Source organism: Engystomops pustulosus, chromosome 4, assembly GCF_040894005.1.
Source record: "Engystomops pustulosus chromosome 4, aEngPut4.maternal, whole genome shotgun sequence".
NCBI classification, from domain to species: domain Eukaryota; kingdom Metazoa; phylum Chordata; class Amphibia; order Anura; family Leptodactylidae; genus Engystomops; species Engystomops pustulosus.
Window position 1 is genome coordinate 225,274,326 of NC_092414.1, and position 56,760 is coordinate 225,331,085.

At 50.9% G+C, this 56,760-nt stretch overlaps 1 protein-coding gene across 2 annotated transcripts; it reads left to right on the forward strand.

Moving 5' to 3' along the window:
• The first annotated feature begins 12,885 nt into the window (after nt 1-12,885).
• On the forward strand, nt 12,886-37,234 carry GIGYF1 (GRB10 interacting GYF protein 1). 2 transcript variants are annotated; one of them, XM_072150054.1, is made up of 26 exons: nt 12,886-14,586; nt 24,096-24,154; nt 25,076-25,126; nt 25,256-25,385; nt 25,466-25,582; nt 25,652-25,766; nt 27,265-27,373; nt 27,450-27,490; nt 27,941-28,117; nt 28,193-28,413; nt 28,496-28,607; nt 30,005-30,187; nt 30,444-30,583; nt 30,671-30,821; nt 30,905-31,071; nt 31,148-31,239; nt 31,373-31,468; nt 31,689-31,789; nt 31,863-31,945; nt 32,020-32,148; nt 32,226-32,399; nt 32,520-32,683; nt 32,794-32,942; nt 33,048-33,202; nt 33,793-33,922; nt 35,537-37,234. In XM_072150054.1, the coding sequence occupies exons 3-26, from the start codon at nt 25,092-25,094 to the stop codon at nt 35,587-35,589; spliced, it is 3,024 nt and encodes a 1,007-aa protein (XP_072006155.1). In that variant the 5' UTR covers nt 12,886-14,586; nt 24,096-24,154; nt 25,076-25,091; the 3' UTR covers nt 35,590-37,234. The 2 variants fall into 2 exon arrangements, with proteins under 2 accessions (XP_072006155.1, XP_072006156.1); XM_072150055.1 differs by having other exon boundaries at nt 25,466-25,561.
• Nucleotides 37,235-56,760: the final 19,526 nt, after the last annotated feature.

Sequence of the window (56,760 nt, forward strand, 5' to 3'; positions counted from 1 at the left end):
GACTTGGTTCTGGTCCTGTATTTATGTAGCAGACTTGGTTCTGGTCCTGTATCTATATAGCTGACTTGGTTCTGGTCCTGTATTTATGTAGCAGTCTTGGTTCTGGTCCTGTATCTATATAGCAGACGTGGTTCTGGTCCTGTATTTATGTAGCAGACTTGGTTCTGGTCCTGTATCTATATAGCAGACTTGGTTCTGGTCCTGTATTTATGTAGCAGACTTGGTTCTGGTCCTGTATTTATGTAGCAGACTTGGTTCTGGTCCTGTATTTATGTAGCAGACTTGGTTCTGGTCCTGTATTTATGTAGCAGACTTGGTTCTGGTCCTGTATCTATATAGCAGACTTGGTTCTGGTCCTGTATTTATGTAGCAGACTTGGTTCTGGTCCTGTATTTATGTAGCAGACTTGGTTCTGGTCCTGTATCTATATAGCAGACTTGGTTCTGGTCCTGTATTTATGTAGCAGTCTTGGTTCTGGTCCTGTATCTATATAGCAGACTTGGTTCTGGTCCTGTATTTATGTAGCAGACTTGGTTCTGGTCCTGTATTCATGTAGCAGACTTGGTTCTGGTCCTGTATTTATGTAGCAGACTTGGTTCTGGTCCTGTATTTATGTAGCAGACTTGGTTCTGGTCCTGTATCTATATAGCAGACTTGGTTCTGGTCCTGTATTTATGTAGCAGACTTGGTTCTGGTCCTGTATCTATATAGCAGACTTGGTTCTGGTCCTGTATTTATGTAGCAGACTTGGTTCTGGTCCTGTATTTATGTAGCACACTTGGTTCTGGTCCTGTATTTATGTAGCAGACTTGGTTCTGGTCCTGTATTTATGTAGCAGACTTGGTTCTGGTCCTGTATCTATATAGCAGACTTGGTTCTGGTCCTGTATTTATGTAGCAGACTTGGTTCTGGTCCTGTATTTATGTAGCAGACTTGGTTCTGGTCCTGTATTTATGTAGCAGACTTGGTTCTGGTCCTGTATTTATGTAGCAGACTTGGTTCTGGTCCTGTATTTATGTAGCAGACTTGGTTCTGGTCCTGTATTTATGTAGCAGACTTGGTTCTGGTCCTGTATCTATATAGCAGACTTGGTTCTGGTCCTGTATTTATGTAGCAGACTTGGTTCTGGTCCTGCATTTATGTAGCAGACTTGGTTCTGGTCCTGTATCTATATAGCAGACTTGGTTCTGGTCCTGTATTTATGTAGCAGTCTTGGTTCTGGTCCTGTATCTATATAGCAGACTTGGTTCTGGTCCTGTATTTATGTAGCAGACTTGGTTCTGGTCCTGTATTTATGTAGCAGACTTGGTTCTGGTCCTGTATTTATGTAGCAGACTTGGTTCTGGTCCAGTATTTATGTAGCAGACTTGGTTCTGGTCCTGTATTTATGTAGCAGACTTGGTTCTGGTCCTGTATCTATATAGCAGACTTGGTTCTGGTCCTGTATTTATGTAGCAGACTTGGTTCTGGTCCTGTATTTATGTAGCAGACTTGGTTCTGGTCCTGTATCTATATAGCTGACTTGGTTCTGGTCCTGTATTTATGTAGCAGTCTTGGTTCTGGTCCTGTATTTATGTAGCAGACTTGGTTCTGGTCCTGTATTTATGTAGCAGACTTGGTTCTGGTCCTGTATTTATGAAGCAGACTTGGTTCTGGTCCTGTATCTATATAGCAGACTTGGTTCTGGTCCTGTATTTATGTAGCAGACTTGGTTCTGGTCCTGTATCTATATAGCAGACTTGGTTCTGGTCCTGCATTTATGTAGCAGACTTGGTTCTGGTCCTGTATCTATATAGCAGACTTGGTTCTGGTCCTGTATTTATGTAGCAGTCTTGGTTCTGGTCCTGTATCTATATAGCAGACTTGGTTCTGGTCCTGTATTTATGTAGCAGACTTGGTTCTGGTCCTGTATTTATGTAGCAGACTTGGTTCTGGTCCTGTATTTATGTAGCAGACTTGGTTCTGGTCCAGTATTTATGTAGCAGACTTGGTTCTGGTCCTGTATTTATGTAGCAGACTTGGTTCTGGTCCTGTATCTATATAGCAGACTTGGTTCTGGTCCTGTATTTATGTAGCAGACTTGGTTCTGGTCCTGTATTTATGTAGCAGACTTGGTTCTGGTCCTGTATCTATATAGCTGACTTGGTTCTGGTCCTGTATTTATGTAGCAGTCTTGGTTCTGGTCCTGTATTTATGTAGCAGACTTGGTTCTGGTCCTGTATTTATGTAGCAGACTTGGTTCTGGTCCTGTATTTATGAAGCAGACTTGGTTCTGGTCCTGTATCTATATAGCAGACTTGGTTCTGGTCCTGTATTTATGTAGCAGACTTGGTTCTGGTCCTGTATTTATGTAGCAGACTTGGTTCTGGTCCTGTATTTATGTAGCAGACTTGGTTCTGGTCCTGTATTTATGTAGCAGACTTGGTTCTGGTCCTGTATTTATGTAGCAGACTTGGTTCTGGTCCTGTATTTATGTAGCAGACGTGGTTCTGGTCCTGTATTTATGTAGCAGACTTGGTTCTGGTCCTGTATCTATATAGCAGACTTGGTTCTGGTCCTGTATTTATGTAGCAGACTTGGTTCTGGTCCTGTATCTATATAGCAGACTTGGTTCTGGTCCTGTATTTATGTAGCAGACTTGGTTCTGGTCCTGTATTTATGTAGCAGACTTGGTTCTGGTCCTGTATCTATATAGCAGACTTGGTTCTGGTCCTGTATTTATGTAGCAGTCTTGATTCTGGTTTTTTGTATGGTTATATTATTGTTTTTTTGCATTAGACGTCAGATCATTTAACTCCTTTATGCTCTGCGCAGAGATGCAAAGGGTGTATGAAGAGGGGTGAGCCCTCGTCATACAGAGGTGGGGTTTGCTGCATATTGCTGCAAATACCCGCAACTGGTGATAGCACTGATCATGGGTGTTAACCCTTTGATTGCTCTGCCGCTGGCATTTAAAATCATTGTTGAGATCGGCGCTCCTTGTGACGTCATCGGGGAGCGCCGATCAGTTGCCATGTTAAGAGGAGGATGGATATATAGGATGGAGGATGGAGGTCAGAGATCACAATATGAGGAGGGTGGAGGTCAGAGATCACAATATGAGGAGGGTGGAGGTCAGAGATCACAATATGAGGAGGATGGAGGACAGGAGGACACAATATGAGGATGGAGGTCAGAGATCACAATATGAGGAGGGTGGAGGTCAGAGATCACAATATGAGGAGGATGGAGGTCAGAGATCACAATATGAGGAGGATGGAGGTCAGAGATCACAATATGAGGAGGATGGAGGTCAGAGATCACAATATGAGGAGGATGGAGGACAGGAGGCCACAATATGAGGATGGAGGTCAGAGATCACAGTATGAGGATGGAGGTCAGAGATCACAATATGAGGAGGATGGAGGTCAGAGATCACAATATGAGGAGGATGGAGGTCAGAGATCACAATATGAGGAGCGTGGAGGTCAGAGATCACAATATGAGGAGGATGGAGGTCAGAGATCACAATATGAGGAGGATGGAGGACAGGAGATCACAATATGAGGATGGAGGTCAGAGATCACAATATGAGGAGGGTGGAGGTCAGAGATCACAATATGAGGAGGATGGAGGACAGGAGATCACAATATGAGGATGGAGGTCAGAGATCACAATATGAGGAGGGTGGAGGTCAGAGATCACAATATGAGGAGGGTGGAGGTCAGAGATCACAGTATGAGGAGGATGGAGGTCAGAGATCACAGTATGAGGAGGATGGAGGTCAGAGATCACAATATGAGGAGGATGGAGGACAGAGATCACAATATGAGGAGGGTGGAGGTCAGAGATCACAATATGAGGAGGGTGGAGGTCAGAGATCACAATATGAGGAGGGTGGAGGTCAGAGATCACAGTATGAGGAGGATGGAGGTCAGAGATCACAGTATGAGGAGGATGGAGGTCAGAGATCACAGTATGAGGAGGGTGGAGGTCAGAGATCACAGTATGAGGAGGATGGAGGTCAGAGATCACAGTATGAGGAGGATGGAGGTCAGAGATCACAATATGAGGAGCGTGGAGGTCAGAGATCACAATATGAGGAGGATGGAGGTCAGAGATCACAATATGAGGAGGATGGAGGACAGGAGGCCACAATATGAGGAGGGTGGAGGTCAGAGATCACAATATGAGGAGGATGGAGGTCAGAGATCACAGTATGAGGAGGATGGAGGTCAGAGATCACAATATGAGGAGGGTGGAGGTCAGAGATCACAATATGAGGATGGAGGTCAGAGGCCACAATATGAGGATGGAGGTCAGAGATCACAATATGAGGAGGGTGGAGGTCAGAGATCACAATATGAGGAGGATGGAGGTCAGAGATCACAATATGAGGAGGATGGAGGACAGGAGGCCACAATATGAGGATGGAGGTCAGAGGCCACAATATGAGGATGGAGGTCAGAGATCACAATATGAGGAGGATGGAGGTCAGAGATCACAATATGAGGAGGATGGAGGTCAGAGATCACAATATGAGGAGGATGGAGGACAGGAGGCCACAATATGAGGATGGAGGTCAGAGATCACAGTATGAGGAGGGTGGAGGTCAGAGATCACAGTATGAGGAGGATGGAGGTCAGAGATCACAGTATGAGGAGGATGGAGGTCAGAGATCACAATATGAGGAGGATGGAGGTCAGAGATCACAATATGAGGAGGGTGGAGGTCAGAGATCACAATATGAGGAGGATGGAGGACAGGAGGCCACAATATGAGGATGGAGGTCAGAGGCCTCAATATGAGGAGGGTGGAGGTCAGAGATCACAATATGAGGAGGGTGGAGGTCAGAGATCACAATATGAGGAGGATGGAGGTCAGTGATCACAATATGAGGAGGGTGGAGGTCAGAGATCACAATATGAGGAGGATGGAGGTCAGAGATCACAATATGAGGAGGGTGGAGGTCAGAGATCACAATATGAGGAGGATGGAGGTCACAGATCACAATATGAGGAGGGTGGAGGTCAGAGATCACAATATGAGGAGGATGGAGGACAGAGATCACAATATGAGGAGGATGGAGGTCACAGATCACAATATGAGGAGGGTGGAGGTCAGAGATCACAATATGAGGAGGATGGAGGTCAGAGATCACAATATGAGGAGGATGGAGGTCAGAGATCACAGTATGAGGAGGGTGGAGGACAGAGATCACACTATGAGGAGGATGGAGGACAGGAGATCACAATATGAGGATGGAGGTCAGGGATCACAATATGAGGAGGGTGGAGGTCAGAGATCACAATATGAGGAGGGTGGAGGTCAGAGATCACAGTATGAGGAGGATGGAGGTCAGAGATCACAGTATGAGGATGGAGGTCAGAGATCACAATATGAGGAGGATGGAGGTCAGAGATCACAATATGAGGAGGATGGAGGTCAGAGATCACAATATGAGGAGGGTGGAGGTCAGAGATCACAGTATGAGGAGGATGGAGGTCAGAGATCACAGTATGAGGATGGAGGTCAGAGATCACAATATGAGGAGGATGGAGGTCAGAGATCACAATATGAGGAGGATGGAGGTCAGAGATCACAATATGAGGAGGATGGAGGTCAGAGATCACAGTATGAGGATGGAGGTCAGAGATCACAATATGAGGAGGATGGAGGTCAGAGATCACAATATGAGGAGGATGGAGGTCAGAGATCACAATATGAGGAGCGTGGAGGTCAGAGATCACAATATGAGGAGGATGGAGGTCAGAGATCACAATATGAGGAGGATGGAGGACAGGAGATCACAATATGAGGATGGAGGTCAGAGATCACAATATGAGGAGGGTGGAGGTCAGAGATCACAATATGAGGAGGATGGAGGACAGGAGATCACAATATGAGGATGGAGGTCAGAGATCACAATATGAGGAGGGTGGAGGTCAGAGATCACAATATGAGGAGGGTGGAGGTCAGAGATCACAGTATGAGGAGGATGGAGGTCAGAGATCACAGTATGAGGAGGATGGAGGTCAGAGATCACAATATGAGGAGGATGGAGGACAGAGATCACAATATGAGGAGGGTGGAGGTCAGAGATCACAATATGAGGAGGGTGGAGGTCAGAGATCACAATATGAGGAGGGTGGAGGTCAGAGATCACAGTATGAGGAGGATGGAGGTCAGAGATCACAGTATGAGGAGGATGGAGGTCAGAGATCACAGTATGAGGAGGGTGGAGGTCAGAGATCACAGTATGAGGAGAATGGAGGTCAGAGATCACAGTATGAGGAGGATGGAGGTCAGAGATCACAATATGAGGAGCGTGGAGGTCAGAGATCACAATATGAGGAGGATGGAGGTCAGAGATCACAATATGAGGAGGATGGAGGACAGGAGGCCACAATATGAGGAGGGTGGAGGTCAGAGATCACAATATGAGGAGGATGGAGGTCAGAGATCACAGTATGAGGAGGATGGAGGTCAGAGATCACAATATGAGGAGGGTGGAGGTCAGAGATCACAATATGAGGATGGAGGTCAGAGGCCACAATATGAGGATGGAGGTCAGAGATCACAATATGAGGAGGGTGGAGGTCAGAGATCACAATATGAGGAGGATGGAGGTCAGAGATCACAATATGAGGAGGATGGAGGACAGGAGGCCACAATATGAGGATGGAGGTCAGAGGCCACAATATGAGGATGGAGGTCAGAGATCACAATATGAGGAGGATGGAGGTCAGAGATCACAATATGAGGAGGATGGAGGACAGGAGGCCACAATATGAGGATGGAGGTCAGAGATCACAGTATGAGGAGGGTGGAGGTCAGAGATCACAGTATGAGGAGGATGGAGGTCAGAGATCACAGTATGAGGAGGATGGAGGTCAGAGATCACAATATGAGGAGGATGGAGGTCAGAGATCACAATATGAGGAGGGTGGAGGTCAGAGATCACAATATGAGGAGGATGGAGGACAGGAGGCCACAATATGAGGATGGAGGTCAGAGGCCTCAATATGAGGAGGGTGGAGGTCAGAGATCACAATATGAGGAGGGTGGAGGTCAGAGATCACAATATGAGGAGGATGGAGGTCAGAGATCACAATATGAGGAGGGTGGAGGTCAGAGATCACAATATGAGGAGGATGGAGGTCAGAGATCACAATATGAGGAGGGTGGAGGTCAGAGATCACAATATGAGGAGGATGGAGGTCACAGATCACAATATGAGGAGGGTGGAGGTCAGAGATCACAATATGAGGAGGATGGAGGACAGAGATCACAATATGAGGAGGATGGAGGTCACAGATCACAATATGAGGAGGGTGGAGGTCAGAGATCACAATATGAGGAGGATGGAGGTCAGAGATCACAATATGAGGAGGATGGAGGTCAGAGATCACAGTATGAGGAGGGTGGAGGACAGAGATCACACTATGAGGAGGATGGAGGACAGGAGATCACAATATGAGGATGGAGGTCAGGGATCACAATATGAGGAGGGTGGAGGTCAGAGATCACAGTATGAGGAGGATGGAGGTCAGAGATCACAGTATGAGGATGGAGGTCAGAGATCACAGTATGAGGAGGGTGGAGGTCAGAGATCACAATATGAGGAGGGTGGAGGTCAGAGATCACAGTATGAGGAGGATGGAGGTCAGAGATCACAGTATGAGGAGGATGGAGGTCAGAGATCACAATATGAGGAGGATGGAGGTCAGAGATCACAATATGAGGAGGATGGAGGTCAGAGATCACAATATGAGGAGGATGGAGGTCAGAGATCACAATATGAGGAGCGTGGAGGTGAGAGATCACAATATGAGGAGGATGGAGGTCAGAGATCACAATATGAGGAGGGTGGAGGTCAGAGATCACAGTATGAGGAGGATGGAGGTCAGAGATCACAGTATGAGGAGGATGGAGGTCAGAGATCACAATATGAGGAGCGTGGAGGTCAGAGATCACAATATGAGGAGGATTGAGGACAGGAGGCCACAATATGAGGAGGATGGAGGTCAGAGATCACAATATGAGGAGGATGGAGGTCAGAGATCACAGTATGAGGAGGATGGTGGTCAGAGATCACAATATGAGGAGGGTGGAGGTCAGAGATCACAATATGAGGATGGAGGTCAGAGGCCACAATATGAGGATGGAGGTCAGAGATCACAATATGAGGAGGGTGGAGGTCAGAGATCACAATATGAGGAGGATGGAGGTCAGAGATCACAATATGAGGAGGATGGAGGACAGGAGGCCACAATATGAGGATGGAGGTCAGAGGCCACAATATGAGGATGGAGGTCAGAGATCACAATATGAGGAGGATGGAGGTCAGAGATCACAATATGAGGAGGATGGAGGTCAGAGATCACAATATGAGGAGGATGGAGGACAGGAGGCCACAATATGAGGATGGAGGTCAGAGATCACAGTATGAGGAGGGTGGAGGTCAGAGATCACAGTATGAGGAGGATGGAGGTCAGAGATCACAGTATGAGGAGGATGGAGGTCAGAGATCACAATATGAGGAGGATGGAGGTCAGAGATCACAATATGAGGAGGGTGGAGGTCAGAGATCACAATATGAGAATGGAGGACAGGAGGCCACAATATGAGGATGGAGGTCAGAGATCACAATATGAGGAGGGTGGAGGTCAGAGATCACAATATGAGGAGGATGGAGGTCAGAGATCACAATATGAGGAGGGTGGAGGTCAGAGATCACAATATGAGGAGGGTGGAGGTCAGAGATCACAATATGAGGAGGATGGAGGTCAGAGATCACAATATGAGGAGGGTGGAGGTCAGAGATCACAATATGAGGAGGATGGAGGTCAGAGATCACAATATGAGGAGGATGGAGGTCAGAGATCACAATATGAGGAGGGTAGAGGTCAGAGATCACAATATGAGGAGGATGGAGGACAGAGATCACAATATGAGGAGGATGGAGGTCAGAGATCACAATATGAGGAGGATGGAGGTCAGAGATCACAATATGAGGAGGATGGAGGACAGAGATCTCAATATGAGGAGGATGGAGGTCAGAGATCACAGTATGAGGAGGGTGGAGGTCAGAGATCACAATATGAGGAGGGTGGAGGTCAGAGATCACAATATGAGGAGGGTGGAGGTCAGAGATCACAATATGAGGAGGATGGAGGACAGAGATCACAATATGAGGAGGGTGGAGGTCAGAGATCACAGTATGAGGAGGATGGAGGTCAGAGATCACAGTATGAGGAGGGTGGAGGTCAGAGATCACAGTATGAGGAGGGTGGAGGTCAGAGATCACAATATGAGGAGGATGGAGGTCAGAGATCACAATATGAGGAGGATGGAGGTCAGAGATCACAATATGAGGAGGATGGAGGTCAGAGATCACAATATGAGGAGGGTGGAGGTCAGAGATCACAATGTGAGGAGGGTGGAGGTCAGAGGCCTCAATATGAGGAGGATGGAGGTCAGAGATCACAATATGAGGAGGGTGGAGGTCAGAGATCACAATATGAGGAGGGTGGAGGTCAGAGATCACAATATGAGGAGGATGGAGGTCAGAGATCACAATATGAGGAGGATGGAGGTCAGAGACCACAATATGAGGAGGGTGGAGGTCAGAGGCCTCAATATGAGGAGGATGGAGGTCAGAGATCACAATATGAGGAGGGTGGACGTCAGAGATCACAGTATGAGGAGGATGGAGGTCAGAGATCACAATATGAGGAGGGTGGAGGTCAGAGATCACAATATGAGGAGGATGGAGGTCAGAGATCACAATATGAGGAGGGTGGAGGTCAGAGATCACAATATGAGGAGGATGGAGGTCAGAGATCACAGTATGAGGAGGGTGGAGGTCAGAGATCACAGTATGAGGAGGGTGGAGGTCAGAGATCACAATATGAGGAGGATGGAGGACAGAGATCACAATATGAGGATGGAGGTCAGAGATCACAATATGAAAAGGGTGGAGGTCAGAGATCACAATATGAGGAGGATGAATATATAGGATGGAGGATGGAGGTCAGAGATCACAATATGAGGAGGATGGAGGTCAGAGATCACAATATGAGGAGGATGGAGGTCAGAGATCACAATATGAGGAGGGTGGAGGTCAGAGATCACAATATGAGGAGGGTGGAGGTCAGAGATCACAATATGAGGATGGAGGACAGGAGGCCACAATATGAGGATGGAGGTCAGAGATCACAATATGAGGAGGGTGGAGGTCAGAGATCACAATATGAGGATGGAGGTCAGAGATCACAATATGAGGGTGGAGGTCAGAGATCACAATATGAGGAGGATGGAGGTCAGAGATCACAATATGAGGGTGGAGGTCAGAGATCACAATATGAGGAGGGTGGAGGTCAGAGATCACAATATGAGGAGGGTGGAGGTCAGAGATCACAATATGAGGAGGGTGGAGGTCAGAGATCACAATATGAGGATGGAGGACAGGAGGCCACAATATGAGGAGGGTGGAGGTCAGAGATCACAATATGAGGAGGATGGAGGTCAGAGATCACAATATGAGGAGGATGGAGGTCAGAGATCACAATATGAGGAGGATGGAGGTCAGAGATCACAATATGAGGAGGGTGGAGGTCAGAGATCACAATATGAGGAGGATGGAGGACAGAGATCACAATATGAGGAGGATGGAGGACAGGAGATCACAATATGAGGATGGAGGTCAGAGATCACAGTATGAGGAGGGTAGAGGTCAGAGATCACAGTATGAGGAGGGTGGAGGTCAGAGATCACAATATGAGGAGGGTGGAGGTCAGAGATCACAATATGAGGAGGGTGGAGGTCAGAGATCACAATATGAGGAGGATGGAGGTCAGAGATCACAATATGAGGAGGGTGGAGGTCAGAGATCACAATATGAGGAGGATGGAGGTCAGAGATCACAATATGAGGAGGGTGGAGGTCAGAGATCACAATATGAGGAGGATGGAGGACAGAGATCACAATATGAGGAGGATGGAGGACAGGAGATCACAATATGAGGATGGAGGTCAGAGATCACAGTATGAGGAGGGTAGAGGTCAGAGATCACAGTATGAGGAGGGTGGAGGTCAGAGATCACAATATGAGGAGGGTAGAGGTCAGAGATCACAATATGAGGAGGATGGAGGTCAGAGATCACAATATGAGGAGGATGGAGGTCAGAGATCACAATTTGAGGAGGATGGAGGTCAGAGATCACAATATGAGGAGGATGGAGGTCAGAGATCACAATATGAGGGTGGAGGTCAGAGATCACAGTATGAGGAGGGTGGAGGTCAGAGATCACAGTATGAGGAGGGTGGAGGTCAGAGATCACAATATGAGGAGGGTGGAGGTCAGAGGTCACAATATGAGGAGGATGGAGGACAGAGATCACAATATGCGGAGGGTGGAGGTCAGAGGCCTCAATATGAGGAGGATGGAGGTCAGAGATCACAATATGAGGAGGATGGAGGTCAGAGATCACAATATGAGGAGGATGGAGGTCAGAGATCACAATTTGAGGAGGATGGAGGTCAGAGATCACAATATGAGGGTGGAGGTCAGAGATCACAGTATGAGGAGGGTGGAGGTCAGAGATCACAATATGAGGAGGATGGAGGACAGAGATCACAATATGAGGAGGATGGAGGTCAGAGATCACAATATGAGGAGGGTGGAGGTCAGAGATCACAATATGAGGAGGATGGAGGTCAGAGATCACAATTTGAGGAGGATGGAGGTCAGAGATCACAATATGAGGGTGGAGGTCAGAGATCACAGTATGAGGAGGGTGGAGGTCAGAGATCACAATATGAGGAGGGTGGAGGTCAGAGATCACAGTATGAGGAGGATGGAGGACAGGAGGGCACAGTATGAGGAGGGTGGAGGTCAGAGATCACAGTATGAGGAGGGGGGTGGGGGTAGAAGTACAGAAAGGTTGGGGATTATAAAGTGGGGTGATAAATAAAATGTAAAGGGAGCAAATAGTTAATGAGATTGAATTATAAGTTGCAGAGTTGCATTAGGGGGTATTATACGGGTCTATAGGGGGTAATTGGCCACAGGAAGGGGCATTATACTATGTGGGGGCCATGACGGATTATATACTAAGCTTGGGGGTGTGGCGGTGGGCGTGGTTTATGAAAAGAGGAGGGGCTTTTAAACACTTTTTCTAAATAAAAAAAGTAATCCAACGGTCGCCCAGGCCTCAAAATGGGAGCGATGAAAACGTCACCTCATCCCGCAAACAACCAGCCCCCACACACAGACCGCTCCGTGCAGCGGACCCCGGGGCACCATCCTGTCATTGGTGAGAATATTAGAAGCACGGGAGGCGGCGGGGGTCACGTGGCCGCGCTCTCCTCATCTACCTGCAGGGGGCGGCCTCGGGCGCAGCGACTCTAACGTCAATCACTGAACGTGGGCGGGACATAACCCATGGCGCTGCCTGTGGGCGGAGCGACACATGCCAATTACTGCGTATGGGCGGGGAGAGACATGCCAATCACTACGTATGGGCGGGGCGACACATGCCAATCACTGCGTATGGGCGGGGAGAGACATGCCAATCACTACGTATGGGCGGAGCGACACATGCCAATCACTACGTATGGGCGGGGAGAGACATGGCAGTCACTATTTGCGGGCGCGGACAGTTGGTTACACGGTTTGCTGTAAGTCGGGGTAAGCTTCACCTCTCGGAGCTCCACCCCTGATCATCCGGGCCCAGAAAATCCCGACGCCTCCGATGTATTTTCAATAAAGTTGCTTCAAAATAAAACCTTGTGCTGCTAGTCTATTTTGCGCAGCGCGGATTGGCCGGCTGTCTGGTCACGTGCTGATAGCTCAGCTCCTGTGGAAGGTGGGCGGGGCCCGGAGAGTCACGTGACCTCCCCTCACGGCGCGGCCGCCATCTTGTTTTGGGATACTCCGCAAACGGAGGAGGGTGCGTGACGTGTCGTGACGTAACGAAGACTATCGCGACCCAGGCGACAGGAATTAACCTCCAGTGAGGGAGAAGGAGAGCGCGGCCGCTCCGGGAGTCAACGGCCCGAGCGCCCGACTGAGCACCGGCCCGGGGCCTGGCAGTGAGCGGCTGTCCCCTCCCTCCCCGCACACACATAGGCGAGCGCCGAGGAGAGGGCCCGGGCACCGCACAGAGCAGGCCTGAGGCCCCGCAGCCAGCGGCCGACACGGGACACAGGCTTCAGGCCTTCAGCGGAGCCGACACACACAGGCCTGGGGCCCGCACCCGACCCTGTATACACTCAGGCCTAGGGGGCGCTCTATACACCCAGTATATACACATAGAGGCCTGGGGGGGGGGTGCTGTATACACCTAGTATATACACATAGAGGCCTGGGGGGGTGCTGTATACACCTAGTATATACACATAGAGGCCTAGGGGGCGCTCTGTACACTCAGTATATACACATAGAGGCCTGGGGGGTGCTGTATACACCCAGTATATACACATAGAGGCCTGGGGGGTGCTGTATACACCCAGAATATACACATAGAGGCCTAGGGGGCGCTCTGTACACTCAGTATATACACATAGAGGCCTGGGGGGTGCTGTATACACCCAGTATATACACATAGAGGCCTGGGGGGTGCTGTATACACCCAGTATATACACATAGAGGCCTGGGGGTGCTGTATACTTACAGTGTATACACATAGAGGCGCTGTATACTCACAGTACATACCCATAGAGGCCTAGGGGCGCTCTGTACACTCAGTATATACACACACAGGCCTAGGGGGCGCTGTATACTCGCATTATATACACATATAGGCGTAGGGGGCGCTGTATACTCACGTTATATACACATAGAAACTTAGGGGGCGCTGTATACGCACAGTATATACCCATAGAGGCCTAGGGGGCGCTGTATACTCATAGTATATACCCATAGAGGCCTGGGGGGGTGCTGTATACTCACAGTATATACAAATAGGGGGCACTGTATACACATAGAGGCCAAGGAGGCGCTGTATACAGGAGAGCACTATACACGTATATAGGCCTAGGGCCTACACCTGTTCCAGTATACACAGAGGCTTAGAAGAGCACTATACACAAATATATAGGCCTAGGTGGGCACTGTATACACATATATAAGCCTGAGGGGTAGTAGTATACACACACAGGCCTAGGGGGCGCTGTATACACACTATATACACACACAGGCCTAGGGGGCGCTGTATACACACTATATACACACACAGGTCTAGGGGGCGCTGTATACACACACTCTATGCAGTGACACCCCCTATAGCTTCCTGCTCCAGGTCTGGCTATGAGCAGCTGAATACTAGCAGTATATATATATATATATGATATATATAGGGGCGGGACACTGAATATGTTTACATTGATGGGAGTGGTCAGCCATAGATCCGGGGGCTCCGTCTAATCAGCGACAGCTCCCTCTATACCGGGACATTATATCCTATAGGCACTGACCTGTATACACACCTCTAGAGACTCCGCCCCTACAATCACTCCTACAAGTTCATGCTGCAAGAAGAGGCCTGATCGCACCGTATCACCGAGGAGCACCGAGGGCTGCACTGCTGGAGTCCTGGGGAAGGCAAGTGCCCACCTGTCACATTATACCTGTCATTACTTACTGGGGTGAGCGATAGTGTCTAGGGCCATCCTGTATTATACCCCAGAGCTGCACTCACTATTCTGCTGCTGGTGCAGTCACTGTGTACATACATGACATTACTTATCCTGTACTGATCCTGAGTTACATCCTGTATTATACTCCAGAGCTGCACTCACTATTCTGCTGCTGGTGCAGTCACTGTGTACATACATGACATTACTTATCCTGTACTGATCCTGAGTTACATCCTGTATTATACCCCAGAGCTGCACTCACTATTCTGCTGCTGGTGCAGTCACTGTGTACATACATGACATTACTTATCCTGTACTGATCCTGAGTTACATCCTGTATTATACCCCAGAGCTGCACTCACTATTCTGCTGCTGGTGCAGTCACTGTGTACATACATGACATTACTTATCCTGTACTGATCCTGAGTTACATCCTGTATTATACCCAGAGCTGCACTCACTATTCTGCTGCTGGTGCAGTCACTGTGTACATACATGACATTACTTATCCTGTACTGATCCTGAGTTACATCCTGTATTATACCCCAGAGCTGCACTCACTATTCTGCTGCTGGTGCAGTCACTGTGTACATACATGACATTACTTATCCTGTACTGATCCTGAGTTACATCCTGTATTATACCCCAGAGCTGCACTCACTATTCTGCTGCTGGTGCAGTCACTGTGTACATACATGACATTACTTATCCTGTACTGATCCTGAGTTACATCCTGTATTATACCCCACAGCTGCACTCACTATTCTGCTGCTGGTGCAGTCACTGTGTACATACATGACATTACTTATCCTGTACTGATCCTGAGTTACATCCTGTATTATACCCCAGAGCTGCACTCACTATTCTGCTGCTGGTGCAGTCACTGTGTACATACATGACATTACTTATCCTGTACTGATCCTGAGTTACATCCTGTATTATACCCCAGAGCTGCACTCACTATACTGCTGCTGGTGCTGTCACTGTGTACATACATGACATCACTTATCCTGTACTGATCCTGAGTTACATCCTGTATTATACTCCAGAGCTGCACTCACTATTCTGCTGCTGGTGCAGTCACTGTGTACATACATGACATTACTTATCCTGTACTGATCCTGAGTTACATCCTGTATTATACTCCAGAGCTGCACTCACTATTCTGCTGCTGGTGCAGTCACTGTGTACATACATGACATTACTTATCCTGTACTGATCCTGAGTTACATCCTGTATTATACCCCAGAGCTGCACTCACTATTCTGCTGCTGGTGCAGTCACTGTATACATACATGACATTACTTATCCTGTACTGATCCTGAGTTACATCCTGTATTAAACTCCAGAGCTGCACTCACTATTCTGCTGCTGGTGCAGTCACTGTGTATATACATGACATTACTTATCCTGTACTGATCCTGAGTTACATCCTGTATTATACCCCAGAGCTGCACTCACTATTCTGCTGCTGGTGCAGTCACTGTGTACATACATGACATTACTTATCCTGTACTGATCCTGAGTTACATCCTGTATTATACCCCAGAGCTGCACTCACTATTCTGCTGCTAGTGCAGTCACTGTGTACATACATGACATTACTTATCCTGTACTGATCCTGAGTTACATCCTGTATTATACCCCAGAGCTGCACTCACTATTCTGCTGCTAGTGCAGTCACTGTGTACATACATGACATTACTTATCCTGTACTGATCCTGAGTTACATCCTGTATTATACCCCAGAGCTGCACTCACTATTCTGCTGCTGGTGCAGTCACTGTGTACATACATGACATTACTTATCCTGTACTGATCCTGAGATACATCCTGTATTATACCCCAGAGCTGCACTCACTATTCTGCTGCTGGTGCAGTCACTGTGTACATACATGACATTACTTATCCTGTACTGATCCTGAGTTACATCCTGTATTATACTCCAGAGCTGCACTCACTATTCTGCTGCTGGTGCAGTCACTGTACATACATGACATTACTTATCCTGTACTGATCCTGAGTTACATCCTGTATTATACCCCAGAGCTGCACTCACTATTCTGCTGCTGGTGCAGTCACTGTGTACATACATGACATTACTTATCCTGTACTGATCCTGAGTTAAATCCTGTATTATACCCCAGAGCTGCACTCACTATTCTGCTGCTGGTGCAGTCACTGTGTACATACATGACATTACTTATCCTGTACTGATCCTGAGTTACATCCTGTATTATACTCCAGAGCTGCACTCACTATTCTGCTGCTGGTGCAGTCACTGTGTACATACATGACATTACTTATCCTGTACTGATCCTGAGTTACATCCTGTATTATACTCCAGAGCTGCACTCACTATTCTGCTGCTGGTGCAGTCACTGTGTACATACATGACATTACTTATCCTGTACTGATCCTGAGTTACATCCTGTATTATACTCCAGAGCTGCACTCACTATTCTGCTGCTGGTGCAGTCACTGTGTACATACATGACATTACTTATCCTGTACTGATCCTGAGTTACATCCTGTATTATACTTCAGAGCTGCACTCACTATTCTGCTGCTGGTGCAGTCACTGTGTACATACATGACATTACTTATCCTGTACTGATCCTGAGTTACATCCTGTATTATACCCCAGAGCTGCACTCACTATTCTGCTGCTGGTGCAGTCACTGTGTACACACATGACATTACTTATCCTGTACTGATCCTGAGTTACATCCTGTATTATACTCCAGAGCTGCACTCACTATTCTGCTGCTGGTGCAGTCACTGTGTACATACATGACATTACTTATCCTGTACTGATCCTGAGTTACATCCTGTATTATACCCCAGAGCTGCACTCACTATTCTGCTGCTGGTGCAGTCACTGTGTACATACATGACATTACTTATCCTGTACTGATCCTGAGTTACATCCTGTATTATACACCAGAGCTGCACTCACTATTCTGCTGCTGGTGCAGTCACTGTGTACATACATGACATTACTTATCCTGTACTGATCCTGAGTTACATCCTGTATTATACCCCAGAGCTGCACTAACTATTCTGCTGCTGGTGCAGTCACTGTGTACATACATGACATTACTTATCCTGTACTGATCCTGAGTTACATCCTGTATTATACCCCAGAGCTGCACTCACTATTCTGCTGCTGGTGCAGTCACTGTGTACATACATGACATTACTTATCCTGTACTGATCCTGAGTTACATCCTGTATTATACTCCAGAGCTGCACTCACTATTCTACTGCTGGTGCAGTCACTATACATACATGACATTACTTATCCTGTACTGATCCTGAGTTACATCCTGTATTATACCCCAGAGCTGCACTCACTATTCTGCTGCTGGTGCAGTCACTGTGTACATACATGACATTACTTATCCTGTACTGATCCTGAGTTACATCCTGTATTATACCCCAGAGCTGCACTCACTATTCTGCTGCTGGTGCAGTCACTGTGTACATACATGACATTACTTATCCTGTACTGATCCTGAGTTACATCCTGTATTATACTCCAGAGCTGCACTCACTATTCTGCAGCTGGTGCAGTCACTGTGGTCATACATGACATTACTTATCCTGTACTGATCCTGAGTTACATCCTGTATTATACCCCAAGAGCTGCACTCACTATTCTGCTGCTGGTGCAGTCACTGTGTACATACATGACATTACTTATCCTGTACTGATGCTGAGTTACATCCTGTATTATACCCCAGAGCTGCACTCACTATTCTGCTGCTGGTGCAGTCACTGTGTACATACATGACATTACTTATCCTGTACTGATCCTGAGTTACATCTTGTATTATACCCCAGAGCTGCACTCACTATTCTGCTGCTGGTGCAGTCACTGTGTACATACATGACATTACTTATCCTGTACTGATCCTGAGTTACATCTTGTATTATACCCCAGAGCTGCACTCACTATTCTGCTGCTGGTGCAGTCACTGTGTACATACATGACATTACTTATCCTGTACTGATCCTGAGTTACATCCTGTATTATACTCCAGAGCTGCACTCACTATTCTGCTGCTGGTGCAGTCACTGTGTACATACATGACATTACTTATCCTGTACTGATCCTGAGTTACATCCTGTATTATACCCCAGAGCTGCACTCACTATTCTGCTGCTGGTGCAGTCACTGTGTACACACATGACATTACTTATCCTGTACTGATCCTGAGTTACATCCTGTATTATACTCCAGAGCTGCACTCACTATTCTGCTGCTGGTGCAGTCACTGTGTACATACATAACATTACTTATCCTGTACTGATCCTGAGTTACATCCTGTATTATACCCCAGAGCTGCACTCACTATTCTGCTGCTGGTGCAGTCACTGTGTACATACATGACATTACTTATCCTGTACTGATCCTGAGTTACATCCTGTATTATACACCAGAGCTGCACTCACTATTCTGCTGCTGGTGCAGTCACTGTGTACATACATGACATTACTTATCCTGTACTGATCCTGAGTTACATCCTGTATTATACCCCAGAGCTGCACTCACTATTCTGCTGCTGGTGCAGTCACAGTGTACATACATAACATTACTTATCCTGTGCTGATCCTGAGTTACATCCTGTATTATACTCCAGAGCTGCACTAACTATTCTGCTGCTGGTGCAGTCACTGTGTACATACATGACATTACTTATCCTGTACTGATCCTGAGTTACATCCTGTATTATACCCCAGAGCTGCACTCACTATTCTGCTGCTGGTGCAGTCACTGTGTACATACATGACATTACTTATCCTGTACTGATCCTGAGTTACATCCTGTATTATACTCCAGAGCTGCACTCACTATTCTACTGCTGGTGCAGTCACTATACATACATGACATTACTTATCCTGTACTGATCCTGAGTTACATCCTGTATTATACCCCAGAGCTGCACTCACTATTCTGCTGCTGGTGCAGTCACTGTGTACATACATGACATTACTTATCCTGTACTGATCCTGAGTTACATCCTGTATTATACCCCAGAGCTGCACTCACTATTCTGCTGCTGGTGCAGTCACTGTGTACATACATGACATTACTTATCCTGTACTGATCCTGAGTTACATCCTGTATTATACTCCAGAGCTGCACTCACTATTCTGCAGCTGGTGCAGTCACTGTGGTCATACATGACATTACTTATCCTGTACTGATCCTGAGTTACATCCTGTATTATACCCCAAGAGCTGCACTCACTATTCTGCTGCTGGTGCAGTCACTGTGTACATACATGACATTACTTATCCTGTACTGATCCTGAGTTACATCCTGTATTATACCCCAGAGCTGCACTCACTATTCTGCTGCTGGTGCAGTCACTGTGTACATACATGACATTACTTATCCTGTACTGATCCTGAGTTACATCCTGTATTATACTCCAGAGCTGCACTCACTATTCTGCTGCTGGGGCAGTCACTGTGTACATACATGACATTACTTATCCTGTACTGATCCTGAGTTACATCCTGTATTATACCCCAGAGCTGCACTCACTATTCTGCTGCTGGTGCAGTCACTGTGTACATACATGACATTACTTATCCTGTACTGATCCTGAGTTACATCCTGTATTATATCCCAGAGCTGCACTCACTATTCTGCTGCTGGTGCAGTCACTGTACATACATGACATTACTTATCCTGTACTGATCCTGAGTTACATCCTGTATTATACTCCAGCTCTGCACTCACTATTCTGCTGCTGGGGCAGTCACTGTACATACATGACATTACTTATCCTGTACTGATCCTGAGTTACATCCTGTATTATACTCCAGAGCTGCACTCACTATTCTGCTGCTGGTGCAGTCACTGTGTACATACATGACATTACTTATCCTGTACTGATCCTGAGTTACATCCTGTATTATACTCCAGAGCTGCACTCACTATTCTGCTGCTGGTGCAGTCACTGTGTACATACATGACATTACTTATCCTGTACTGATCCTGAGTTACATCCTGTATTATACCCCGGAGCTGCACTCACTATTCTGCTGGTGAAGTCACTGTGTACATACATGACATTACTTATCCTGTACTGATCCGGAGTTACATCCTGTATTATACCCCAGAGCTGCACTCACTATTCTGCTGCTGGTGCAGTCACTGTGTATATACATGACATTACTTATCCTGTACTGATCCTGAGTTACATCCTATATTATACTCCAGAGCTGCACTCACTATTCTGCTGCTGGTGCAGTCACTGTGTACATACATGACATTACTTATCCTGTACTGATCCTGAGTTACATCCTGTATTATACCCCAGAGCTGCACTCACTATTCTGCTGCTGGTGCAGTCACTGTGTACATACATGACATTACTTATCCTGTACTGATCCTGAGTTACATCCTGTATTATACTCCAGAGCTGCACTCACTATTCTGCTGCTGGTGCAGTCACTGTGTACATACATGATATTACTTATCCTGTACTGATCCTGAGTTACATCCTGTATTATACCCCAGAGCTGCACTCACTATTCTGCTGCTGGTGCAGTCACTGTGTACATACATGACATTACTTATCCTGTACTGATCCTGAGTTACATCCTGTATTATACCCCAGAGCTGCACTCACTATTCTGCTGCTGGTGCAGTCACTGTGTACATACATGACATTACTTATCCTGTACTGATCCTGAGTTACATCCTGTATTATACCCCAGAGCTGCACTCACTATTCTGCTGCTGGTGCAGTCACTGTACATACATGACATTACTTATCCTGTACTGATCCTGAGTTACATCCTGTATTATACCCCAGAGCTGCACTCACTATTCTGCTGCTGGTGCAGTCACTATGTACATACATGACATTACTTATCCTGTACTGATCCTGAGTTACATCCTGTATTATATCCCAGAGCTGCACTCACTATTCTGCTGCTGGTGCAGTCACTGTGTATATACATGACATTACTTATCCTGTACTGATCCTGAGTTACATCCTGTATTATACCCCAGAGCTGCACTCACTATTCTGCTGCTGGTGCAGTCACTGTGTACATACATGACATTACTTATCCTGTACTGATCCTGAGTTACATCCTGTATTATACTCCAGAGCTGCAGTCACTGTGTACATACATGACATTACTTATCCTGTACTGATCCTGAGTTACATCCTGTATTATACCCCAGAGCTGCACTCACTATTCTGCTGCTGGTGCAGTCACTGTACATACATGACATTACTTATCCTGTACTGATCCTGAGTTACATCCTGTATTATACTCCAGAGCTGCACTCACTATTCTGCTGCTGGTGCAGTCACTGTACATACATGACATTACTTATCCTGTACTGATCCTGAGTTACATCCTGTATTATACTCCAGAGCTGCACTCACTATTCTGCTGCTGGTGCAGTCACTGTACATACATGACATTACTTATCCTGTACTGATCCTGAGTTACATCCTATATTATACCCCAGAGCTGCACTCACTATTCTGCTGCTGGTGCAGTCACTGTGTACATACATGACATTACTTATCCTGTACTGATCCTGAGTTACATCCTGTATTATACCCCGGAGCTGCACTCACTATTCTGCTGGTGGTGCAGTCACTGTGTACATACATGACATTACTTATCCTGTACTGATCCTGAGTTACATCCTGTATTATACCCCAGAGCTGCACTCACTATTCTGCTGCTGGTGCAGTCACTGTGTACATACATGACATTACTTATCCTGTACTGATCCTGAGTTACATCCTGTATTATACCCCAGAGCTGCAGTCACTATTCTGCTGCTGGTGCAGTCACTGTGTATATACATGACATTACTTATCCTGTACTGATCCTGAGTTACATCCTGTATTATACCCCAGAGCTGCACTCACTATTCTGCTGCTGGTGCAGTCACTGTGTATATACATGACATTACTTATCCTGTACTGATCCGGAGTTACATCCTGTATTATACCCCAGAGCTGCACTCACTATTCTGCTGCTGGTGCAGTCACTGTGTACATACATGACATTACTTATCCTGTACTGATCCTGAGTTACATCCTGTATTATACTCCAGAGCTGCACTCACTATTCTGCTGCTGGTGCAGTCACTGTGTACATACATGACATTACTTATCCTGTACTGATCCTGAGTTACATCCTGTATTATACCCCAGAGCTGCACTCGCTATTCTGCTGCTGGTGCAGTCACTGTGTACATACATGACATTACTTTGAGCCGCCATTCTCCCTCCTGCTTGCTGACTGTTTCCAGGTCTTGGTTGTGTTGTCGTCCTTTTGTGGTTGGGGTGTGTTAGGGTGAGCGGTTACTGAGTGGGGGAAGGTTTTGGGACCCCCTCTCCTTCTTCTCTTGCATACACATCCCATGATGCTCTGCACAGTCCTCATTGGGAACCCCCCACTTTTCTGCTGTACTAGCAGGGGCATCATAAAAGGGAACCTGTGATACAATTTTTCACACTTTTGGCAGGTTTCCATAGGGTCCTAGTAACATCCTGATACGCTAAAAATAGTTTCCTTCGCTTCTCCACAAAATCAGTGTTATAAACTGGTATCCAGGGGTATCTACAGTTGGGGGTGTGGCTTAATGTCATGTGACCAGGGTGACATCATCGTAAGTCTTTTAGCTTCTTAACATTTTGTAAACAGTACATCATGTATATATCTGATGACATGAAATCACAGCCGCCTCCATGCACTTCTAATCCTCTCCGTGGAAGCGGCTGTGATTTCATGTGCTCTGATACATGCATTCTGCACAGTTTACTAATGTTATGAGGCTAGAGGACCTGCGATGTCACCCTGGTCACATGACATTACTGCTGCTCATGGGGAGGAGCTGCTGGATTCAGCCTGAGGCCACGCCCACCTTGACTCCCGAGAGGTATTCCTGGATAGCAGGTGAAATTATGACGTTGAATATATGGGGATCTGAGGAAAACCATTTTAGTTAAAAGGGTGTCAGTCAGTTTCTTGGGCTCTATGGGAACCGCCCACTAGCTGTATTTGTGAAAATTGTGGTGACTGGTTCATTTTCTCGTGTAGATCGGTTACAGAAGCCCATTACAGCTGGATTCCACTTCTATTACAGTATAATTGTGTGTTATAACTTACCTTGCACCCTGACAGAATCCTCTGTGTAGTCCCAGTGGTTGGGCTTTGGTTTGGATGCATTTCAAAAATAAATGTGACTTGTCTGTGCTGCTCACTCCTCAGCTCTCAGCCCCCATCTTTCTGCTCCTGAACAGCTCCTCCCTCCTCTACTGATGTTAGCTGACCCGGCCCTGTGTGAGTGAAGGAGCAGGAGCACAAAGGTAGGGGCTGAGAGCCTGTGCAGAGCCGCTGGTGCTCCCCCTGTGGGGTGGGAGGACTGGTAGTGGGTTACACTGTGGCTCCTCTCACTGAATTTCTCTTTCACATCAGGTCCGGTCTGAAGTTTAATTCCATGAAAAGAGATCGCTGACGGAGCATTCCAAACACAGGTGTGTGCAAGGTGGGCGGAGTCTGGCACCTCCCACATGGTGGAGGTTAAAGCCCTGCCTTTAATGTTTGGTGGGCGGAGCCTCATAATAGCTGCATAGTGGCCCTCATGCTGGGAGATCATAGCCCCTCCCACAGTATATATGATGGGTGGAGCCGGGTGACAGCCGCACGGATGCCCATATAGTGGGAGATTATAGCCCCTCCCAGATTATGTGATGGGTGGAGCCTGGTACAAACTGCATGGATGTCCATATAGTGGGATATCATAGCCCCTCCCAGATTATATGATGGGTGGAGCCTGGTAACAGCTGTATGGATGCCCATATAGTGGGATATCATAGCCCCTCCCATAGTATATATGATGGGTGGAGCCTGGTAACAGCCGCATGGATGCCCATATAGTGGTAGATCATAGCCCCTCCCAGATTATATGATGGGTGGAGCCTGGTAACAGCTGCATGGATGCCCATACAGTGGGAGCTCATAGCCCCTCCCATAGTATGAATGATGGGTGGAACCTGGTAGTAGCTGCATGGATGCCCATATAGTGGGAGATCATAGCCCCTCCCAGATTATGATGGGTGGAGTCTGGTAACAGCCGCATGGTTGCCCATATAGAGGGATAACATAGCCCCTCCCATAGTATGAATGATGGGTGGAGCCTGGTAACAGCCGCATGGTTGCCCATATAGTGGGATAACATAGCCCCTCCCATAGTATGAATGATGGGTGGAGCCTGGTAACAGCAGTATAGTTGCCCACAGGGTGGATAATTCCCCTCTCCTAATATGAATAATGGGCGGGTCCTGGGCGTGTCCGTGTTGTCAGGTGGTCTCCTAGGCCGCCTCCTTCCCCTGTATTGTGAGACTTGGTGTGCGCTCGGTCCGGTTTTCTCATCCTTCCTGTTTCCCCCCCCCCAGGTACCTTCAATTCATCATGGCTGCTGAAACACTAAATTTTGGGCCGGAATGGTGAGTGGTATCCGTGGCGTGTGTACAATGATGTGGCGTGGCTGTGGGCTTGTCGTGCAGGCAGTAGTGGCTGCTGAGGAGCGCCCCCTGCCTGTGACTTGTGGTAAACCTGTGTCTGTGTCTCCCCAGGCTTCGTGCACTATCCAGTGGGGGCTCCGTTGCTTCCCCTCCTCCTTCCCCCGCTATGCCAAAGTATAAACTGGCGGAGTATCGCTATGGACGCGAGGAGATGTTGGCACTTTATATTAAAGAGAACAAGGTAGGTGGCCGTGTCCTGGCAGCGCCACGTCCTGGTCACGTGACTTGCTCCGGATTGAGCGCCCGTTTCCTCTCCTGCAGGTTCCAGAAGAGATGCAAGACAAGGAGTTTGCTGTGATCCTGAACGAGGAGCCGCTGCAGCCCCTCGCCCTCCTGCCACTCACAGAGGAGGAGCAGGTACTGCCCATGGACGGACGGGTGGGTGTAAGAGCCCCTCAGCGCGGACCCCCTGACGCCCAGAGCCTCATATCTCCTCTTTTTCTGCAGAGGAACTTCTCGCTTTCTGTAAACAGTGTTCCTGTTCTGAGGCTGATGGGTAAAGGCGCAGCACCGGCTCCGGGCGGGGTGAGCCGAGGCAGGGGTACCACACGCGGGGGCCGAGGTAAGATGAGGTCTGCCTGTTTTGGGGTGGGTAGAGGGTAAGCCTCATGTGCTTGTATTGGGGAAGTAAGCCACGTCTGCTTTTGTTGGGGGGGGGGTTAATCCTTTTCGTATTGTATCGGAGGTTGGAGGGGTACAAGCCACATCTGCTTCTGCTGGGGGGGGGGGGCGTAAGCCTTTTCTTGTTGTATTGGGAGGGAAGCTTTGTCGTCTTGTGTTAGGGCGGGGGGGGGGGGGTATGAGCCACGTCATCTTGTATCAAAGGGGGAGGGGAGTATAAGCCACCTCTTGTATTGGGGGGGGGGAGGTAAGCCACGTCTGCTTGTGTTTTGGGGGAGGTAAGCCACGTCTGCTTGTGTTTGGGGGGGGGAGGTAAGCCACGTCTGCTTGTGTTTGGGCGGGAGGTAAGCCACGTCTGCTTGTGTTTGGGCGGGAGGTAAGCCACGTCTGCTTGTGTTTGGGGGGGAGGTAAGCCACGTCTGCTTGTGTTTGGGGGGAGGTAAGCCACGTCTGCTTGTGTTTGGGGATGGAAGGGGGGGTTAAGCCACGTCTGCTTGTGTTTGGGGATGGGGGGGGGTTAAGCCACGTCTGCTTGTGTTTGGGGATGGGGGGGTTAAGCCACGTCTGCTTGTGTTTGGGGGTGGGGTGGGAGGTAAGCCACGTCTGCTTGTGTTTGGGAAGGGGAGAGGTAAGCCACGTCTGCTTGTGTTTGGGGATGGGGGGGGGTAAGCCACGTCTGCTTGTGTTTGGGGATGGGGGGGGGTAAGCCACGTCTGCTTGTGTTTGGGGATAGGGGGGTTTAAGCCACGTCTGCTTGTGTTTGGGGAGGTGGGAGGTAAGCCACATATGCTTGTGTTTGGGGAGGGGGGAGGTAAGCCACGTCTGCTTGTGTTTGGGGAGGGGGGAGGTAAGCCACGTCTGCTTGTGTTTGGGGAGGGGGGAGGTAAGCCACGTCTGCTTGTGTTTGGGGAGGGGGGAGGTAAGCCACGTCTGCTTGTGTTTGGGGAGGGGGGAGATAAGCCACGTCTGCTTGTGTTTGGGGAGGGGGGAGGTAAGCCACGTCTGCTTGTGTTTGGGGAGGGGGGAGATAAGCCACGTCTGCTTGTGTTTGGGGAGGGGGGAGGTAAGCCACGTCTGCTTGTGTTTGGGGAGGGGGGGGTTAAGCCACGTCTGCTTGTGTTTGGGGAGGGGGGAGGTAAGCCACGTCTGCTTGTGTTTGGGGAGGGGGGAGGTAAGCCACGTCTGCTTGTGTTTGGGGATGGGGGGGGGGTTAAGCCACGTCTGCTTGTGTTTGGGGATGGGGGGGTTAAGCCACGTCTGCTTGTGTATGGGGATGGGGGGGGTTAAGCCACGTCTGCTTGTGTTTGGGGGTGGGGTGGGAGGTAAGCCACGTCTGCTTGTGTTTGGGGGTGGGGTGGGAGGTAAGCCACGTCTGCTTGTAGGGGGTCCGGCAGGGATAGATGGTAATTTGTACATCTGATCTGTTTGCCCCCCTCTAGGCCGTGGACGTGGTGATCCCGCTATCTACCAGCGGGCTCTGGATGATGGCGACTCTGGATTTGGCCGCGGCGGTCGGGAAATTCACCGCAGCCAGAGCTGGGATGACAGGTGAGCGACGTGTCCTGATCACTTACTGGGACACGCAGCTTCCAGGGAGACAATGTAACTGTTACTTTCATTTCAGGGGGGAGAGACGATTTGAGAAGCCGGTCAGGAGGGAGGCAGGTATGTCACATCCGTCCCAGGAGTCTGGATGGTGGGGGGTATATGGTATCATATAGACAGTGGGCGGGGTTATACGGCCTCGTATAGACAGTGGGCGGGGTTATACGGCGTCATATAGACAGTGGGGTTGTGCGCGCTCGGGTGGGCGGGGTTGTGCGGCCTCGGGTAGACGGTGGGCGGGGTTGTGCGGCCTCGGGTAGACGGTGGGCGGGGTTGTGCGGCCTCGGGTAGACGGTGGGCGGGGTTGTGCGGCCTCGGGTAGACGGTGGGCGGGGTTGTGCGGCCTCGGGTAGACGGTGGGCGGGGTTGCGCGGCCTCGGGTAGACGGTGGGCGGGGTTGCGCGCGGCCTCGGGTAGACGGTGGGCGGGGCTGCGCGCGGCCTCGGGTAGACGGTGGGCGGGGTTGTGCTCAGTCCATCCTCAGGATGTTCTCGTTCCATGCTCCCGCAGTGCGTGCAGGCTTTGAGGAGAGCGCAGGACCGTCTAGGAAAGAATTTGCCCGATCAGATAGCGACAATTGGCGCACCCTCCGTGAAGGGCAAGAGGAGGATGAGGACGGGAACTGGAGGCTTTCTGTGTCCCGGAGAGACGAGCGCTGGCGATCCACAAGCCCTGGAGGAAGCACAGGTAGGTGGCTCTCCCATCACCCGCTGCTGTCTCCTCTGTCACTCTCACTGATAGACCCCATGTTGTACCATTCAGAGGGGCCGCGCTCTGCCGGATGGAGGGAGCATGGGGACCGCCGACGCAAGTTTGATTTTGAGATGGTGCGGGAGGAAGGCGGAGCAGCTCCACGTGGCAGCGGGCGTGGCAGTGACAATGGCCACGAGGAGGACAGGGATGGCCTTCCCGAATGGTGCATGGAGGATGAAGACGACGAAATGGGAACCTTTGATTCTTCTGGGGCCTTCTTATCATTCAAGGTATTTACATGGGTTATGCTGGGTGGTAAGGGGGGCAGTGTGGACCCCACTATGAGACTGACCAGAACCCTCTCGCCTCTAGAAAAGCCCCAAAGAGACCATTGTGGAGGAGCAGGAGCTCGAGTTCCAGGGTGTGGAGGAAGAGGAAGAAGAGGAGCGAACAGAAGAGGCGCAAGACAGAGCCGCACTTAATAGTAAGGAAGCGGGGTCCACAGCAGCACAGAGGGCTTCAGCAGGAGTGTGTGCTCGGGCCGGACCAGCAGCACAGAGGGCTTCAGCAGGAGTGTGTGCTCGGGCCACACCCCGGACCAGCAGCACAGAGGGCTTCAGCAGGAGTGTGTGCTCGGGCCGGACCAGCAGCACAGAGGGCTTCAGCAGGAGTGTGTGCTCGGGCCACACCCCGGACCAGCAGCACAGAGGGCTTCAGCAGGAGTGTGTGCTGGGACCGGACCAGCAGCACAGAGGGCTTCAGCAGGAGGGTGCGCTCGGGCCAGACCCGGACCAGCAGCACAGAGGGCTTCAGCAGGAGTGTGTGCTCGGACCGGGCCACACCCCGGACCAGCAGCGCAGAGGGCTTCAGCAGGAGTGTGTGCTCGGACCGGGCCACACCCCGGACCAGCAGCACAGAGGGCTTCAGCAGGAGTGTGTGCTGGGACCGGACCAGCAGCACAGAGGGCTTCAGCAGGAGGGTGCGCTCGGGCCAGACCCGGACCAGCAGCACAGAGGGCTTCAGCAGGAGTGTGTGCTCGGACCGGGCCACACCCCGGACCAGCAGCACAGAGGGCTTCAGCAGGAGTGTGTGCTCGGACCGGGCCACACCCCGGACCAGCAGCACAGAGGGCTTCAGCAGGAGTGTGTGCTCGGGCCACACCCCGGACCAGCAGCACAGAGGGCTTCAGCAGGAGTGTGTGCTCGGACCGGGCCAGACCCGGACCAGCAGCACAGAGGGCTTCAGCAGGAGTGTGTGCTCGGGCCACACCCCGGACCAGCAGCACAGAGGGCTTCAGCAGGAGTGTGTGCTCGGGCCACACCCCGGACCAGCAGTGCAGAGGGCTTCAGCAGGAGTGTGTGCTGGGACCGGACCAGCAGCACAGAGGGCTTCAGCAGGAGTGTGTGCTGGGACCGGACCAGCAGCACAGAGGGCTTCAGCAGGAGTGTGTGCTGGGACCGGACCAGCAGCACAGAGGGCTTCAGCAGGAGTGTGTGCTGGGACCGGACCAGCAGCACAGAGGGCTTCAGCAGGAGCGTGTGCTGGGACCGGACCAGCAGCACAGAGGGCTTCAGCAGGAGTGTGTGCTGGGACCGGACCAGCAGCACAGAGGGCTTCAGCAGGAGTGTGTGCTGGGACCGGACCAGCAGCACAGAGGGCTTCAGCAGGAGTGTGTGCTGGGACCGGACCAGCAGCACAGAGGGCTTCAGCAGGAGTGTGTGCTGGGACCGGACCAGCAGCACAGAGGGCTTCAGCAGCAGTGTGTGCTGGGACCGGACCAGCAGCACAGAGGGCTTCAGCAGCAGTGTGCGCTCGGGCCAGACCAGACCCGGACCAGCAGCACAAAGGTTTCCGGAGATGACTTTTATTTATTTACTCTAGATGAGGAGCAGCCGCCCCCCTCAGAGGACGCCCCGCAGGACCCCCCGGCTAAGTCCCCGGAGCAGAGCTCTTCTATGTGGGCCCCAGGATTGTACACGCTGGGAGAGGGGGACCACATCCTCGATATTTCTCCCATTAATGGTGAAGATGGGGCTTTGGAGACTCCGTGCCCCATAGAAGAAGGTGAGTGCCCTCTGTTATTCCTCTTAGGCTGATGAATAGTCTGGGGACCACATGGTATTTGTTTGGGGGTCTCCCTGCACAGTGTCCGCTGAGGGCCACAGGTTAATCAGTAGAGATGACCGCTCTGCGCTGTATGTTTTTTCCTGTTCTGTATAGACATCTGTAATTTGTCCCATATATACAAGACGTTACTCACCTGTACACAGCCACTCTCACACTGCTTCACACTGTTTCCTGTGGTTTCCCTGACTTCTAGGTAACCCCGGACCCTTTGCTTCTTCCTCGGTCTCCCCCCTTTCCACTCTGCCGACCCCTCCATCTCCCCCCACAGTTGCTGCTACTGAATTTTCTGTGGGGGATCCGGAGGAGGATGAAGGCATGAAACATCTCCAGCAGGTAAGTCTCCACCACAAGCTGCGCACATATGGCTGCCGTGACCCCCCCTCCAATGACTTACCTCCTCTGTCTCTTCCTTTCTCATAGGAAGCTGAAAAGTTGGTGGCTTCTTTGCAAGATTCTTCCCTAGAAGAAGATGCCTTCTCCTCTAGTCGCTCTCATAGTGCTGCTGCTCTGCCCCTGTCCCACGAGGCCGCCATGAAGTGGTTCTACAAGGACCCTCAAGGGGAAATCCAAGGTGTCCGCTGCCTCTTGTCATGTGTCCGTCCTCACGCTGCCACCCAGGTGCTGACCCACCCTCTCTGGCTTTCTGACCCGCAGGTCCATTCAGTACCCAAGAGATGGCAGAGTGGTGCCAGGCAGGATATTTCACTATGTCGCTCTTGGTGAAGAGAGGTTGTGACGAGGGGTTCCAGCCGCTAGGTGAAGTCATCAAGATGTGGGGCCGGGTACCTTTTGCCCCCGGGCCGTCTCCGCCTCCCCTGCTGGTAAGTGTCTTGTTTTATGGACTTGAGGGTCCACAGCTCCTGCTGGTGCCATGACACGTCCTCTCCTGTCTTCTAGGGTAACATTGATCAGCAGTGCCTGAAAAAACAGCAGGAGCTAGCTCTCTACCAGCAGATGCAACGCCAGTACCTGCTGCAGCTTATTAGCAGGTAGGTCCCTCATGGCATCTCTCCATCATTTCCATCCCCCCTGATGGGCACACACCACTGTCACCCTCCTCATATGTGTGCAGCATAGGCCCTCTGTATAGTAACGCTCAGTATTGCTGTGTATTGCCCGCAGGCAGCAGTACTCTCAGCAGAAAGGCAGTGATCTCACCGCTCAGCAACAGCAGCAGCTGACGCTGTTCCTCCAGCAACTCAACCCCTCAAAATCCAGGTAGCCGCCTCGTACTTTCCTGCCCTGCCTCTCACCCCTGTATGCCGGCTCATAGACCGTGGCACATGCCCATAGCCTAGACCAGGGGCATAAACTAGAGACCCCAAGTAATGTGTAAGACGGCAGGAGGACGGGGATTTCCCTTGCCGTGATCCCTTCCTCCTCCCTTTTGTCAGTGATTTTTCTGCCTATTAATTTGGGACTATGTGTCGCTCTGCAGGGGGTCCGATGCTGCCCTCCTTCCCTCTATGAACCGATCTCTCTCTGTGCCAGACACTGGATCCTTATGGGATCTAAATACCTCAAACTCACCGACAGCAGGTAAGTCCTGGGATTACCTACAATGAGGGAGTCCTTTGTTCTCGCCCACATTGACCACCCTCTTCTCTGTCAGGTGGGGACTCTGCGCTGTGGGACCTGCCAGTGACTGCCGTATCTCAGGGGCCAATATTGGAGCAGCTGCAACTGCAACAGAAGGTATTGACACTGCCTTACACAGCGGAGATACGGGCCGGGGTGTGGAGCGGGGACACTAACAGGGGGCTTATTAGCTGCAGGAGCGCAGAGAAGCCGAACTCAGGGCCAAGAGAGAGGAGGAGGAGCGCAAGAGACGAGAAGAGAAGCGGCGCCAGGAGGAGCAGAAGCGCAGGGACGAGGAGGAGATGTACAGGAGGAAGCAGGTCAGTCTTCATTTTCTCATGACAGCAGGAATATTCCCTTCACTGCAAAAATCCTTATCCTGCCGCTGTGTCTGCAGTGTCGTCAGCAGCAGGAGCTGCTCCTGAAGCTGATCCAGCAGAGCGGCCAGTCCTCGCAGTCCGGCCCGGCCTGGGCAGCTCACGGGAAAGCCAGCGTCTCCCTGAAAGCCATGCTCGAGATGCAGGAGCGCGAGGGACAGATGCTGAAGCAGAGAGCGCAGTCAGCCAGGACGGTGGGTCCATGGTACTGGATAATGGTGCCAGTCTCCACTGGTTCTGGTGCTGCTGTAACTGTGGCCGTGGTTCTAGATCCTGTGCTGGCACTAATCACCGTATGCCTTTTCTCCCTGTAGCATGGCGGGCTTGGCATGACTGGCGCCCCCATCATGTCCTCTCAGTGGGGGAATGATTCTGGCTCTCTGTGGGGCGGGCTAGAGAAGAGCCCCTGGGAGGAAAGTGTCAAGTCTGGGACAAGCGCCAGGGGCCTAAGGAACAGCAGAAGTAGCCCATCACTGACGTGAGTGCTTACTCCCCATGTGCCATCACTCCCCCATAATAGATATGATGTGTCCTCCCTGGTAAGTGTCCACTCACTCTAACCCCCTATTTACCACGGCTTCTCCTCAGTGACGCTTACTCTGCCAGTGCCCGCCGCAAGAAGACCGATGACGAGGAGAAGCTTCTGAAACTACTGCAGGGAATCAAACCCTCAGACGGGTTCACTCAGTGGTGCGAGCAGATGTTACACATCCTGAATACATCCAATAACCTGGACGGTAAGACGGGAGCTGCTGCCTCACTGGGCTCCCCCGCCGTGGCCTCCCACCTGCCCTGGGCTCCCCACATTACCTTTAACAGTCCCTTCCCTCTCTCCTCCACAGTCCCCACATTAGTGGCCTTCCTGAAGGAGCTCGAGTCTCCGTATGATGTCCACGATTATATCCGCTCCTGTCTTGGAGAAACACTTGAAGCCAAAGAATTTGCTAAACAGTTTTTGGAACGACGAGCAAAGTACAAAGCCAGCCAACGTCAGCAGGTAAGTGACGCCTAGAGCTGCTCTCACCGTTCCATCCAGGCTTAAAGGGGTTATCCGGGTGTAAAAATTTACTTGGGGCCGGGCTGGGCTATTTAAAAATAATAAACGTGTACTTACCTCGTCTGGCGCTGCTGATGTCCCGCGCGCAGTCCGTCTCATATGTGCGCCTGTTTCTTTACAAGGGTGCACAGGGAGCTCCTGTCCGACACCGTATCCCAGTGCTGACAACGCTGAGAGATAGGGACGGATGGGAGGAGCCGGACACACCGCCGGCCGGAAGCTCCATGTGCACGGCTTCTGTAAACAAACAGGGGGCACTGATCAAACGGACTGCGGCGCGGGACATCGGCGGCGTCGGAGGAGGCAATAGCCCGCCCCAGCCAGGCCAAAAGTAACTTTTTATAACCGGATAACCCCTTTAATCTATCATATCAAAGTAGGTCATGAATATTGCATCATGGGAGGGCAGAGAATTGGGAAGGATTCCCCACAGGCAGGTTTTATCGAAAAATTTGATAGATAATGTTGTGTGTCTCCAGAGGTGGCGCTGTGGGCAGTATGGGGCCTCACTATCACACTATCTGTTGCAGGAAGCCGCCTGGTTAGCGCCATCTGTGTTTTCAGCGTCCCAGAATTCCAAGCCAAGCAGCGGATACGACCTACAGAGCAGTAAGATGAAGAGGCGGATTCACATGTTACACTCAGATCCCAGCATACTTGGTAGGCTTCGTAGAGGTGCAGGAGCCCCTGATGTCTGTGCTGCCCCTGTCTGCATCAGAGCTGTGTGAAGTGGGGGTCTAGATGTGTGTGGGAGGGGGCTGTATATAATCACTGTGCAGGGGAGGAGGCGGCTGTATATAATCACTGTGCAGGGGAGGAGGCGGCTGTATATAATCACTGTGCAGGGGAGGGGGGGCGGCTGTATATAATCACTGTGCAGGGGAGGGGGGGCGGCTGTATATAATCACTGTGCAGGGGAGGGGGGGCGGCTTTATATAATCACTGTGCAGGGGAGGAGGCGGCTGTATATAATCACTGTGCAGGGGAGGAGGCGGCTGTATATAATCACTGTGCAGGGGAGGGGGGGCGGCTGTATATAATCACTGTGCAGGGGAGGGGGGGCGGCTGTATATAATCACTGTGCAGGGGAGGGGGGGCGGCTGTATATAATCACTGTGCAGGGGAGGGGGGGCGGCTGTATATAATCACTGTGCCGGGGAGGGGGCGGCTGTATATAATCACTGTGCAGGGGAGGGGGGGGCGGCTGTATATAATCACTGTGCCGGGGAGGGGGCGGCTGTATATAATCACTGTGCAGGGGAGGGGGCGGCTGTATGTAATCACTGTGCAGGGGAGGGGGCGGCTGTATGTAATCACTGTGCAGGGGAGGGGGCGGCTGTATGTAATCACTGTGCAGGGGAGGGGGCGGCTGTATGTAATCACTGTGCAGGGGAGGGGGCGGCTGTATGTAATCACTGTGCCGGGGAGGGGGCTGCTGTATGTAATCACTGTGCAGGGGAGGGGGCGGCTGTATGTAATCACTGTGCAGGGGAGGGGGCGGCTGTATGTAATCACTGTGCAGGGGAGGGGGCGGCTGTATGTAATCACTGTGCAGGGGAGGGGGCGGCTGTATGTAATCACTGTGCAGGGGAGGGGGCGGCTGTATGTAATCACTGTGCAGGGGAGGGGGCGGCTGTATGTAATCACTGTGCAGGGGAGGGGGCGGCTGTATATAATCACTGTGCAGGGGAGGAGGCGGCTGTATATAATCACTGTGCAGGGGAGGGGGCGGCTGTATATAATCACTGTGCAGGGGAGGGGGCGGCTGTATGTAATCACTGTGCAGGGGAGGGGGCGGCTGTATGTAATCACTGTGCAGGGGAGGAGGCGGCTGTATGTAATCACTGTGCAGGGGAGGGGGCGGCTGTATATAATCACTGTGCAGGGGAGGGGGCGGCTGTATGTAATCACTGTGCAGGGGAGGGGGCGGCTGTATGTAATCACTGTGCAGGGGAGGGGGCGGCTGTATGTAATCACTGTGCAGGGGAGGGGGCGGCTGTATATAATCACTGTGCAGGGGAGGGGGCGGCTGTATGTAATCACTGTGCAGGGGAGGGGGCGGCTGTATGTAATCACTGTGCAGGGGAGGGGGCGGCTGTATGTAATCACTGTGCAGGGGAGGGGGCGGCTGTATGTAATCACTGTGCAGGGGAGGGGGCGGCTGTATGTAATCACTGTGCAGGGGAGGGGGCGGCTGTATGTAATCACTGTGCAGGGGAGGGTGCTGCTGCTGTCCCTTGCCCTCCTGATCGCTCTCCTTGTGTGTGTTTGCAGGTTACTCTCTTCATGGCTCCCCGAACGAGATGGAGGCTATAGACGACTACTGAGGCGTCCTCCTTCCTTCTGACGCCATCTATACTTATCTCTGCCGGATAGTTTTTTCGGCAGTTGTACTGCACTGCAAACTTTACCCTTCCCTCTGCACGAGGAGGGGCAGAGACTTGGAAAAGGAGGGGGTGGGGTCTGTCCCGCCCAGAGCCAGGGAGGAGGGGGGAGCGACACCTCGTTTGTGCCCTCCCCCCACTCCCCCAAACATAAATGCACTCATTATAAAGCACCTTAAAAAAAAATGCACTTTACAGAAACTGATCAAAAAAAAATCTAATTTTCCTTAATTTTTTTTTCTTGGTTATTTTTTTTTTTTTTTTTTTTAACTATGAAAATGTAAAAAAAAAAAAAACCCAACTGGAGGGAAAACTGGATTTACTGACTTTTGACTGTTTATTAGAAATGTAACTTTTTTGTTTAACTCTTTAATATTTTTTTTGTTGCTTTTTTTTTTTTTTTTAACTTGACAGTTTCTGATTTTTTTTTTTTTTTGTATCAAAAAGTGAAGTATTCCGGCAACGGATCTGTTAAAATAGAAAAAAAAAATTATATATATATATTATTATTTTGGGAAAAAGAAAAATACAGCCAAAAACACTTTCCTCAAAAGATTTTTTTTTTTTTTTTTGCAAAATATATTTTGTTAAAAAAAAAATTTAAAACTTCTAAAAAAAAAGGAAAAAAAAATAACATAAAAGAAGTTTAAAAAAAAAAACAAGCAAAAAAAATTTTTTTCAGCGCTTCTCGCTCTGCTTTGAGTTCCCTGTTGTGTTGGGGGGGAGGAAAAATCCATCAAAACTTGAAGAATGCACTTAGCAATTTTGATTGGGGGTGGGGGGGGAGGGGCAACATTTTTTAATGGTTATTTTTTTGCACAGATACAAAAAAAGATGTTGTGATTTATTTTATTTTTTTTTTGGTTACAAAAATAGGTGAAGAAAAAAAAAATGTTTTTCCTTGAACTGTTGACCTTGTGTCCCCCGTCCCCCCCCCCTGGTATACGGCTGCACTTACGTCTGGATCAGCAGAGGCCGTTTCACGTCACCGGGTGCCAGGACTTGTGGATCTCGTGGCCGCTCCGTGGTTTTTGGAGGATTTTTGCACCCTGCCTTCTCTGTGTGATGATTATTATTTTTTTGGGTGGGGGACATGGTACCTGCTCTTTACCCATCAATGTGGAAAGTTTGTGACCCCCTCCCACTTTTCCCCTCGGTTAATGTTTTTTGATTCTGCTTTTGTTTACAAACGTCCGGCCGTGGAGCTGACGGGGAGGACGGGGAGACGCTCCGGGTGTGATTGGTGCCGTTGCCTTAATATTGACACCACAGATCTCGGCCGCCTGTGTATGGACCATACGGGGACCATTGGGAGAGAGCCCCCTCCAGGAGCTAAAGGGTTAATCTGTGGACCTGCCCCACCGGGCCGAGGGCTGACAGAACCGCCGGAGGAGGAGGAGCTGCTCCGCTCATAGCAGTGTTTGGACATTGTTAGGACTTGTCGGAGGAGGGCGAGGGGCCGGGGGGACCCCCCAATGTCTCCTCTGCACCCCACCAAAACCTTATGGAACTTTACTGTGTACATAGAAACTTCTAAAGAAAACACAAAAAAAACGCTAATTAGCCTAAAAGCGAAGCGTCTGCCGCCGTGTGCCGCGCCGCCCCGGGGGCTCGTGTTTATCTTCACCACAAGAATGTATTAGGGCAGGAGCTGGTATCCAGCACATGCGCTGCTCCTGATCCCCTCCCCCGCCCCAGGCATCGGGGGCAGGAGGGGGGGGGGTGTATATAAGTCGGTGCCCTTGTTTTTTGGGGGGTGTGCACAGTGACGCCCTGCGCTCACTGGGGGGGGGGGCTGTATATAGTTATGGGGGGGGGGGGATAATTCTCGTACAGCTTACAAGTATATTGTGCTGAATGTATAACGTGTGTGTATATAATGTCCTGTGTGGTTATATGTGGGGGGAGGGGGAGCAGCTGAGGCCCCGCCCCCTACCTATAGACCACGGGCAGATCTAGTCATGTGACTACATCTTCCCCATAGATGTCCGGCCCCCGGTGTTCGAGGCTCCTCCCTCCAGTGCCGGGGGCCGTCTCAGTCTGTGTTCACTCTCTACCGCTAATTTGCCTGGTTAATTCCTCTTTAAGGATTTTTTTTTGTTTTTCTCCTGTTTTTGTGATATTTTTGCCTTATTTTCAGTATTACAGTAAAAAAAAAAGCATGTAAGAAGGTTGAAGGGAAGAGAATTTAGCTTTGAGCGTCTCCAGCGCGGGCAGCCACAAACCCCGCCCCCTGCAATAACCGCCGCCTGGATTGGTTCAAATTTAAGAGCCGCCCACTGCACGTGGGATCGCAACTAAACGCCTACAATAAGAGGGGGGCGATAGTGACCCCCCGATAGAAATCCTGAACTATCTCACATGTTATTTCTATACTCTAGTAGCTACCAAAGCTGCAGTCACGGTTCTGGTCTCTTCCTCGAGCTGCGAGTTGCATCCTGTTGTCTCACATTGTGGGAGATCAGTTTTTGTTTTTTGTGTGTTTTTTTTTTTTTCCTCTACCATACAGTGCCTGTTTATAAACACAACATCTCCCACAATGCAATGCAGCGGCGTCCTGCAACAGATACGAGAAGCAGCGGGATTACGGCCGCAGCTCTGGATGCGATTGGAGTAGATGACGTAACTATGAGCAGAGACTTTACCGTAATTTGATAATTCATGGTACATTGACCTGGAAAATGGTGAGGTCAGAGGTCGAGCGCAAAAATAACCTGGTGCAGGTTGTGGACATGTGGTGCACAAGCCTAGACCACAGAGTGGGGCAGGTTAGTAGTGACCAGAGGGTGGCGCTCTTGTACCCAGGTGTCTGTGATGGAGCAGCTACCACTACGATGGGCACGGAGCTTTCCTGTGCAGATATAAAGATGTTTCCCATGTGTTTTGCTGAACGTAGAAAATGTGACAATAAACCCGACTGTACAAATAGCGGCTGTGCGTCTTCTCTGTATGGACAGGGGGGATAGCGCCGCCCGGAGGACAGGGCCTCTATGATCCTCCCGGAGGACAGGGCCTCTGTGATCCTCCCGGAGGACAGGGCCTCTATGATCCTCCCGGAGGACAGGGCCTCTATGCGCCTCCCGGAGGACAGGGCCTCTATGCGCCTCCCGGAGGACAGGGCCTCTATGCGCCTCCCGGAGGACAGGGCCTCTATGCGCCTCCCGGAGGACAGGGCCTCTATGATCCTCCCGGAGGACAGGGCCTCTATGATCCTCCCGGAGGACAGGGCCTCTGTGCGCCTCCCGGAGGACAGGGCCTCTATGATCCTCCCGGAGGACAGGGCCTCTGTGATCCTCCCGGAGGACAGGGCCTCTGTGATCCTCCCGGAGGACAGGGCCTCTGTGATCCTCCCGGAGGACAGGGCCTCTGTGATCCTCCCGGAGGACAGGGCCTCTGTGATCCTCCCGGAGGACAGGGCCTCTGTGATCCTCCCGGAGGACAGGGCCTCTGTGATCCTCCCGGAGGACAGGGCCTCTGTGATCCTCCCGGAGGACAGGGCCTCTGTGATCCTCCCGGAGGACAGGGCCTCTGTGATCCTCCCGGAGGACAGGGCCTCTGTGATCCTCCCGGAGGACAGGGCCTCTGTGATCCTCCCGGAGGACAGGGCCTCTGTGATCCTCCCGGAGGACAGGGCCTCTGTGATCCTCCCGGAGGACAGGGCCTCTGTGATCCTCCCGGGGGACAGGGCCTCTGTGATCCTCCCGGGGGACAGGGCCTCTGTGCGCCTCCCGGGGGACAGGGCCTCTGTGCGCCTCCCGGGGGACAGGGCCTCTGTGCGCCTCCCGGGGGACAGGGCCTCTGTGCGCCTCCCGGGGGACAGGGCCTCTGTGCGCCTCCCGGGGGACAGGGCCTCTGTGCGCCTCCCGGGGGACAGGGCCTCTGTGCGCCTCCCGGGGGACAGGGCCTCTGTGCGCCTCCCGGGGGACAGGGCCTCTGTGCGCCTCCCGGGGGACAGGGCCTCTGTGCGCCTCCCGGGGGACAGGGCCTCTGTGCGCCTCCCGGGGGACAGGGCCTCTATGCGCCTCCCGGGGGACAGGGCCTCTATGATCCTCCGTCACTATGTTACTGTGATCAGTTTGTACATTGCTGTGAAGCTTCTAGACCGGAGATGAAGGTGTGAGCAGAAATGGCCTCCTCTCCACTGATGAACGGGTGATGGATGTGTACGGGGTCTCCCGGTCACTAGAACAGGGTGTCAACATAAAACCTGCACCATAGACAAAACGTGAAAGACTGGAGCACAGAGAAACTATAAGGACCTGTCCTGGAGGTCCTGGCAGTAGGGAGAGCTCAGGACCTCTGCACCGGCCACAGGACCTCACTAGTCTCTCACGGCTCTTCTGGCATCTGCTCCCAGTTCTGTGACTTGGGGGTTTCTTTCCCAGAGGTTTTTCTGCTTCCAGGAGCTGCGTTACCCGGGGGTCTTGTAATACATGGACCTTGCTGATGATGAACACTCAACACTTGTAGAAGGTTCTGATACTTGTAGTCCCTCTGCCATGTATCTGTACAAGAGGTCCAACTCCTGCTGCAGAAAACATTCCCCAAACCCTGACACTTCCTCCTCCGCCTGTCACTGACTTCCTTACACACTTGGGCTTCAGTCTTTCCCCAGCTTGCTGATACACGTTTCCCCTCTGATCCAAATATATTAAACTTGCTTTCATCGTTAGAATGAGCTGTGGACCCTTCTACTCTGCTCATTAATGGGGGGTCTCACCTTCTGAATGGGAGGAGACTGATCCTTACCCTGGTCAGTGCAGGGTCGTCTATCAGTCCAGATCCCCTTATACATGGAGACCCCCCAGTATGAGGAGACGGGTCCTTCCCCTGGTCAGTGCAGGGTCGTCTATCAGTCCATATGTTCTTATACATGGAGACCCCCCAGTATGAGGAGACGGATCCATCCCCTGGTTAGTGCAGGGTCATCTATCAGTCCGCATGTTCTTATACATGGAGACCCCCCAGTATGAGGAGACGGGTCCTTCCCCTGGTCAGTGCAGGGTCGTCTATCAGTCCATATGTTCTTATACATGGAGACCCCCCAGTATGAGGAGACGGGTCCTTCCCCTGGTCAGTGCAGGGTCATCTATCAGTCCAGATCCTCTTATACATGGAGACCCCCCAGTATGAGGAGACGGGTCCTTCCCCTGGTCAGTGCAGGGTCATCTATCAGTCCATATGTTCTTATACATGGAGACCCCCCAGTATGAGGAGACGGGTCCTTCCCCTGGTCAGGGCAGGGTCGTCTATCAGTCCAGATCCTCTTATACATGGAGACCCCCCAGTATGAGGAGACGGGTCCTTCCCCTGGTCAGTGCAGGGTCGTCTATCAGTCCAGATCCTCTTATACATGGAGACCCCCCCAGTATGAGGAGACGGGTCCTTCCCCTGGTCAGTGCAGGGTCATCTATCAGTCCAGATCCTTATACATGGAGACCCCCCCAGTATAAGGAGACGGGTCCTTCCCCTGGTCAGTGCAGGGTCGTCTATCAGTCCAGATCCTCTTATACATGGAGACCCCCCAGTATGAGGAGACGGATCCATCCCCTGGTTAGTGCAGGGTCATCTATCAGTCCGCATGTTCTTATACATGGAGACCCCCCAGTATGAGGAGACGGGTCCTTCCCCTGGTCAGTGCAGGGTTGTCTATCAGTCCAGATCCTCTTATACATGGAGACCCCCCAGTATGAGGAGACGGATCCTTCCCCTGGTCAGTGCAGGGTCGTCTATCAGTCTAGATCCTCTTATACATGGAGACCCCCCAGTATGAGGAGACGGATCCTTCCCCTGGTCAGTGCAGGGTCGTCTATCAGTCCAGATCCTCTTATACATGGAGACCCCCCAGTATGAGGAGACGGATCCTTCCCCTGGTCAGTGCAGGGTCGTCTATCAGTCCTTATGTTCTTATACATGGAGACCCCCCAGTATGAGGAGACGGATCCTTCCCCTGGTCAGTGCAGAGTCGTCTATCAGTCTAGATCCTCTTATACATGGAGACCCCCCAGTATGAGGAGACGGATCCTTCCCCTGGTCAGTGCAGGGTCGTCTATCAGTCCATATGTTCCTATACATGGAGACCCCCCAGTATGAGGAGACGGGTCCTTCCCCTGGTCAGTGCAGGGTCGTCTATCAGTCCAGATCCTCTTATACATGGAGACCCCCCAGTATGAGGAGACGGGTCCTTCCCCTGGTCAGTGCAGGGTCGTCTATCAGTCCAGATCCTCTTATACATGGAGACCCCCCAGTATGAGGAGACGGATCCTTTCCCTGGTCAGTGCAGGGTCTTCTATCAGTACATATGTTCTTATACATGGAGATCCCCCCCAGTATGAGGAGACGGGTCCTTCCCCTGGTCAGTGCAGGGTCGTCTATCAGTCCAGATCCTCTTATACATGGAGACCCCCAGTATGAGGAGCCGGGTCCTTCCCCTGGTCAGTGCAGGGCCGTCTATCAGTCCAGATCCTCTTATACATGGAGACTCCCCAGTATGAGGAGACGGGTCCTTCCCCTGGTCAGTGCAGGGTCGTCTATCAGTCCAGATCCTCTTATACATGGAGACCCCCCAGTATGAGGAGACGGGTCCTTCCCCTGGTCAGTGCAGGGTCGTCTATCAGTCCAGATCCTCTTATACATGGAGACCCCCCAGTATGAGGAGACGGATCCTTCCCCTGGTCAGTGCAGGGTCGTCTATCAGTCCAGATCCTCTTATACATGGAGACCCCCCAGTATGAGGAGACGGGTCCTTCCCCTGGTCAGTGCAGGGTCGTCTATCAGTCCATATGTTCTTATACATGGAGACCCCCCCAGTATGAGGAGACGGATCCTTCCCCTGGTCAGTGCAGGGTCGTCTATCAGTCCTTATGTTCTTATACATGGAGACCCCCCAGTATGAGGAGACGGATCCTTCCCCTGGTCAGTGCAGGGTCGTCTATCAGTCCAGATCCTCTTATACATGGAGACCTACGAGTATGAGGAGACGGGTCCTTCCCCTGGTCAGTGCAGTGTCGTCTATCAGTCCAGATCTTCTTATACATGGAGACCCCCCAGTATGAGGAGACGGGTCCTTCCCCTGGTCAGTGCAGGGTCGTCTATCAGTCCAGATCTTCTTATACATGGAGATCCCCCCCAGTATGAGGAGACGGATCCTTCCCCTGGTCAGTGCAGGGTCGTCTATCAGTCCAGATCTTCTTATACATGGAGACCCCCCAGTATGAGGAGACGGGTCCTTCCCCTGGTCAGTGCAGGGCCGTCTATCAGTCCAGATCCTCTTATACATGGAGACTCCCCAGTATGAGGAGACGGATCCTTCCCCTGGTCAGTGCAGGGTCGTCTATCAGTCCAGATCCTCTTATACATGGAGACCCCCCAGTATGAGGAGACGGGTCCTTCCCCTGGTCAGTGCAGGGTCGTCTATCAGTCCATATGTTCTTATACATGGAGACCCCCCCAGTATGAGGAGACGGATCCTTCCCCTGGTCAGTGCAGGGTCGTCTATCAGTCCTTATGTTCTTATACATGGAGACCCCCCAGTATGAGGAGACGGATCCTTCCCCTGGTCAGTGCAGGGTCGTCTATCAGTCCAGATCCTCTTATACATGGAGACCTACGAGTATGAGGAGACGGGTCCTTCCCCTGGTCAGTGCAGTGTCGTCTATCAGTCCAGATCTTCTTATACATGGAGACCCCCCAGTATGAGGAGACGGGTCCTTCCCCTGGTCAGTGCAGGGTCGTCTATCAGTCCAGATCTTCTTATACATGGAGATCCCCCCCAGTATGAGGAGACGGATCCTTCCCCTGGTCAGTGCAGGGTCGTCTATCAGTCCAGATCTTCTTATACATGGAGACCCCCCAGTATGAGGAGACGGGTCCTTCCCCTGGTCAGTGCAGGGCCGTCTATCAGTCCAGATCCTCTTATACATGGAGACTCCCCAGTATGAGGAGACGGATCCTTCCCCTGGTCAGTGCAGGGTCGTCTATCAGTCCTTATGTTCTTATACATGGAGACCCCCCCAGTATGAGGAGACGGGTCCTTCCCCTGGTCAGTGCAGGGTCGTCTATCAGTCCAGATCCTCTTATACATGGAGACCCCCCAGTATGAGGAGACGGGTCCTTCCCCTGGTCAGTGCAGGGTCGTCTATCAGTCCAGATCCTCTTATACATGGAGACCTACGAGTATGAGGAGACGGGTCCTTCCCCTGGTAATTGCAGGGTCGTCTATCAGTCCAGATCCTCTTATACATGGAGACCCCCCAGTATGAGGAGACGGATCCTTCCCCTGGTCAGTGCAGGGTCGTTTATCAGTCCAGATCCTCTTATACATGGAGACCCCCCAGTATGAGGAGACGGATCCTTCCCCTGGTCAGTGCAGGGTCGTCTATCAGTCCAGATCTTCTTATACATGGAGACCCCCCAGTATGAGGAGACGGGTCCTTCCCCTGGTCAGTGCAGGGTCGTCTATCAGTCCATATGTTCCTGTACATGGAGACCCCCCAGTATGAGGAGACGGGTCCTTCCCCTGGTCAGTGCAGGGTCGTCTATCAGTCCAGATTCTCTTATACATGGAGACCCCCCAGTATGAGGAGACGGGTCTTTCCCCTGGTCAGTGCAGGGTCGTCTATCAGTCCAGATCCTCTTATACATGGAGACCCCCCAGTATGAGGAGACGGGTCCTTCCCCTGGTCAGTGCAGGGTCGTCTATCAGTCCAGATCCTCTTATACATGGAGACCCCCCAGTATGAGGAGACGGGTCCTTCCCCTGGTCAGTGCAGGGTCGTCTATCAGTCCAGATCCTCTTATACATGGAGACCCCCCAGTATGAGGAGACGGGTCCTTCCCCTGGTCAGTGCAGGGTCGTGTATCAGTCCAGATCCTCTTATACATGGAGACCCCCCAGTATGAGGAGACGGATCCTTCCCCTGGTCAGTGCAGGGTCGTCTATCAGTCCAGATCCTCTTATACATGGAGACCCCTAGTATGAGGAGACGGGTCCTTCCCCTGGTCAGTGCAGGGTCGTCTATCAGTCCAGATCCTCTTATACATGGAGACCCCCCAGTATGAGGAGACGGGTCCTTCCCCTGGTCAGTGCAGGGTCATCTATCAGTCCATATGTTCTTATACATGGAGACCCCCCAGTATGAGGAGACGGATCCTTCCCCTGGTCAGTGCAGGGTCGTCTATCAGTCCATATGTTCCTATACATGGAGACCCCCCAGTATGAGGAGACGGGTCCTTCCCCTGGTCAGTGCAGGGTCGTCTATCAGTCCATATGTTCTTATACATGGAGACCCCACAGTATGAGGAGACGGATCCTTCCCCTGGTCAGTGCAGGGTCGTCTATCAGTCCATATTTTCTTATACATGGAGATCCCCCCCAGTATGAGGAGACGGGTCCTTCCCCTGGTCAGTGCAGGGTCGTCTATCAGTCCAGATCCTCTTATACATGGAGACCCCCAGTATGAGGAGCCGGGTCCTTCCCCTGGTCAGTGCAGGGCCGTCTATCAGTCCAGATCCTCTTATACATGGAGACCCCCCAGTATGAGGAGACGGGTCCTTCCCCTGGTCAGTGCAGGGTCGTTTATCAGTCCAGATCCTCTTATACATGGAGACCTCCGAGTATGAGGAGACGGGTCCTTCCCCTGGTAATTGCAGTGTCGTCTATCAGTCCAGATCTTCTTATACATGGAGACCCCCCAGTATGAGGAGACGGATCCTTCCCCTGGTCAGTGCAGGGTCGTCTATCAGTCCAGATCCTCTTATACATGGAGACCCCCCAGTATGAGGAGACGGGTCCTTCCCCTGGTCAGTGCAGGGTCGTCTATCAGTCCATATCTTCTTATACATGGAGACCCCCCAGTATGAGGAGACGGGTCTTTCCCCTGGTCAGTGCAGGGTCGTCTATCAGTCCAGATCCTCTTATACATGGAGACCCCCCAGTATGAGGGGACGGGTCCTTCCCCTGGTCAGTGCAGGGTCGTCTATCAGTCCAGATCCTCTTATACATGGAGACCCCCCAGTATGAGGAGACGGGTCCTTCCCCTGGTCAGTGCAGGGTCGTGTATCAGTCCAGATCCTCTTATACATGGAGACCCCCCAGTATGAGGAGACGGATCCTTCCCCTGGTCAGTGCAGGGTCGTCTATCAGTCCAGATCCTCTTATACATGGAGACCCCTAGTATGAGGAGACGGGTCCTTCCCCTGGTCAGTGCAGGGTCGTCTATCAGTCCATATGTACCTATACATGGAGACCCCCCAGTATGAGGAGACGGGTCCTTCCCCTGGTCAGTGCAGGGTCGTCTATCAGTCCATATGTTCTTATACATGGGGACCCCACAGTATGAGGAGACGGATCCTTCCCCTGGTCAGTGCAGGGTCGTCTATCAGTCCATATGTTCTTATACATGGAGACCCCCCAGTATGAGGAGACGGGTCCTTCCCCTGGTCAGTGCAGGGTTGTCTATCGGTCCAGATCCTCTTATACATGGAGACCCCCCAGTATGAGGAGACGGGTCCTTCCCCTGGTCAGTGCAGGGTCGTCTATCAGTCCATATGTTCCTATACATGGAGACCCCCCAGTATGAGGAGACGGGTCCTTCCCCTGGTCAGTGCAGGGTCGTCTATCAGTCCATATGTTCTTACACATGGAGACCCCCCAGTATGAGGAGACGGATCCTTCCCCTGGTCAGTGCAGGGTCGTCTATCAGTCCAGATCCTCTTATACATGGAGACCCCCTAGTATGAGGAGACGGGTCCTTCCCCTGGTCAGTGCAGGGTCGTCTATCAGTCCATATGTTCTTATACATGGAGACCCCCCCAGTATGAGGAGACGGATCCTTCCGCTGGTCAATGCAGGGTCGTCTATCAGTCCATATGTTCTTATACATGGAGACCCCCCAGTATGAGGAGACGGTTCCTTCCCCTGGTCATTGCAGGGTCGTCTATCAGTCCAGATCTTCTTATACATGGAGACCCCCCAGTATGAGGAGACGGGTCCTTCCCCTGGTCAGTGCAGGGTCGTCTATCAGTCCATATGTTCCTATACATGGAGATCCCCCAGTATGAGGAGACGTGTCCTTCCCCTGGTCAGTGCAGGGTCGTCTATCAGTCCATATGTTCCTATACATGGAGACCCCCCAGTATGAGGAGACGGGTCCTTCCCCTGGTCAGTGCAGGGTTGTCTATCGGTCCAGATCCTCTTATACATGGAGACCCCCCAGTATGAGGAGACGGGTCCTTCCCCTGGTCAGTGCAGGGTCGTCTATCCGTCCAGATCCTCTTATACATGGAGACCCCCCAGTATGAGGAGAAAGTTCCTTCCCCTGGTCAGTGCAGGGTCATCTATCAGTCCAGATCCTTATACATGGAGACCCCCCAGTATGAGGAGACGGGTCCTTCCCCTGGTCAGTGCAGGGTCGTCTATCAGTCCATATGTTCTTATACATGGAGACCCCCCAGTATGAGGAGACGGATCCTTCCCCTGGTCAGTGCAGGGTCGTCTATCAGTCCAGATCCTCTTATACATGGAGACCCCCAGTATGAGGAGCCGGGTCCTTCCCCTGGTCAGTGCAGGGTCGTCTATCAGTCCATATGTTCTTATACATGGAGACCCCCCAGTATGAGGAGACGGGTCCTTCCCCTGGTCAGTGCAGGGTCGTCTATCAGTTCGTATGTTCTTATACATGGAGACCCCAAGTATGAGGAGACCGGTCCTTCCCCTGGTCAGTGCAGGGTCGTCTATCAGTCATTATGTTCTTATACATGTAGACCCCCCAGTATGAAGAGACGGATCCTTCCCCTGGTCAGTGCAGGGTCGTCTATCAGTCCAGATCCTCTTATACATGGAGACCCCCCAGTATGAGGAGACGGGTCCTTCCCCTGGTCAGTGCAGGGTCGTCTATCAGTCCATATGTTCTTATACATGGAGACCCCCCAGTATGAGGAGACGGGTCCTTCACCTGGTCAGTGCAGGGTCGTCTATCAGTCCATATGTTCTTATACATGGAGACCCCCCAGTATGAGGAGACGGGTCCTTCCCCTGGTCAGTGCAGGGTCGTCTATCAGTCCTGATCCACTTATACATGGAGACCCCCCAGTATGAGGAGACGGGTCCTTCCTCTGGTCAGTGCAGGGTCGTCTATCAGTCCATATGTTCTTATACATGGAGACCCCCCAGTATGAGGAGACAGGTCCTTCCCCTGGTCAGTGCAGGGTCGTCTATCAGTCCAGATCCACTTATACATGGAGACCCCCCAGTATGAGGAGACGGGTCCTTCCCCTGGTCAGTGCAGGGTCGTCTATCAGTCCAGATTTTCTTATACATGGAGACCCCCAGTATGAGGAGACGGGTCCTTCCTCTGGTCAGTGCAGGGTTGTCTATCAGTCCATATGTTCCTATACATGGAGACCCCCCAGTATGAGGAGACGGGTCCTTCCCCTGGTCAGTGCAGGGTCGTCTATCAGTCCATATGTTCTTATACATGGAGACCCCCCAGTATGAGGAGACGGATCCTTCCCCTGGTCAGTTCAGGGTCGTCTATCAGTCCAGATCCTCTTATACATAGAGACCCCCCAGTATGAGGAGACGGGTGCTTCCCCTGGTCAGTGCAGGGTCATCTATCAGTCCATATGTTATTATACATGGAGACCCCCCAGTATGAGGAGACGGGTCCTTCCCCTGGTCAGTGCAGGGTCGTCTATCAGTCCGTATGTTCTTATACATGGAGACCCCCCATTATGAGGAGACGGGTCCTTCCCCTGGTCAGTGCAGGGTCGTCTATCAGTCCATATGTTCTTATACATGTAGACCCCCCAGTATGAGGAGACGGATCCTTCCCCTGGTCATTGCAGGGTCGTCTATCAGTCCAGATCCTCTTATACATGGAGACCCCCCAGTATGAGGAGAAGGATACTTCCCCTGGTCAGTGCAGGGTCGTCTATCAGTCCAGATCTTCTTATACATGGAGACCCCCCAGTATGAGGAGACGGGTCCTACCCCTGGTCAGTGCAGGGTCGTCTATCAGTCCATATGTTCTTATACATGGAGACTTTCCAGTATGAGGAGACAGATCCTTCCCCTGGTCAGTGCAGGGTCGTCTGTCAGTCCATATGTTCTTATACATGGAGGCCCCCCCAGTATGAGGAGACGGGTCCTTCCCCTGGTCAGTGCAGGGTCGTCTATCAGTCCATATGTTCTTATACATGGAGACCCCCCCCAGTATGAGGAGACGGGTCCTTCCCCTGGTCAGTGCAGGGTCGTCTATCAGTCCAGATCCTCTTATACATGGAGACCCCCCAGTATGAGGAGACGGGTCCTTCCCCTGGTCAGTGCAGGGTCATCTATCAGTCCATATGTTCTTATACATGGAGACCCCCCAGTATGAGGAGACGGATCCTTCCCGTGGTCAGTGCAGGGTCGTCTATCAGTCCATATGTTCTTATACATGGAGACCCCCCAGTATGAGGAGACGGGTCCTTCCCCTGGTCAGTGCAGGGTCGTCCATCAGTCCAGATCCTCTTATACATGGAGACCCACTAGTATGAGGAGACGGATCCTTCCCCTGGTCAGTGCAGGGTCGTCTATCAGTCCAGATTCTCTTATACATGGAGACCCCCCAGTATGAACAGACGGGTCCTTCCCCTGGTCAGTGCAGGGTCGTCTATCAGTCCAGATCCTCTTATACATGGAGACCCGCTAGTATGAGGAGACGGATCCTTCCCCTTGTCAGTGCAGGGTCGTCTATCAGTCCAGATTCTCTTATACATGGAGATCCCCCAGTATGAGGAGACGGGTCCTTCCCCTGGTCAGTGCAGGGTCGTCTATCAGTCCAGATCCTCTTATACATGGAGACCCCCCAGTATGAGGAGACGGTCCTTCCCCTGGTCATTGCAGGGTCGTCTATCAGTCCAGATCCTCTTATACATGGAGACCCCCCAGTATGAGGAGACGGGTCCTTCCCCTGGTCAGTGCAGGGTCGTCTATCAGTCCAGATCCTCTTATACATGGAGACCCCCCAGTATGAGGAGACGGGTCCTTCCCCTGGTCAGTGCAGGGTCGTCTATCAGTCCATATGTTCTTATACATGGAGACCCCCCCAGTATGAGGAGACGGATCCTTCCCCTGGTCAATGCAGGGTCGTCTATCAGTCCATATGTTCTTATACATGGAGACCCCCCAGTATGAGGAGACGGGTCCTTCCCCTGGTCAGTGCAGGGTCGTCTATCAGTCCAGATCCTCTTATACATGGAGACCCCCCCAGTATGAGGAGATGGGTCCTTCCCCTGGTCAGTGCAGGGTCGTCTATCAGTCCATATGTTCTTATACATGGAGACCCCCCAGTATGAGGAGACGGGTCCTTCCCCTGGTCAGTGCAGGGTCGTCTATCAGTCCATATGTTCTTATACATGGAGACCCCCCAGTATGAGGAGACGGATCCTTCCCGTGGTCAGTGCAGGGTCGTCTATCAGTCCATATGTTCTTATACATGGAGACCCCCCAGTATGAGGAGACGGGTCCTTCCCCTGGTCAGTGCAGGGTCGTCCATCAGTCCAGATCCTCTTATACATGGAGACCCACTAGTATGAGGAGACGGATCCTTCCCCTGGTCAGTGCAGGGTCGTCTATCAGTCCAGATTCTCTTATACATGGAGACCCCCCAGTATGAACAGACGGGTCCTTCCCCTGGTCAGTGCAGGGTCGTCTATCAGTCCAGATCCTCTTATACATGGAGACCCGCTAGTATGAGGAGACGGATCCTTCCCCTTGTCAGTGCAGGGTCGTCTATCAGTCCAGATTCTCTTATACATGGAGATCCCCCAGTATGAGGAGACGGGTCCTTCCCCTGGTCAGTGCAGGGTCGTCTATCAGTCCAGATCCTCTTATACATGGAGACCCCCCAGTATGAGGAGACGGTCCTTCCCCTGGTCATTGCAGGGTCGTCTATCAGTCCAGATCCTCTTATACATGGAGACCCCCCAGTATGAGGAGACGGGTCCTTCCCCTGGTCAGTGCAGGGTCGTCTATCAGTCCAGATCCTCTTATATATGGAGACCCCCCAGTATGAGGAGACGGGTCCTTCCCCTGGTCAGTGCAGGGTCGTCTATCAGTCCATATGTTCTTATACATGGAGACCCCCCCAGTATGAGGAGACGGATCCTTCCCCTGGTCAATGCAGGGTCGTCTATCAGTCCATATGTTCTTATACATGGAGACCCCCCAGTATGAGGAGACGGGTCCTTCCCCTGGTCAGTGCAGGGTCGTCTATCAGTCCAGATCCTCTTATACATGGAGACCCCCCCAGTATGAGGAGATGGGTCCTTCCCCTGGTCAGTGCAGGGTCGTCTATCAGTCCATATGTTCTTATACATGGAGACCCCCCAGTATGAGGAGACGGGTCCTTCCCCTGGTCAGTGCAGGGTCGTCTATCAGTCCAGATCCTCTTATACATGGAGACCCCCCCAGTATGAGGAGACGGGTCCTTCCCCTGGTCAGTGCAGGGTCGTCTATCAGTCCATATGTTCTTATACATGGAGACCCCCCAGTATGAGGAGACGGGTCCTTCCCCTGGTCAGTGCAGGGTCGTCTATCAGTCCATATGTTCTTATACATGTAGACCCCCCAGTATGAGGATACGGATCCTTCCCCTGGTCAGTGCAGGGTCGTCTATCAGTCCAGATCCTCTTATACATGGAGACCCCCCAGTATGAGGAGACGGGTCCTTCCCCTGGTCAGTGCAGGGTCGTCTATCAGTCCATATGTTCTTATACATGGAGACCCCCCAGTATGAGGAGACGGGTCCTTCCCCTGGTCAGTGCAGGGTCGTCTATCAGTCCAGATCCTCTTATACATGGAGATCCCCCAGTATGAGGAGACGGGTCCTTCCCCTGGTCAGTGCAGGGTCGTCTATCAGTCCAGATCCTCTTATACATGGAGACCCCCCAGTATGAGGAGATGGGTCCTTCCCCTGGTCAGTGCAGGGTCGTTTATCAGTCCAGATCCTCTTATACATGGAGACCCCCCAGTATGAGGAGACGGGTCCTTCCCCTTGTCAGTGCAGGGTCGTCTATCAGTCCAGATCCTCTTATACATGGAGACCCCCCAGTATGAGGAGACGGGTCCTTCCCCTGGTCAGTGCAGGGTCGTCTATCAGTCCATATGTTCTTATACATGGAGACCCCCCAGTATGAGAAGACGGATCCTTCCCCTGGTCAGTGCAGGGTCATCTATCAGTCCATATGTTCTTATACATGGAGACCCCCCAGTATGAGGAGACGGGTCCTTCCCCTGGTCAGTGCAGGGTCGTCTATCAGTCCATATGTTCTTATACATGGAGACCCCCCAGTATGAGGAGACGGGTCCTTCCCCTGGTCAGTGCAGGGTCATCTATCAGTCCATATGTTCTTATACATGGAGACCCCGCAGTATGAGGAGACGGATCCTTCCCCTGGTCAGTGCAGGGTCGTCTATCAGTCTAAATGTTCTTATACATGGAGACCCCCCAGTATGAGGAGACGGGTCCTTCCCCTGGTCAGGGCTGGTGATAAGCTGCAGTGATGAGACAATTCCTCATGGAGATTCTCCGCATTATCCCGTCCTCTCTGTCTTTCGGAGGTGACCGGACCTCTTAGAGGACTGCAATGAGTTTGTGATGTTGTGAAGATGGAATATTCTAGAAATCACAGACCTGGAACATCTTCTCTGGCCGTGGCTGATAGGTTCCCGCTTTATCCTGCTGCCGGAGGCCACAACATTTATAGTCAGCGCCCCTTGGAAAGTTCCTGCCCGTTACATCCGGATTGTCCGATAATAAGGGAATTACCACCAATAACCTGCAGGGACCTGGACTCGTCTTGTGCGATTATATCAATATTTTTTTATTTTGCGCTCTAGAATATTTACAATGTGGGAAATGCGATAAATCCTGATCTATTCCTCATGTTATATCATCACATAGGAAGTGCCGGTGGCGTCCTCGGGTCTGTTCATCAAAATGTGTTTAAACCGCGATATAACAGTTTAAAACACTAGCAAAGGTAAGCTCCAGCACCAGCTCACCCTGAGCTGGTGACCGGTGTTTACAGCTTATACCTACCATTACCAGTGGTAGGTTTCCTTAAACATGATTAAAGGGGTATTCCGGGAGTATGAACGTCTGACACAAAAACCCATGATGCTATAAAGAAATTAATACAACAACAATCAATGTCATTAGTAACAAAACGGAGCTTAAATTTGATTTTATGATTCTCTAAAGTAGGCGGAGTTATCACCAAGATGGCTGCCACTGGAAACTACAAGTCCCGTGATCCTTTAGTTCTCAGTAACTCCGCCTCCCTCTTATGCTCTGCTCCCAGTGATGATGTAACAGACTGTCCTGCTCTGTTACCATAGTAATGATGTGCAAGTGCCATTACCAAAGCACCGGCCATACTGGATGCACTGCAACCAACCGACTATAGCCAAACGTAGTCACATGACCTGCCCAGGCGTTGCATGGTAAGGAATACCTAGAAAAGAGCCCCAAACCACCACCACAGCACCCTGACGTACGTTTCGCCATTGCTTCCTCAAGGGGTTGTGCTGTGGTGTGGCTAGTATACAGTATATAAGCCTAAAGTAGCCCAGGTGACCCAAAACAGCCAATCGTACCTAATTCGTAATAGCGGGGTAAAGTTTCAGGGCCAGAATCACCGTAACTTATGGCTCAAGAATTTTCCACCAAACGTCTTCAGCTCCAGGAAGCCCCACACTGTGCACCTAAAAATACCACAGTTACTCACCGTATAATGTCACATGGATAACAGAAATGGCCCACACTGTGCTCATAAATAATATAAATAACAAAATATGGGCCCCCCCAAAAATACCCCATAGAAAAACTACTCTGTGTCCCCTGTAGATATCAAAGAATTAATTGTGACCCCAATATATTACTAAACTACAGCCCCTGAATATATAATACTGTACCCCTAATCATATATGATGCCCCCAATATATCACATTTATATATGGCCCCTTTAATGCATTAATTTGCCTATGTATTGCCCTTTCTAATATACTGGGGTGTCCCATGAACTTTATATTCTGGCTCCTCCAGTAGTTATATACTGGGCCCTCCAATTAATTTTATATACTGTCCCCTCAATGAATTATTTAATATACAGCCCCCCCATCGCGTTAACAATTTTATATACCAGCCCCCACCCCCAATAAATTATTTTATGTAATGCCCCCCCCCCCATTAATTATTATACATATATAACGGGCCTCCTCGTACATTATATATACATAGCCCTCAATGCATTTTGTATACACATTTGCGCCATTTTCTTGTGGGCTCAGGTTTTATGGGTTTTTAGACCCCCTTCCCCCCTCCCGATGGATTGTTGCTCTCCGATTACATCATGGGGAGGGATGATCGAAACAAAGATGGCAGCCCACGCGCCACAGTCTCTTGACTGCCAATGGCGGCTTTTCCGTCTGTGATCAAAGGGTTAACACCCGCGTGTTTGTACCAATTTGTGGCTCTTAGACTCTGCAATATGCGTCTGTATGATCAGAGCCCTCCTCATACAGGCTTAACAGCTCTGTGCCGTAAAAGTACAGGGTGGGGCCCCCTTAATTATTTAATATACTGGCCCCAAATTAATTTAGAGTATGGTCACATGTACCGCTAGCGCAGGTGGCCGGACTTCGGCAGGATCTCATTAGCGCTTCCAGTGAAACCCCCACTCAATTAATTGTTTAAAACATTGCCCCCCTTTTCCTCAAACTATTTTATGTATTGGGCCTTGTAACATCCCCCATGGGGGCCTGGTCGCCAGCAGGTGCTGTGTGATATATAGAGGGAGAGGCTGATCTACTGGTTCCTCCCAGAGGCAACCCCTGAGGTGTATGTAGGATGAGTCCCTGGGTGATGGATGGGGAAGCCCGTGCTGGTAACAGCCGTATCCAGGGATCAGATGGAGGCAACATTGTACAAATCAACTTACAGGTCTTTATTCAACTTTAAATGGCAGGCAACGGCCAAATGGTAGCAGCAGATTCAGCAAGTTGGAAGGTTGATGGAGGTAGCTGGTCCACAGGAAGGTTGCTCTCAACCTTGTAGTAGCTTCAGACTGGGCTGTTGGAGAGCTGAGTACAGATGGTGGATCTCAGCTCTGGGGCTTAAGTCTTCTGACTTGCCCTTATGTGTCAGGCAACAGCCTAGATACTTCTGCTTCCTGGTATTAAGACACAGGCTGGTGCAGCTCTGCAGGATCTGCACTCTCCTCTGCTTGTTTGCTTGCTTGGCTGACATGTGCTCCGAGATGGAGTCTCTCACTCCCTTCCTGTGGTCTGACAGTGTGCTCCCGTCCACCAGGGGTTTTTATAATCCCTTGGTCAGGTGGTAGCACTCTCCAATCAGCTTACAGCTAGCTTTACAATATCACAAGAAAGATCATTGGACAAGAACATTTGACATTGTTAACTCTTGCCTTACAAAGTTCTCTGCTTTTTGCAACTACCACCTTGCCTGTGCATTGGCAGGGGTGTTGCATACCCCCTTTGTAATTGAACGAGCCACCCACCGCTCGGCTATGGACCAGTCGGGAGTATGAGCTGGAGCTGTTCAGTAGTACAGAGCCTCCAGATGGTTCACACATGCTACTACTGTAGGGGTGATAAATAAAGTGCACTTTGGATGAAGTGCTAAGGCTATGTGCAGTGCATGTAGTGTGTGGGAAGTCAAGCTCCCCAATGTCCTAGCAATAGGAACTGAGGTTGGTGTCGGACTAAATACATTAGACAAAGCACAGTACAGTTGGTAGCTATTACCCTTAAATCAACTGTTTTCTTAGGTAAGTCGCGGTGTCATGTCCTGTAATCCACTCCTTGCACCAAGGCCTGAAATTTGTCCGAGGACACATGACCCAGGCGGCATAATCATAGACATAACATGTAATATACCTGCCGTCTGATGGTCTTACCGTACCTTAGTGTACAATATCTAGGTGTCACTGATTAGACACCCCCAGTCCCCTAAAGAACCACGGTTTACAGAGGCCACACAAGTACGAAGCTCCGATTTGAGGCATAAGCCTGCGGTCAGGATTTGTCAGAAATACATAGACGGTCTGACACAGTCATCTGGCTGCAAAGCCTATGAAAGGGTTAATGCAAAACTAACTTATAGTAATTGTTACTATAGTTGTGCAAAACGTCAAATTAGCTCTAAGTACCATAAAGGGTAAACGGCTTATAAAAAATTACATAACGTTACACATAGGATGGCTACTTTTAGTAGTGAATATAGCAATGTCTTTTTCCTGTAAAAAAGAAAGGCATAATATGCAAAGAAATATAAGTATCAATTGTCCTTTTTACCTGAAAGGGAAGGGATAACGTGCAGTGCAATCAATAACAAATGTCCATTTCCTGCAAGGGAAGGCATAATATTCAAAGCAGCAATAGTAAGTGAGAATCCTAAGAGTCTCTCAGAGAGCTCACATCACATCCATTCCCTGGGAACAGTCCTTGATGAAAGAAAAGGAAGAAATGGCTAAGGATCTCCTCTTGATATGAGGGACACAGTCTTTCAAAGCACAACTGGGGAGAAGTCCAGGACAGTCTCAGGCTCGAGCAGGAATTATATGGGCTCAGCCCAACTGGGAGAAATATAATCAGAAGGCAATTAATCTTCTTCTGGATCTTCTTCTTCTGGAGTTAGGACCTCAGGGTCAGATAAATGTACCTGTTTAGGGTTACGACCCTTACGTTGGGAAAGCTGGTACTCCTGCAGATATGTAGGTGCCTTAAATTTTGTCTCGCGTTGAGATCTATGAGAGGCCTGTTGGGTGAAGATCACCGTCTCGTCCTCATCATCCTCAATGTCAGGCACTGGAGTTGGAGACGCAGGTGCCTCTGGTTCAATGGGGGCAACAGGCTCAGGAACGGGATCATCCTCCAGGGGCAACAGTATCGGTGACTGCTGCTGGGATGATGTCCTCTCCGGGCTAGATCTCACCGGTGTGGAAACAAGCACTCAGAACTCAGTCAGGTATAAGATCAACAAATATGGGGGTTGGTGAACAATGAGGGTCTCTTGGACTGGACACTGGGGTCAGAGGTTTTGGCAG

Excerpts from the sequence above, each read along its gene's own strand:
- GIGYF1 (XM_072150054.1), top strand. The coding sequence starts at position 25,092 with ATGGCTGCTGAAACACTAAATTTTGGGCCGGAATG. Across the intron at positions 27,374-27,449 it reads AGCCAGAGCTGGGATGACAG|GGGGGAGAGACGATTTGAGA; the intron begins GTGAGCGACGTG and ends CTTTCATTTCAG. Across the intron at positions 31,240-31,372 it reads CTGCTGCAGCTTATTAGCAG|GCAGCAGTACTCTCAGCAGA; the intron begins GTAGGTCCCTCA and ends TATTGCCCGCAG.